General features: G+C 33.9%; 3 protein-coding genes and 1 long non-coding RNA gene across 11 annotated transcripts; 3 read left to right on the plus strand and 1 right to left on the minus strand.

Annotated features, from left to right (window-relative positions):
- The first annotated feature begins 13,896 nt into the window (after positions 1 to 13,896).
- LOC107888500 (putative disease resistance protein RGA3) lies at positions 13,897 to 21,188 on the plus strand. 8 transcript variants are annotated; one of them, XM_016812633.2, is made up of 4 exons: positions 13,899 to 14,123; positions 14,252 to 18,930; positions 19,112 to 19,188; positions 19,459 to 20,601. In XM_016812633.2, the coding sequence occupies exon 2, from the start codon at positions 14,252 to 14,254 to the stop codon at positions 15,701 to 15,703; it is 1,452 nt and encodes a 483-aa protein (XP_016668122.2). In that variant the 5' UTR covers positions 13,899 to 14,123; the 3' UTR covers positions 15,704 to 18,930; positions 19,112 to 19,188; positions 19,459 to 20,601. The 8 variants fall into 8 exon arrangements, with proteins under 8 accessions (XP_040933516.1, XP_016668122.2, XP_016668121.2 ...); XM_016812632.2 differs by having other exon boundaries at positions 20,151 to 20,601; XM_041077580.1 differs by lacking the exon at positions 13,899 to 14,123 and having other exon boundaries at positions 14,251 to 18,930; positions 19,459 to 19,500; positions 20,151 to 20,601.
- Positions 21,189 to 23,417: 2,229 nt separating this feature from the next.
- On the plus strand, positions 23,418 to 38,006 carry LOC107888496 (protein SMG9). Its single transcript, XM_016812629.2, has 8 exons — positions 23,418 to 23,797; positions 24,267 to 24,375; positions 26,050 to 26,165; positions 30,705 to 30,824; positions 30,963 to 31,052; positions 31,409 to 31,557; positions 35,673 to 35,925; positions 36,039 to 38,006. The coding sequence occupies exons 1-8, from the start codon at positions 23,576 to 23,578 to the stop codon at positions 36,189 to 36,191; spliced, it is 1,212 nt and encodes a 403-aa protein (XP_016668118.2). The 5' UTR covers positions 23,418 to 23,575; the 3' UTR covers positions 36,192 to 38,006.
- Positions 26,527 to 27,253, plus strand: LOC121206581 (uncharacterized). The gene is made up of 2 exons (XR_005901645.1): positions 26,527 to 27,014; positions 27,084 to 27,253. It is a non-coding gene; the product is annotated as an uncharacterized lncRNA (long non-coding RNA).
- Positions 38,007 to 53,894: 15,888 nt separating the features above from the next.
- LOC107888499 (uncharacterized) lies at positions 53,895 to 54,766 on the minus strand. The gene has a single exon (XM_016812631.2). The coding sequence runs from the start codon at positions 54,465 to 54,467 to the stop codon at positions 54,003 to 54,005; it is 465 nt and encodes a 154-aa protein (XP_016668120.1). The 5' UTR covers positions 54,468 to 54,766; the 3' UTR covers positions 53,895 to 54,002.
- Between the last annotated feature and the right edge of the window lie 16,459 nt (positions 54,767 to 71,225).

The following is a 71,225-nucleotide window of genomic DNA, read 5'->3' on the forward strand; positions in this document are numbered from 1 at the left end:
TCCTAACTAATCACTTGCATTTATACAAGCTCAAGCACACAAATGTCAAGAAAAATAAAAAAAACACATAAAAATCTAAAACAAATTTTGTATGTTACTCCTCACACTTTAGATAACACATTATCCTCAATGTGTAGCCTCTAAAAAGATAAGGAAATAAGTTACTTGATTTGATCGTGATAGTTCCATAGGCTATTGGTGGGTGCTTCCTCCATTGCTCGTTAAAAGCTCTAATTGTTGTGTTTCCTCCATGTGGGGTTCCTATATAGAAAATTAAAGCAAGACACAAAACAACCAATAATCTACTATTAATTCTACTCTTAAAAAAATTAAAAGCATCCCAAAAAGAATTAATACAATCCTTATAAAAACATTAAAACTTTCAAATTAACCATCCTCTGAATCATCTAAAGGAGGTGCATGCCTCTGTTCCATGGGTGCTTTTCCCTTGCCCAAGCCATATTTTTTGCAGGTGCTCTCATCTGTTGAACGTGCGTATTGGGTTGAGCTTCGAATGATGGGCCCTTTTGGTGTGGAATGTTGTGGAGAAAATGTTGCCACATACTCATCCTCAGCTCATGGAGAATCTTTCTCATCCCCTTCATTTTCATTTTCAGAGTCTACTTCCGCATCATCTCCCACTCCATTATAGTATGTTGGTGCCGAGCCAAACATATCAGGTAGATAATTCAGAGCTCGCAAACCATTCGTCCTTGCAAATTCTTAAAATACTGGCCCCGTTTCCTACATCGACCGGATCATCCCATCAAGCTTTTCCTTGGTGCTCTCACTTTCCCTTTTTGAGCTTTGGCATTTTCTTTCTGTTGAAGTGAAACTGGAACATCTAACTTTTCTTTCCTCTTTTGATTCCAGTTCATGATCTGTTTTCTTTGAAGCTCAACGTATTGTGTATACAACGAGTCACCGATGATGCTTCGTTTTAGTTTCATGCAATGTTCATTCTCTCCCATTGGAACTTCTGCCCTTTGACATATTTTTGTCACTAAGTGGGGAAAGAAGATACCAACTTTTTGGTTGTACGCATAACGCCTCATCTCATGGTAAATCCAACTACCCACCTATATCTACTTGCACTGCAAAATTCCATACAACAGAATAGCTCGAAAAGTATTAACATTAGAAACATTTAATGCCGGTGCAATTCTAGTGCCTATGAACTGCATCCACATTTTTACTATCGGGAATATTATAGCTTAATTGAAGTTAGTTGGCAAACCTGTATCTGGTTTATAGTTTCATGCACCTCTTTTTTTAGTTAAGTACTTATTGACATCCTCCATATTTGTATCCTCAAATTTGTCTAAATCAGTGTTATTAAGGAAGTCTTTGCTATAGTAAGGTATGTAATAGAACTCACATATCTCCTTAGGGGTAATCGGGCACCTCTTCACCTCTTACTGTAATAGTATCCCAATTTTGTCTTTTTCATACTTCTTGGTCTCTAAAGGAAGCATAAAATTCCTGCACTACTGAGATCACTGCAGTTTCCCTAGGAGTGATACAGATCGTTCCAAGCGATGGTATCTAACTAAAGTCCAAATTTAATTACACAGAACCATTGGAGGTTAGAATCCTCGCTCTTGAATGAATGGTCTACCCTGTAATTCGAGAAAATATTTTTCAGTGTTTGGATTCTTAAATTTAGCATGGTCTGAAACTATCAGAGTTTCTTGGACTGTAGTTTTTTTACTCTTCCTATGAGGCATTTTCTACTAAAATAAACAAGGAACAATAATAAATGGAACAGTAAAACGAGAAAAGAGATACTTAAACCTCAAACTCCTTACTTCCTCTCTGAATGCTCGATAGTTTTGCACCCAACTTTAGCCTTAGAAACACCAAAGAGGTTGGTGTAGTTATGGTTTGGATTTGAAAATAAGGGTTTGTGGATACAGGAGAGTAGAGAGTTTTTAGTAGTTAAAATAAGTTTAGAGGGTGATTGGAAGTGTTTTTAGGTTAAAATTAAATTTTTATAATGTTAAAAACCGGGTGAAATAAGGTTGATGTCGTCAGGTTACGCGAATAGGTTGGGTTAACCCTGCAGAAATTTACAGCGATGTCGTAACACAGGGGTTCCGTGTCGTGACATCCCTGTCAGTTTGCCAATGTCGTGACACCAAAGTTTGATTTCACGACACACTTTGCAATTTAAAATTTTTAGGAAACTGTCTGCTATGTCATGACATAGAAGAGTGGTATCGCTACATTGAAGTATTTTTCTTACTTTCTTGCTACTGGTCATGGTGTTGCGACACAGGGTTACGTGTCGCGACACCGATTTTTTTCCCAAATTTTAGATCTTCAGAGTGCCTTAAGTGTGTGTTAGCCCTAATTTTTATCTTCTTACAAAATTTTAGTTACTTGGTTAGTGAAATATACAATTTTGTAAGTTAGTTAAAGTCACATAAAAAATAATGGTAGGTCTTGCTGTCCGACTCGTCCGTCAGCTCGGCTAGTATGCACGTGGGTGCTTTTGGAAATTTGTTTCTAGCCATATTGGTCCAACACCTATCGTGCCGTTCTATTCTTCTTCGTTTATCCCTCTCTCAGAATATTCCTTTTTGGCCTGCACTAATCACTGACAATTCTTTCCATAGATCGTAACTATTAATCGCTTGTAGGATTAAGGAACAACGCAACCATCCTAACTTTCGTTTATATTCCTTTTTTTTAAATAGGCTCAAGGGTCGTTGTCCATATTTGTTATGCATAAAGTGCTTAATTACTTTTTCTAACAAAAATGGTATTATAGGAATTTTCTTGAACATCTTGATTAGTGTGCCATTTCGTACCACATAACTTGGGTCCCAGTTTCAAAGGCCTTTGAGTTTTTATATGGGTCGTAATACCATTATATCAAGTGTTTCTTGTAGTAATCGAGTTTCTTTAGCCCTATCTCCATGCTTACCAGTGGTACTGTTCGGATAATGGCTGCCAAGTGGTCATAAGTCCTATCGATTTAAATTTTTTTTATCTTTGTCAACATCCGGAAGATCCCTAAATCATAAACTTTTTGGGCGTCTAATTAAGGATTAATGTTTTGAAAAAAAAATTCAAGTTGAGTATATCCCCCGAAAGTGCATGTTTATCCTTGTTATTCCTAATAGATTTCTTGGACTTTGGGCATTCTTCCACTAGATTGGCAGTGAATATCATTAGCGATGCTTGTATAGGTGTAAGTTTCTTTTTAAAAGTTGTATTGTTGCACTTGATATTGCTGGAACTACACGGGTTTTTCTCTTTTGCTTTGGAGTGCATTATTGGTACTTGGGGTATTGTATTAGTTATACAATTGTAGCATTTGTCTTATTAGGTGCGATAGTTTCTCGCTAATTTTTTTCTGCTACATACCTGTTAGCTACTCAAAGAGATACCTTGCATAACATCGTGATCCGTCTGAAAGAAGGTTTTCATAGAAAGGGGCAAATAGTTCTTCTAGTTCATCTGATGGGTGTGGCTCAAGTGTGAAATACAATAATAGTGTTATAGCAGGTCATTCTACAAATATCATCGAAGATAATAGTTAGAGTATGGTTCAGTGCTCTGATGCTAATAATTGGAATAATATCATTATGTATCCAACTTCTAGTTTCCAAGTAGGGATAAATAGTGATAAGAGTGTAGACAAAAGAAGATCAAGTTAAGAATCACATAGTAGTTCTCATTACTCCAATGATCTCGAAATATGACAAGTCAAAGCTGGGTATCAGTTTTTGTATGAATTATTATGGTTTTTCTTATGATTTTTGAATGGGATTAGGAGCGAGTTACAATAGATTATTTTTGGACGATGAGAAAAAAGACTTGATTTGAATAGTTATTACCAGATTGATAAAGTCGATTCAATTTGTTCTAGTCAAAATGGATTGACCACTTGAAAAGCTAGTTGAGATGTATGTATATAAACTTAGCTTTAGATTCTAAAGTAAATTTCATAGAACTATGGCACAAGCAGACGAATAGTGAGAATGAGAAATTCAGATTCTGGAAAATATAGTTTAGGGATATATCAACCAGATCAGAGATAGTTAGGAAAATGTCATTATGGGTTAAATTTGTTTTGATAATAGCAACTATCAAACTTGTATTAAAATGATACTATTTGAAGCTTTTCATGAATGGAATGTAGAACCTTGGTCTGCTAGGCAAATGGAACGACAACAAGTTACTTGAGTCAAAGTAACCGGAACTATTATCAGTTGAGAATTACAGATGTAGATGTGTTGGAAACATCATTTAGAATCTGTTATGAATATTACAAATTTTAGCTAAACTTTATGAATTAACTAATATACCTAGAATCGAATGATTTGGGTTTTTCAATTATGTTTCGACAAAAGATTTATTAGGAATTTTTTATAGTTGTATTGTTAATGATGAAGCTAGCCAGAGAAGAATTTATTTTTTATAGTAATGTTTCTTTAGATGATCTTGAATTATGATGGTTTAAGTATTATGAAGTCGAGGGTTGAACCGTTAATGCTTTAGGGAATTTTTGAGATGCAGAGAAAAATATTTGAATATGTGCATTGAACAATTTTGGGTTTTTATAAGACATCCTATACAAGGTTCATGGCATTGTCTATTTGATCTAAACCGGACAGTGACGAAATGAATTATTCCTTGAGACAGACAAAGTTACTAGTGCTCAGGAAATAAACGTGAAATTTCAGAGTTCATACTAAGACATCTGATACGTCAATAGGTCAATGTAATACTATATGTAATATTACGGTCTAGTATGAGTTCTTATTGAGAACGAGTTACGATGGATTTTGTATATGGACTACCTTTGAAAATGAGAAAGAAAAGCTTGATCTACATAGCTATTATTAGGTGAAAAATTTCGAGGACGAAATTTTCGTAAAGAGGGGAGAGTTGTAATAACCCGTTTCTCAGTGGTGTCGGAAGCAGTGGTTTCGGGACCATAAATCCGATTAGTGAGTCTGTAAATATTATTTTTTTAATATTTACGAGTAAAATATTGTATTATATTTGATTTTGATATGGTCAATTATGTTATTTGAATGAATAACTAAGTTTAAGTGGTATGTCCCTAAAGTCAATTGGGTTTAAAAAATGAGGTATCGAAATCTCGTTTCTATAAATTGAGCTCGTAAATATATTATTAAATATTTATGGAGTGTTATTAGGGTCATATTAAAATTTGGTTAAGAAATTTTAATGTTTAGATTGTTAATTAATTGAAAATGACTAAAGTAAAAGATATAAAAGTTGAATTCTATATGTTAAAGGGGTCAAATGGCTATGAAATCTTAAATTAAAGGACTTAGTGGGTAATTATACCATATACATTAGTAGTGGACAATTATGGGCATGTTTTTGTCATTTTATAAGTTAATGACATGAGGGTAAAATGGTAATTAGGTGATAAATTATGTTAAACAAAAGATGAAATAGTGTCATCTTCTCCAATTTATCTTTTCTACCTGCCGAACGTATTTGGGAGAGAACTTGAAGCTTCAGTTTGAATTCCTCCTTGCATGTGAATGATTTTAGTTTCTATTTTTAGTAATTTTTATGTTTTTGAGCTCGTATAAGTTTAATCTAGCTAACCGAAGGGTCAAATTGTAAAACTGTTAAATGTTATAAACTATGCCATGGGTGAACTTGATATGTTTTTGAAGTTTTTGATAGATTGTTAAGCTTAGTTGTTAAATAGACATTTTGTTAAGTAATTTTGAGATTTTAAGGTTTAGGGACTTATTTATGAAAATGGTAAAATTTAAGGAAAATATTATAAATTGATGATAAATGTGGGATGTTGTATGATTAGATAAAAAAATTGGTTAGCATGATTTATGGTTAAAAAATGGTGAAATTGCAAGTTTCGAGTTTAGGGACTAAATTGCATAAAAGGTAAAATTTGAGGGCAATTTTGTAAATTTCCATTATTAAGGATTATATGTTAAATTGATTATTTTAAATGTTTAAATGGGGTTAATTGAATAAAAATATTTATCTAGATCAAGAAACAACTCGAACGAACTCAAATCGCCAAAAAGTCAAAGTAGCGGAATAGTGGTCTGATCGTGTTAGAAGGTGTTATGAGTTCAAGTAAGTTCTTATAGAGATTCAATTTGTCATTTGATGTTTTGGATGAATTAATATGTATAATTATGTGAATTATAATCTTAATTTGATAATTGATATTACGGATATTGTTAGAAGGTTAGTTGACTTAATGTTGTAATTTATAAATGCGAAAATCATGATGGTATACAAAAATGTTATAATGCGATTGAAATAAAGGATTTGAGATGTAAAAGTCTGGTTTGAACCTTGTGAATACTTAGGATACGAATGACATGTCATTAGGGTTATATGATTTCAGGTGTTGGTCTTGAATATCCTACTGATGGATAAGGTCATGCATTTGTTGTGGATACTCCACAGCTCGTGTGAGCAGCATCGTGTAGCTAACATTTCGCCCCACAGCTCTTGTGAGTATGCCCATTTCATAGCTTGTGTGAGCACTAATAGAAAGGAAAGGTTATGTGTGAGCATTCCTGAGTATCCAATGTTATTCTATATGGTTCAACGGGTAAGTAAAGTTTAATGGAAAGATAGGTATAAAAACTTAATGTACTAATGTTCATATGAAATGGAAAGATGGATATGTACATATACAATAAAAAATATGAGAATTTATCATGTGACAGATGAAATAAGCACGGAATTTATTTCTTAATATATGTTATGTTTCATAGATGTTATGTTTTCTTATTATCTACTAACTATGTAGACTCAAATATATGGAATGTGAAATGGATATATATATGTGTGTGATGGATGATATATAAAACCTAAATGCTTATTAGGTATATGCCATGATTTACTATGTTATAGTATGTATGATATATGAAGTTTGAGGTGTGAAAGGTAATGAAAATGAAAGTACATAGTATATGATGAAAGTGAGTGATGATTTGAAAAGCTTGAGATGTTATTGCCTTATTTAGATAAATTTATATGTGCATTTCTTCACCTACTAATATTGTGGGTGTTGTGTATAGGAAAAGGGAATCTGGACTATGGCTAAATGGAATAAGTTATAATTGTTTACTTAATGCACTTGGTAAGTTAAGTTTCGTTATACAAACTTACTAAGCATTAGTTGCTTACTTGGTTGACTTTCTCTATTTTTGTAGGTCATAGGAAAGCTCGAACGGTTGAAATCTTCATCGGAGCACAATCACACTATCCATTGTCTAATTGGTAGCTTTTGAATAAGTTGGGCTAATGATTATAAATGGCATGTATAGGGTTGTAAGATAGTTTGTTATGTTTCGAGCCTATGCCTGACATACTTGCGTATATATATATGTTTTGAAATAAGTTGGTATATGTTTGTGTTAATAAGTGAGTTTGGTCTCTTATAAGGGTGTCTTGTGAAGGAATGTAATTAAGTGGTAAAATTTGAGAATGAAATAACTAACTGGAAATAACTAGCTGGTGAGTGTGTAATGTGTATTTGGCATGTATAAGGCTTGAATGCATATGCTAGTTTATTACTCGGTAAGTTGAGATATTTTGGTTCATGCCAAATTTGTGTACATGTTTATTTTGACCTTGTAAAATGCTTAAGTTAATATGTGTATTTTGTCATTTGAAGGTCAGATAAATAGAGGACATATTTATAGCACTGAAGCATTGTCAATTGTGTGTTTGTATGGTATATGTTCAAGGTATGAAAATGGCTTGAAATGTGTTGAATCAATGTTTGAGTTGTGGTGCCTTTGAATGGCATATTGGTTAGAACAATTAGAATGATTGAATGACATATTTTGTAGGTGTTTAAGGTGTGCTTTTGGTCACATGGATGTGTAGGAAGAAGGGTGTCTTGGAATACAAACATAGGTCGTAAGTTGTCTTGTTTTAAGGGTAAATTTTAGAGCACACGGCCTGGGACACGGCTGTGTGCCACACACGGTCACCTTACATGGCCGTGTGTTATTTTTATTTTTAGGTGTAGGATTCACACAACCTGCGACACGGTCGTGTGACCAAAGTCAGTGAGTTACACAGTTTGACACACGAGTTGGGACACAGCCGTGTGTCCCATAGTTTGAATGTCCAAACGACCTGAGCTAAGTCACACAGCCGTGTGACCCCTGTTTCCCAATTTTTCATGCTTTTCCAAAAAATTTTGATTTGTTTCGAATTAGTTCCTGATTGTTTCCAAACTATTTTTAGGGTATCTTAGGCTTGATCTAAGGTTGTAAAAGTATTTTTGATATAAATAAATTATGTTATCAAATGTTAATATATAATTGTATGTTAATTTTTGTTTCGATGCTAAATATTCTGAATTGTATAGTAATGCTCTATAACCCTAATTTGGCGACGGAGATGGGTTAGGGGTGTTACATGTGTCCTGAGCATGTTAGGTGCAGGGTTCACACGGACTGACACACGGCCCGCGTCATGGCCGTGTAACCCAAGTTAAAGAGTTACATGACCCATGCACACAGGCGTGTGAGGTAGCACACATGCGTGTAGGATGGCCACGCAGCCATGTATAGAGCCACACAGTCTGGGCTTTGTCACACAACTTGGACACACGGCTGTATAACCCCTATTTTGGAAAATTTTTATTTTTGTCCCAAATCTCTTGTTCTATTCCGAATTGGTCTTAGTTTGTTCCTAAACTAATTTTTTAGGCCTCGTAGGTCGGTTTAAAACCCGTGAACGTATGTCTTTCTTCATTCTAATTTTAGTTATGAATATTAATAATTAATTTGATGAATTGGATGCTATTGTTATGGAATATTTTGAATTTTATAGTAATACTATGTAACCCTATTCCGATGACAGAAACGAGTTATGGATGTTACACATAGTCTGCCATCCACTTAAGATTTAGGTATGCCATACTATGAACGTCACAAGTGAATAAGTCCATCTATGTTTTTATATTCTCGGAGTCATCCGCTCTGATGCCCAAGACAATGCATCTCCTCAATTGAACTTGATAGATGACATATTATTCTTTCAATTGGTTTGCTCATTTTCGATTAGACTAAGGACATGTTTAGGTTCGTCTACTAATACATGTTGTCTTTCCGTATTACAATTCGACCACGTAACACCACTTAGTATTAATTAAACATTAGACAACCAATGAGCAACATTTGCTTCCATTTTGCTTTGCATGCAAAAACCATTTGAGGACAATAATAGAAAGTATATTAATTGTAATCAATGAATTTATTTTATTAACCAATCTTTACGAAAAATTACAACTATATATTGACAAAAATACTACATTTAAGGCACCAGATTCAACAATGGAAGCCAATAATATAGACCTACATAGATGATTTAGGTTTTCTTTTCTATCTAATGTTGAATTAAAGAATGAATTTAGGTGGTTTTGTGGTTTTATTGAACGAAATTTGGAAAGATTTCCAAGACTAAGCTTTTCTAGATCATTTCTTTTAAACTCACACACCCCTTCTTGGTCATTTATAATTGCTCATAGCTTTTGCATTTGCTCTCTTAGTGGATGATCCACAGATATGTTTGGCTAATGCATTTGCTCTTTTAGTAGCTTGTGTATTTTGAAGTGTATGTTGAAAGTGTTCTATGTTCTTCTATTACCAGCATTTTTCGCGATACGATGCTAAATTATGTTATAATTTTAAATTATCATAGTTGGCAAGTAGCAAACTTTAATGTGTTAAAAGCCTAGATTCAATTGGTAATAGAGCTAAAATCTTATATGTTTGGTATACAACTTATGTATTGCATAGTTTTACCTACAATAGCGGAATTCATAGTTTAATAAAAGGGTAAAAAGATATTCTCTTATTAGAATTTCATGGTTGATGGGAAAAATATAGGGTCAAGAGTCATTTGTCTTTGACAAATGATTTGATTACTATGTGTTAGTAATAGACTTTTTCATAGAGGTAGATGTAATGGTTACCTTAAGATAAAATAAGATCATATTAGGTGAACAAATTTAACCCCTAAAAAGATGAAAGATATTCTATGAGGGTAACACACTAATGACAAGATCATTCAACAAGTAAAATTATAAGTTACTTTCATAATGATATCAAATAAGAGAGAGTTCAGTCATAGTACTTTTAGTAGATTGACTCAATGAGTAAATAATGTTGTAATTAATAGATGAATGATCGAAACTTAATTATAAAATATTTGAGCCCTAATTATATATGTTCAATCGGTCTCTCTGTCTACTCAACACAACCTTATATGGATTACATTTAGAATCGACATATTGAATAAATGAAAACAACGAAATAGAGAAATAAATTGTATTTATCACTATTTGCAATGAATGTAATTTCTCACTAGCGACAATATAAATGACTTTGAAATTAATTTAATTTCTTTGAATTATTATTTAATTGAATGTAATTAAATAATTAAAGTTCGAAATGAAAATTAAATTAATTAATCATTGCAGACGCAACAATTAACTTTATCTACCCATAGTATCTAGTACGACAAAGTCATCATAATTTTAACGGAATTAAAATTTGGTTAAAAAAATAATTTAATTGAGAAAATTAATTAAATTTATTTTAATTAATTAATTAATTGAGAATAGAAAATTGGTTATTGGCTTGAATAAATTATATAAGTTAATTTAAATATCAGATAACATATATAATTATACCAAATACTTGTGAGAGACAAATAAACCCAATTTAACGTAGGATAGATAACACACATGATTCCTATGTTTTCTATTAAAATATTTGTATTTTGTCTAGCACTCTTGTGTATTTTCCCTATAAATAGGGCTATGGGCTAAGCCAAAATCAAGGCATTCACTTTATTAGAAAATAGTGAAATTTATAATTCCCAAATAAGTTATATTTTCTTGAGTACTCAATTTTAGTTTTTTTGTCTAGAGAAATTAATTTTTATCGTTGGAAAATTAAAGTTTTCATTTTGTGCATAGTTAATGAAGTTAAAATTAAACTCTAAAAATTTGGGAGTTCGAAAATAGTGAAAAAGATTTCGTATATAGTAACACAATAGTGTTGAAAAAGACAAATAAAGCTAACCATGATTTAGACAAATATTTTTAATAAAATATTAAGAATAATATTTAGATTTATTATTAATTTTAAATTTTATTTTTGAAATAAAATTTTAATATTAAATAATAAATTATATTAGTAATTTATTATATTATTAAAATAAATATGTATTTTTAATAATATTAAAAATTATAATATTTTAGATCAATTTTTAATATTTTATTTTAAAATTAAAATTAAAAATTTATTATTAATCTAATACTCAAGTTAATTTTTATATAAAAATAAAAATTACTCCTAAGAGGCTATTTCTAGAAAATAATTTTTTCTTTCCCGGAGGAGATTTCAATAATTTCCAATTCATTCACATGTCTAATTAGGGGTGTTCAAATTTCTGTTGAAGCAGAATTAACCAATCAAACCAATCTGATTCGGTCAGAGGTCAGTTAATAAATTTTTGGAAGTTTAGTTATCGGTTAATTCGGTTCAAAATCCGGTAATTAACCAAACTTAATAATTTTGAAAGGTAAATTCATTAATTCATTCAATGAATGGAATCATACAATTTATGGAAAAAAATAGCAAACACTCGTCATAGATGGTGAATGACAAGCTCCATCAATACAACAAAGACTTTAACCTCAGCATCAATAGAATATTATGACACATTGACAATTGACTTTGCCACAACTCAAGCACAACACATCTGGAGTGACTGCAAACACTTAATACAATAAGAAAATCAATCCTAGATGGTCCAAAACAGCGAGCAAAAATTGACAAAAGAATCAAGCATTCACCAAACAAGAGAGGACGACAACAAAATCATCCTTAAAATCACTTGTAAAACTAAGATTACATGCATAAGCAAGACTAAAAAATGTGCCACAAGAGTAGACAAAAACTTCTAAAACTGAAGAATTATTAAATAATGGAAAAACAAACAAAAAATATATAAAACTTAAGACAACACGGGTCCAAATCAACTCTTAAAATCATTTCTTATTCTGAAATACTCTTAAAATAGAAATAGATTAATAAGGTGACGAAGAGCCACCCACTTTCCAAGAAAAACTATTGGTGACCGACGAAGTTTTAGCGAACAACAGCCGTCATCTGTCTATCACAACTTGTGAAGACAACAAAAATGCCTACAAAATAGATCTGCAAGATGAAAATAGAGAAGACGAGTAGTAAATGAGAAGAAGAAAGCAAGAAATGGTTAATAGGAGGGGAAAAACTATTGGTGACCGGTGAAGTTTTAGCGAATGACATGCACCGTCATCTGTCCATTACAACTTGTGAAGATAACAAAGATACCCACAATATAGATCTGTAAATTGAAAAGAGAGAAGACGTGCAGTGAATGAGAAGAAGAAATAAAGAAATGGTTGATGGGAGGGAAAAAATGCAGGCGATAGCCAGCCCGGAGGTTGGCACCACCGTTGGGCAAAACAAAAGATAAGAAGCAAATGGCTTAGGAAAAAAATAGAAAAATTTTTAGGATTTTTTTTCTTTAACCAAATTTAATAATTAATAATACAAATTATATGTAGTTTTAATTCGGTCAAATGAATATTATCAATTTTTTATATGTTTTTACTTGTTTTAACCAAAAAAATAAAAACATATAAATTTCGATAACCGACCGAATTAATTGAAATATTTTAATTCGATTAACAACTAAAAATTAAAAAAAATTCTATTAATTCGATTAATACTAATTTGATTCGATTAACCGTTTGAGTACTCCTTGACCACCCCTAAAACGTGTTGTTCTAGTATCATTGCAAAAGGAATAAATAAAAAGGAAAAAAGACATCTCTAGACCAGACATTTTTCCTACCACTTGCTAAAGATCAGAACTAAGAGTGAGTTTGGATGGGCAGTAAGGTGCGATGTGTTTAATTTACTTTTTTTCTCACATTATCGTTACAATATCTAATCTATCGCCACCGTTTTTTATTCGATTAACCATTTGAGCACTCCTTGACCACCCCTAAAACATGTTGTTCTAGTATCATTGCTAGAGTTGATAATGGGCCGGGTTAGGCCCATTTTCTAGGCCCGGCCCAAAATATGGGCCTAATAATTGTCCAAGCCTAGCCCAAAATAAAATTGCTAAGCCCGGGCCCAACTCGGCCCGGCCCATATTAAATTTTTTTAACTTATTTTATTAAATAATTTTTTAAATATAATAAATCAAATACATTTAAAAACATAAAAACAAATATTAAAACAAGAAACAAATAAAAAAATGATACTAAAATAGTTCTTAAAACAATACACAAATTGAAAGTGAAAATGAAATTAGAAAAGTAAAGTTAAAAATTTAAAATGATTAAAAATAAAATAAAATATTTTATTATATAATTTGGGCCGTGCCCGAGCCAAAAAAATCTTGCCCGAGGCCCGGCCCGTTTTCTAAATGGGTCTCGTTTTTTGTCCAAGTCCATTTTTCGAGGCTATATTTTTATCCAAACCCTCCCATTTTTCAGGTTGCCCTTTGGGTCAGGCCGAGCTCAGGCCAAAAAATTTTGCCCAAGGCCCAGCCCATTTTCTAAACTGACATCATTTTTTATCCAAGCCCATTTTTCAAACCTATATTTTTACCTAAACTCTCTTATTTTTTAGCGAGCCTTCGGGCCGGGCCACTCATAATCAGGTCTTATCATTACAAAAGAAATAAATAAAAAAGAAAAAAAGACATCTCTAGACCTGACATTTTTCTTACCACTTGCTAAAGACACAACTAAGAGTGAATTGGATGGGCACTAAGGTACCCTGTGTTTAATTTACATTTTTTTTTTCTCACGTTATGGTTACGGTATCTAATCTATCCGCTCCAAACCTATACTAAGTCATTCACCCCATCCATCCATATTCTTTTTTATAAAAGGAATGTTTTTGGATTAATGTAAAACCAATGAAACGTCAAATCCGCCATTGTTGACTAGACCATGCTCTGTTTAAGATAGCACGAAGTAGACGCAATTCAATAGACCTTTACCGAAAGCAATTCATCTTCATTTCATTTGAACATTTGATTTCCTAGACTTGGTATCATCCTTTACACATGCAGTAATCGTTGCTTTAATTTTTTGAGTTACAACTTTCTTCGTTTCTTCTTTATTTTGAATGATTTTTTTAAAAAAAAAATTTATTTCCTAACATTTCAAACCTTTCAGATGGCAGAAGCTCTTTTGGGTGCTGTCCTAGAAGTAGTGGTGTCTAAACTGATTTCAATTGCTGCTGAACAAACCAACGTTGCTTGGGGTTTCCAGAAGGAGCTGAAAAGATTGCGTGACTCACTAGAAATGATCGAAGATTTCTTGCAAGATGCAGAAGAAATGCAAACAAAGGAGAAAGCAGTGAAGACTTGGTTGCAGAGTCTCAAAGATGTTGCTTATGAGGCTAATGATGTCCTTGATGAGTTTGACTATGAAATTCTCCGAAGGAAAGTGGAGATTCGGAACAAAATTAGGAGGAAGGTACGAAACTTCCTTTCTTCCAACAATTCCATTTTATTTCGTCTGAAGATGGCTAATGAAATTAAGGACATCCTTAAATCACTGGATAACCTTAACAAATTGGCCACTGATTTTGGTCTCCAAAAGAGAGCTACAGATCCAGATCCTGAGTATGGACGACGAGAGGTGGAGACGAGCTCCGTCCTCACGGGCTTAAACATTATTGGAAGGAAAAATGATGTCTCAAAAGTAGTTGACCTGTTAGTCAATCCCAAAGATAAGCAGATTGTTTCTGTTGTGCCAATAGTAGGCATGGCTGGTCTTGGCAAAACTACTTTAGCACAGCTGGTGTACAATGATTTGAATGTGGAAACGCATTTCGATGTCAAATTCTGGGTGTGTGTTTCTAATCATTTTGATGTCAAAACCATTTTAAAGGAGATGTTAGAACATTTTACCAGAGATATTCCTCAAAATATGAATGCATTGATAAAGATACTCAGGAAGAAGATTGGACAGGCCAAACGAGGTAAGGAGCAGATCAAGTATCTTCTTGTGCTTGATGATGTGTGGAGTGTTGAAAAATGGGACGAACTGAAGAATCATCTGATGGGAATCAGTAAAAATGGTGGGAATGGAGTTATTGTGACAACACGCATTCAAGATGTAGCATCAAAAGTGCAAACACTTCCAAATCAAAGGCATCAACCAGGAAGACTAGAAGATGAAGAATGCTGGTCCATAATTAAAGAACGAGCATGGTCCATAATTAAAGAACGAGCATTGATGGCCTCTTCAATGTCTCACGAATTAGAGTTAATTGGAAAGGAAATTGCTAAGCAGTGTCGAGGTGTGCCATTGGTAGCTAACGTTATTGGAGGGACAATGAGCAACATTGAAATGAATCCCCGCGCATGGTTGGAAATTCAAAAAAGTGGTGTATGGGGATCACCGGAAAGTGTGCTAAAAGTGGAAAGTGTGTTAAAACTAAGCTTCGATCGCTTGTCTTCTCCATCTTTGAAGAAATGCTTTGCGTACTGTGCCATGTTTCCTAAAGATTATTGCTTTGGAAAAGAGGAATTGATCCAACTGTGGATGGCTGAAGGATTTCTTGGCAGCTCTATGGCAATGGTGGATATTGGTGACAAATACTTGAATGAATTGTTATAAAACTCATTGTTTCAAGATGTCCAGAAGGAACACCTGCGGGAATATTCTTACATTCAAAATGCACGACTCGGTGCATGATTTATCTTTGTCCGTGTCAAAGTTTGATACTTTGTTGTTTCGAGAAAATTCCAGTCTCACCCTTAATGAGTGTTCTCATATCCGTCATCTCAATGTTGGATGTGATGGGGAACCATTACCAGAAATTTTAACTGCGGTTGCTCCAAAAGTATACTCGTTGTTTTCAGAGATTGATGTGTCCAAGAAACTATCCAAAAGCTTCACAAGATTAAGAGTCCTAAAGTTTGTTTGTGCTACTAATATTTGTGAGTTGCCAGATTCCCTTGGAGAATTGAAGCACTTGAGGTATTTGGGCATCTCATGGACTTCTATCAAAACACTGCCTAAGTCCACAACCAAACTTTACAATCTGCAAACATTGAGGCTTTTAGGTTTACTGAGACTCACCTTTCCGTATGGATTGGAAAATCTGATAAGCTTGAAGCACTTGTATTTTGATAGAAAAGAACTTCAGCCAGTTAATATTGGAAACCTAACTTGTCTTCAAACATTACCCATATTTTTTGTGGGTTCAGAAAGGGGACGTTCGATTAAGGAGTTAGGATCCCTAAAGGAACTGCGTGGAGAACTGAAGATATGCCATCTTGGGGGTGTTAGAGACAAACAAGAGGCTAATGGAGCAATTCTACACCTTAAAAAAAAATTATGCAAGTTGATATTTGATTTTGAAGGGAGTGATAGTGGGAGTAGTGGTTATAACAGTGAGGAAGTGATGGAAGGTCTCCAACCCCACACAGATTTGCAAAGCTTAACTGTTAGCAATTATCAAGGTGAAAGCTTTCCCTCATGGATGTTAAGACCTGTTGGTGATTCTAATACTGGTTTGTTTTTGCTTAACAATTTGATGGAGCTAAATTTTTTCGATTGCATCAACTGTGAAAGTCTTCCACCTCTGGGCCAATTGCATAATCTTCAGTTTCTTGAGTTGAGAAATCTGAAGAAAGTGAAACGCATGGGTAATGAATTTTATTGCAACGAAGGTATTGATGGTATGAATAAGGTGATCAAGGTGTTTCCTGCATTAAAAAAATTAACCTTAGAGAAGATGGGAAGTCTAGAAGAATGGACAGCAATGGCGGCCACAAAGATGTTCATGTTTCCTTGCTTGGAGGAGCTGGATATTTGTGATTGTCCCTTCTTGAGAAGTGTTCCACTAACGGGGCAATGTTCCTCTCTTAAAAAGCTTCGCGTTTCCAGGTGTAAAACATTAAGCAAGATCAGAGACGGGCTGTCAACCTCCATTTATCTCAAGGAATTAGATTTAAAAGATTGTCCTAATTTAAGTTGGATTCCGGATTTGGAAGGATTTTCCTCTCTTCAAAATCTGTCAATTGATAGCTGCAAGGAATTGGAAGTTCTTCCTATAACCGGAGGTTGTTCATCTCTTGAAAAGCTTAGGATTTTGGGTTGTGAAAAATTAAGCAAGATCGGAGACGGATTATTTAGCTCCACTTGTCTCAAAGAATTATATCTATGTCATTGTTCTAATTTAAGTTCGATTCCAGATTTGGAAGGATGTTTCTCTCTTAAAATTCTGTCAATTAATAGCTGCAACAAATTTGAAGTTCTTCCGGTAACAGGAAGATGTTCATCTCTTGAAAAGCTTAGCATTTCCAGTTGCGAAAAATTAAGCAAGATCGGAGACGGATTATTTACCTCCTCTCTTCAAAATCTGTCAATTGATAGTTGCAACGAATTAGAAGTTCTTTCATTACCTGGAAGGTGTTCATCTCTTGAAAAGCTTAGCATTTTTGGTTGCGAAAAATTAAGCAAGATTGGAGACGGATTATCTGCCTGCGCTTGTCTCAAAGAATTAGGTCTATATAATTGTCCTAATTTAAGTTCGATTCCAAATTTGGAAGGATTTTCCTCTCTTCAGAGCCTGTCAATTAATAGGTGCAATGAATTGGAAGTTCTTCCAATAACTGGAAGATGTTCATCTATTGAAAAGCTTAGAATTTCCAGTTGCAAAAATATAAGCAAGATCGGAGACGGGTTATCTACCTCCACTTGTCTCAAAGAATTATATCTATATCTTTGTTCTAATTTAAGTTTGATTCCAGATTTGGAAGGATTTTCCTCTCTTCAAAATCTATCAATTGATAGCTGCAACGAATTGGAAGTTCTTCCCATAACAGGAAGATGTTCATCTCTTGAAAAGCTTAGAATTTCCAGTTGCAAAAATATGAGCAAGATCGGAGACGGATTATCTACCTCCACTTATCTTAAAGAATTAGATCAATATCTTTGTTCTAATTTAAGTTGGATTCCAGATTTGGAAGGATTTTCCTCTCTTCAAAATCTGTCAATTGATAGCTGCAAGGAATTGGCGAGTTTTCCACTAAAAGCACCACTGTCATCCCTTAAAAAATTAAGGATACATGATTGTCCTAATTTGAAGCCCATTCCAAGTTTAGATGGACTCTCTTCTCTCACAGAATTAGAATTTAACAAAGTAGGCGAAGGATGGAGTTGTCTGCTACCAAATATGTTGCGATCCAATACTTCCCTTTGCAGTCTAACAATATTAAATTTGCCTGATCTGATACGGACTCCAGATAACAGCCTTGGTAGGCTTAATTGCTTGGGAAAATTAGCCATTGGTGGTTTCTCAGAAAAGCTGCAAGAATTCCCATGTCTCAGTTCCTTTCAATATCTCAGTGCCTCTCTTCGAGTTCTAGAGTTGACTGGTTGGGAAAAGCTTAAGAGTCTTCCCCCCAACTTCAATCCCTCTCTGCCCTTGAAGAATTGACGATATTAGAGTTTCAAGGAATAGAAGCCTTTCCAGAGTGGTTGGGAAATCTCTCTTCTTTAAGGCATCTATATTTAAGTGGTTTTGGAAAGCTAAAGAGTCTTCCTCACCAACTCCAACTCCCCACTGCCCTTGAAGATTTGACTATGTGGGGGTTTCATGAAATAGAAGCCTTGCCAGACTCGTTCAGAAATCTCTCTTCTCTAAGGTGTCTGCGTATCTGGTCATGCAATAAGCTCATGTACCTGCCTTCTGTAGATGTTATGGGGAGCCTCTCCAAATTAGAAACAATTGACATTTTTATGTGTCCTCAATTAGAGACAAGATGTGAGAGGGAGAGCGGCCCTGAATGGTCCAAGATTTCCCACATTCCACATATATGTATTAATTATAGGATGTAAGTTCAGTTACTTGAGCCACAACTCTGCATCTTTTGGCTATTGATATAAAATATACTAATCGTCTCTTGATACTTTTTATAGTTAGACCCTTTGTTCTTCTCATCCTAAGCTACTTGATTTAGTCTCATATAAAGCCTTCTTTTAAAACTTTTTGGTTTTTGTGGCATAATGTTGCAGGATTTAGTTTGGGCATGGATTCTTTTGAGACTATCAGTATGAGAACAAAATTATGAATTGAATCTGTGGACGCAAAAGTAAGTTGTGCTTCTAATTTCCTTTCCATGAAAATTATGATATTATGCCTTTAGATTTTGCCTTGATAAAAAATTCCATGGATATCATAAGTCCCTTTGCTCATATCTCATATTTTTAACTTAAATTTTTATAAGGGCTTCATGGATATCATATTTTTCTTCTTGTCTTTCCTACAAAAATATCTCATTGCTGCCCTCTCTTACAAAGTTCTCGAATTATATTGTATTGTAAGTTATCTATATTCATTTGAAATGAAATTAATTTCACAGATCCGGGTTTTATGTGTAGCCACCCTTGGTGACATATTTAAGGTAAGTGGTGTATGACCATTGAGAATAACTTCAACTAGTTTTATTAGGAAATTTCTTTTCTTTTCAGACTTTTATTCTTTTGTATTTGAGAATCATAGATCATGCAACCAATAAAGACCAGCTTTGAATTGCAATTGTGATTGGTACTTTTGTGATTGACAACAACTTCACCATACTTTGGATTCTAATCAGAATCTTGTATCTTGTTTGCATTGCATTTCTGTCTCCTTGCAAGAACTGGTGTTAAGTTGTGATCAATGAGGAAGTTTCTTGCAAGACTTCGATTTCCTTCTCATGCAATTTATGAAACTTCATTCTATGATATGATTATCTTTGCAATTTACAATCTGGCTTTTATGTTTTTATTTGATAAAGATTTGGTGGATATGGTAAGTCTCTTTCTAAATATAGTCATTTGCAATGTACAACTAAATTGAATCACATAACTCCATAAAACATTCATTTAGTTTGGAACTACAAGTCTCATATATTGCTTTGTTCATCCTTTTTTTTCTGCTATTTTATTGCTTCTAATTTAAGGATGATGAGATTTTCAAGTTTTAACCTTTTGTTAAAACCAGTACTGCTTATGTTCCATGAATTATCCAATATCCACTCATGAAATTTCTGAATTCTCTTTGGATGTGAAGGGAGATGCTGATAGGGCTTGAGTCAAAGTGAGTTGTTCTCCTTTCCAACATTGAAGAGGTATAATATAAAAGACAGAGTGTTGATCGACTTTTCGATCGGGGGTTTATCTGATGTCTGTCTGAGCTGATTTTTGGACAATGACTAGTAGGCTCAAGGATTTCGATTGTGCAAGGTTGGATTTTTCGTACGGATTTTGTAGCTTCAAGTTTTTCAATTTCAATATTAGTCATATTTGGGTGATATTCTCGACTTTTTTCTTTAGTTTGCTTGAGATTATTTGTTGTTATTCTTGTTGGAGTTGTATGCTTTTTATTGTGGCTTCATATTGTGATTTTGTAGCAAACCTTTTGAGTGGACTTTTAAGCCTCCTGGTTTTTCTACCATTTGCTTAAGGGTTTTTTATGTAAAAAATCACTTGTCTCTTTTAATTAGTTCCTTATGATTATCGTATTTTATTTTGTGTTGATTAGTGATATATTATGCAATTAAATTTGCCATAATTATTAATTGATTTTCTTTAAGAGTGAAATATCGATTATCAATTGATTAGTGTTATGTTGTGCTATTAGATTATTTCAGATAAGTTCCAAATTGCAATTATCTGGAACCTTTAATATATTAAGCTTTGAAGATTATGAATTTTGAGCAATGGCACATTGTGAGGGTGAGGGGCCATTTCGGACCCCATAATTACAAAAAATCATTCAAAGCAATGACAAGGGGGAAAGAAAAGAGATCCCATTGTGTTATTAATTTGCTAGTTTTGATTGCAGTTCATCACATTTGCTCCCATGGATGTTTATGGTCAGCTGAATCAAGATTTGAAGCTCATTAACACGAATGGGGGAAAACCAATCATGAAATTAAAATTATTATAGCATTTTATTTATTCATGTTAGTGGGATTAGAATTGTACCTCTTTAACTTTGTTTCACTCCATGAAAGATGGGTGCATGGTGACAACACAACTTGAGGAGTTTTATGCCAAACTAATTTTTTTAAATATTTTATTATATTAAATTTAGTAATTTTTTTTATAAGTTTTGGGTAATGGTTTAATTGTTCTTGGGTTAGTGATTTAATATAAATATATATAATTATTATTTAACATATATAATTAATATAATATTTTTTTATAACATGATATATTCGGGTCGAGCCAGGGTCGAGCAAAAAAATTCTTGCCAAAAACCTAACCCATATAGAAAACAAGCCTTAAATTTTACACGAATTCATTTTTAGACCTTGTATTTTATCTAAACTCTCTCATTTTTTAGACGAATCTTCTAACCTAAATTGATAACCCGATCTATGAGTAGGTCTATTAAAAACGAAATATACTTACATACAACATATTCTATAAATTAAGCATACATAAAAAAAATTTAGTTGTCATGTGCCAACTTGAGTTGAGCCTCCTTTAAGCTTGCACACTTGACATGGATTAAACTCCTCATCAGTTGTTAGGGATTAATAAAAAGAAAGCAGCACCACCACCCGCATTCTGCAACAATATTGTAGTCCAATTCTAAAAATCAAACCTTCCCCGGGTTTGAATAAAATGGTTTTTAACTTTTAACTTTTCTATTTTTAATTTTTTTTTTAAAATTCAGTTGGTAATACAATTTTACAAGGGTTAAATGTTATTAATTTTTAGATTTGAGATTATATTGATAAAATGTGTAAATATTGGAGGGTTAAATATTTTAAAAGGACAATAAAAAAGGACCAGGTCAGCTTTCCATTAAATATTTAACATTGGATGACTGAAATTTTAAAGTTTGAAAACATTGGTCATGAAACTAAAAGTTTTTAAAGTTAAGTGACCAAAATAGAACTTAAACAAAAGTTGAATGACCTCCTAATTAGTTTACCCTTAATTTTATAAAATTTTATGATTATTTATTAATTTCTAATACTTTTTATAAATTTTATTTTTTATAATTTTTATAAATTTATAAATTTTATAAAATTTTATGATTTTTAATTAATTTCTAATAATTTTTATATTTTTTATACTTTTTAGAATGAACCTAGACAAATGATTGTCCAGATTCATTGTGTACTTACTTTTAAAAATAACTATTTTTTTGTCGACATGGTGGTTAATGCTCACGTCAACGTTGCCGTTAAATACTAACAGTCAGTTGTTGGAAAATTGAGTTGTGAGAAATAAGTTTTAGGGAAAACCAAAGTTTTAAAAAAGTTTTTCAAAACAAGAATTTAATTGTATTATCTAAAAAATAGTACCTTTTGTTTTGTCTACTATGAACGCTTCAACTAAGCTCATGTCTGTTGAGCGTGAGCTTGCTTCAATCAGAAAAATTCTTCACAAAATTATCAGTGAGGGAAATTTATAATTTCTCTAAACTTTTGGAGCAAATTATAAATAAAAAATATCTATAGAATTTTTTTGAAATAATTTTATGTCTAAAATTTTCTCTTCAGGTGTGTGTAAATAAATGACTTAAGCTCTCATTACATAAAGAGAGTTAGAGAGAGTTCAACTAATATTAGAATTGCTCACATTAATATTAAATTAATAAATTACTATCAAGATAAGTATTAGATTAAATTAATTTAATATCTCACATTAATATTGAAGTAATAAAATATTATCTTTATAAGAGTTAATTTGAAATCAAATTACTCGATAGAGTCCCACTAGGAGTATGATTTTTCCACTGCACTATCATCGAAAAACTATTGCCGCCGACCATCCCTCGACTGCCAAATCATCGCTGTCGCAACCGTCATGCCCGGTGGTGTCATTGCTGGTGCAATTTCCCCCTAGCACCTCGAACTTTCGTCGTTTTGCCCAAATAGACCTGGGCGGCTCAGTGCCTCCTCACGAGACTGCTGGTGTCGTGGTTGAGGTGGGACTAGCCGTTCGAACGATTGGCCCTATGCCCATCTTCTCCTTTTTCTCAATCGATAGGTGTTTGTCCAAGCCGATCGTTTGTACAACCAACCACACGGGGTGTAGTATCCCCCAACTAGGCATTCACATGATTGGCTCGATGTTGTTAATGAAGTTGGCCAAAACCCCTAGTAGGTTGTTTGAACAACTTGCCGTCATGACCGGGGCACTATCAACTAGACGTTCGTACGTCTGACTAGTGTCTTAATCAGTTCAACTACTATTAATTCGGTCTGAACCAATGATAACTCAACCGATTCGGTCCAGCCATCAGTTAAGACTGCCGGTCCTATTTCACAGACCGGGCCAAATTTAACCTGTTTAGATTTCGGTCTCAATTTGTTGTTTTTATTATGGGTGCAATTTTCAAATTCAATTATAAACATTGTCGTTGGAAGCATATTTAAAAGGGGTCTCCGGCTATGCCTTTTCTAGCCCTTTGCTCTTGCTTTTTCTCTACCATCAATTACAACTAGAAGGAGACAGTTTCCATTAAGAACAGCTATGGCGGGTTCCACTAGCGGAACCACTTCTTCCAATCCATCATTGAACCCTTCTGCTCCCAAAATCCTATTAGCCAAGCCATCAGCTGGGCCGGTCCCTGGTAAATTTGGACGCGGAGGTGGTGAAGATGAAACGGCGCCGCATAGGGCCCGTCTCCCTCCCGTTGGCTCCCTCAACCTTCTTTCTGATTCCTGGGAGTTCCACATCGATCGATTTTTGCCTGTAAGTTAAAAGAAAAAGAAAAGAAAATTTCACTTCCTTTTTAACTCTTTATCTTTTGTTGGATGCAAAAACTTCAGATGGAATGGAACTGAAAATATTTCTTTTAAAATTAAATAATTTGCAGTTTTTAGGTCTTCGTTTGATTTCTTTTTTTCTTTTTTTTTGGCTATTTGATTTATTATTATTTTTTTCTTGAGCTAATGAACGTAAAATTATAATTGATTCAAAATGTATTTCAATAAAAAAAAATTAAAATCGTGCATTTTGTTATTTAAAAAATATTAATTTGTGGAAAATATTATTTGCTTTCGTATCAAAGTGCGTCTTTTTGTTTTTTTAGTGAAAAGCATGTAGCAATAGTTCTGACCATAGACCATAGATAGACTAAACTACGGGTTCTTCAAATGAGGTAAAGAATCAGATAGTTTCCTTGGCTAAAATGTTTTGTTTGCTTTTTTGTGTATTGCAGTTTTTGACTGAGAATACTGATTTTAAGGTGGTTGGAATCATCGGTCCACCTGGTGCAGGCAAGTCGACGATAATGAATGAGCTTTATGGTTTTGATGGGGTATCACCTGGTGAGTAACATTTTATAATTTAGTCTCTTGTTTAACTTCTTTACGCAAAATGAAAGTGCTTGATTTTCTTCCTTTGAAAATTACTTAGATTGAGGATACACATGAAATGGTAGTTTTATGATTGGTATATGTTAATCATTATGCTTTGTCTATACTAGTTCTTGAAATTAGTCTTTTCGGTGTCCAATGGCTTATCTACTTTATTGCTTGTTAGTTTCCTGCTAGGAATTCTAGTCATAGTCTAGAATTCTCATTTGATCTTCAAATTTTAGCAGCTTATATCTACATTGGCTTGAGATTCCAAAAGAAAACTGGAAATGAGGTGTAGATTATCAATATATTGAGGTATTTTCTATGTTGTCATTGTATATTATCTTTCAGATTAATTAGCCTTGTTATCAGCTTTATTTTGCTCTTTTAGTAATATCATTCAAAATTAATCATATAAAAAATCCTTAAAACTCGAAATGCCAATTAGTAAGTGAAAATTAGACGAAGACAAACTCAGTTTTGCTAGTTTTCAAATTTGGTGAAATTAAATAATTATAATAGGTTAAAAAAAGTCGAGCATGTGATAATGGAATTTTTACCAAGTCAACATGATATAGTCATATAGTGAAATTTTCAAAGATTTCTAATTTTCACTCTGTTGATGAACTGTTCTGGTTTATAGCCTCTGATACCTTTAAGTTCTAGCCTTCTTTTGACATCATCTTTTTTTTCAATCATACCTTAGTTGAAAACTGAAATCCTACTCTACTTCTATACAATCGTATTTATTTTTTATGCCTAACCTGCAATAAATCTTTAGGTAGACATTTCATTTATTATGATGCACTGGTATGCCACTTATCAAGTTTTACCCTGAACCCATTGCCCATAGGGTAATATGGGGTTGAGAAACGATGGTCAATTTTCTATTAGTTGGTTATACTTATAATGGACTAAGGTCCATTTGGATGGGTGGTGAGGTTGACTCCAATGAGATTGAAAACAACGCTTGCAATAAGATTAGTTATTGGAGTGAGATTAAAAGTAGTAGTGGGATATGTTTGAATAAAAAACAGCTGCAATATTGAGGTGAAAATGAAAAAAGATTACCATTTAACACATTATCCTAAAAGTGTGCTGATAAAATATTGTAATTTTTGTTGAAAGTATTACATATTATTTAGTAATTAGTTTAGCATATAATGATAAAATTTATTTATTAGTTTATTATAAATTTTGTTTATTTATGTTAAATTTAACAGTTATTTTAAATTTTTTAGATAAAAATGAAAATGAGGAAAAAAAATGAAAGGTTAAGTGATAGGGATTTTTTGTCGTGTCACCATAACCTCGAAGGTAAAAAGAAAAAAGGGGTGCAGTGAGAAGGATTTTGACTGGACCTGAAATTTCTAGTGAGAAAATGGAGGTGTTGCATGGTGGGGATGATAGGATACAAAAAAAAAATGTCCAAATTGCCCTGAAACAGAGGTGTGGGTACATCCAAATGCATCCCAAGCGTTCTCATCCTCTTCTTAAAAGACTTCGTATATCCAAACTTTGTTTGATAATAGAGGATCAATTTTTGCATTAATTGATACTTGAATGCCTTGTTATTGCTATTGAAGTTCAAATCTATCTGCACATTGGAATACTCAATAGATAACCTTACATGCTAATTTGCAGGGATGTTGCCACCTTTTGCTATACAGTCAGAAGAAACCAGAGCAATGGCAAGGCATTGTACTGTAGGTATTGAACCAAGGATTTCTGCTGAACGGCTTATACTACTTGATACCCAGGTTCCAAGTTTACTACTCTCTTTTGTTTACCATCTTCTTTTTCTTTTTCTATATGAACAAGTTTTAGGAAGAAGAATGATTCTCTCTTATTACTTCTAATCTGAATACAGCCTTTTAAAGAATAGCAGGAAAAATAAAAAAGGAAATAATCTCTAGAAATTAGCCTATCCCTAAAAATTAGTAATTTGATTATGGCTAATAGTACAAGGAAATTCCTAGCACTAATGTAGAAAATCTGCTTAATTTAAGGAATTCCAACACTCCCCCTCAAGCTGGAGTGTAGATGTGAATCAAACCCAGCTTGCCCATAATTTCTTTGAACATTTTTCTTGAAATGCAACCCCTTACCAGGAGTCCCTTTTAAGTATCTCAATATCCTGTAGGCAGCTTCCAAATGTTTCTCCCGTTGATATCTCCCCCTGTCTACTTCTTCTCCATCCTTATCAGTTCCTAATTTAAGGTTGGGTTCCATAGGAGTCTTGTCTATGTTCTTTGGAGTTTCTACAGAGTCAACATTAGAAACAAAGGCATTGTAGGATTTAGACAAGTTTCCATAGGATACAAACCGAGAAATGGGATGTTGAGTGCAGCTCCTAGTGCCCTTCCTTACTGCAATTGGAAGATGGATGGAAGATGAAGGAGGTGAAACTTCTTCCTCAGGACAGTCCTCGGGTAAAGATGGCATAGGCACTGCTGTTTCGGTCTCAGGCAGCTGATGTCTCCGAGAGTATACACGAAGTCCCTGAGTTTTTCCTTCTTGTTTTTCAGAATGAGTGGGCTGTTTTTCTTCATTAGTATGATTAATCACCCTTGTTTCTTGTTGCTGAACAGTGGAGATAGGAAAAACAGGTTCCAAAACAGGAATAACAGTGGCTGTAGGATTTTCAGCAGGTTTTGTAGTTGTGGTAGGGCTGACAGGTTCCAAAACAGGAATAACAGTGGCTGTAGGATTTTCAGCAGGTTTTGTAGTGGTGGTAGGGCTGATAGAGTCTTGAGGTATAATGAGAAGATTGCTCAAGGTCTCATCTTCACTAAGTATCTCCCCCTGAAGATGAGAGGCTGAAAAATATGGCTCGTTTTCGAAGAAAGTAACATCAAGGGACACAAACATCCGGTGTAAGGTTGGAGAGTAGCACTTGTACCCTTTTTGTGCAGGTGAGTAACCAATAAAGACACAAGTGTGAGCTCTAGGATCAAGTTTAGATCGGTTAGGTTGATGGTTGTGGACAAATGCTTTGCAACCAAATGTTTTGGTTGGGAGATTAGGAACACGAAACAAGGGAAAATTTTTTTGAAAAGTATGTAAAGGTGTTTGAAAGTTTAATACCTTTAATGGGAGTCGGTTTATAAGATAACAAGCAGTGAGGACAGCTTCTCCCCATAAATACTTTGGTACACCCATAGTAAACATAAGGGCACGAGCCACGGCTACAAGGTGTCTGTTTTTCCTCTCGGAAACCCCGTTTTGTTGAGGGGTGTCGGGACAAGAACTTTGATGTATGATTCCTTGCTCAGAAAGATAAGGACTTAGGATAGAATTAAAGTACTCTCTCCCATTATCAGTTCTAAGGGTGTGAATATTTGAATTGAACTGAGTTCGAATCATTGAATAAAAATTTTTGAAGACTCTAGAGACTTCGGATTTTTCTTTAAGGAGATAGACCCAACAAACTCTAGTGTGGTCATCAATGAAAGTTATGAACCACCTAGCCCCTGTGATGTTTTTTACTCGACTGGCTCCCCATAGATTGCTGCGAATTAAAGAGAAAGGTTGAGATTGAACATAAGGTTTCAAAGGATAAGGGGCACAAGTGTGTTTAGACAGTTGGCAAACTTCACAGTTCAATGAACTAATTTTCTTATTTAGAAATAGTAGAGGAAACAGTTTCTTCAAGTACATGAAATTCGGGTGTCCTAGTCTACGATGCCATAGCATGATAGAATCGTCTTTTGATGTAGATAAGGCCATCCCTTCTTTTGAACTGTTTTTGTTCCAAACATATAAGCCATCATTAACTTTAGCAGTGCCAATCATCTTCCCCGATTCCTGTTCCTGAACCACACAACCGAAAGCAGAAAATTCAGCAAGTACTTTTTCATCCTTGGTAAGCTTGCTAATTGAGAGTAAATTACAGGAAAGATTTGGAACATGTAAAACTTTATCAAGGGAAAAATTTTCAGTAAGTCTCACTGTCCCCATTCCAGCCACCGGCGAGTAAGATCCATCAGCTATGCGAATCCGAGAGTGATCATGACAAGGTAAATAGGTGTGAAACAAACTTAGATTACCTGTCATGTGGTCGGATGCACCCGAGTCTAGTATCCAGGAAGTTGTGATAGGTTCGTGTGTAGTATTTAAAGCAGTACCTTGAATAGCTAGTGACCCACTGGCTGTAGGAGTCCCGAGTAGTTTATGAAGAGCCTCAAGTTGAGTTTTGGTTAGCCTAACATTCTGAGCATCTTCTTCAGTAGTAGATATCATTGCTGCCTTGTTTTCTTTCTGTTTTTTTTCTTCAGGATAGCCATGGAGTTTGAAGCATTTCTCCTTGGTATGCCCAACCCGATTACAATGGCTACACCATGGCCTTTTTGAACCAGAATCAATTCCATCTTTGAACCTTTGAGATTGAGGGCCTCTTGAAATAGGAGCAGAGTTCTCGGAAGGATGATGACCAGCTACGGTCAATGGTTTTAATTCTCTTGCGTCTCCCAACATAATAAGACGCCGTTTCTCTTCCTTCCTTACTTCAGCAAATGCTTCTCCTATGGTTGGCAGTGTGATTCTGGCTAGTATTCGTCCTCGGACCTTATCAAGATCACCATTTAGTCCTGCTAGGAACTCATAGAGACGTTCTTTGTTAAGATGATCCATAAACTTGGTGTGTTCCAAGCCCTCGCCCCAATCAACTTCATAATACATGTCTAACTCCTGCCATAAGATCTTTAGGTTGTTGTAATATTGAGTGACTTCAAGTGTTCCTTGTCGAATATCTTTCAACTTTAATTTGATCTCGAATACTTGGGAAGTATTTCCAAGATCCGAGTAATTCTCCTTGATTGCATCCCACATTTCTTTGGCAGTTTTGAAAAAAGGATACGTTCAGCTTATATGACCTTCCATCGAATTTATAAGCCAAGCCATAACCATTGAGTTGTTAAGCTCCCAAGTTGCATAACCAGAGTCTGTTGATGCTGGTCGAGGAATTTGTCCATTAATGTACACAATTTTTCCTCGGCCATGAAGAACCATAAGGACAGATTGTGACCATTGCAGGAAATTTTTTCCATCTAATCAATGATTTGTGATTATAAGAGAAGAGTTAAGGTCACCTTGTGGGATTCCTTGACTGTGATTTTGAGTTATTTGTGAGATCTCAGTCTCAGAGAAATTTTCGGTGTCACCCATGGGAGTAGGGTTTCTATCAGAGAAAAACAGAAGAGAAGAGAAGAAAGAGCAGGATCAAATGGATTCCTGATGCTCTTGATACCATGAACAAGTTTTAGGAAGAAGAATGATTCTCTCTTATTACTTCTAATCTGAATACAGCCTTTTAAAGAATAGCAGGAAAAATAAAAAAGGAAATAATCTCTAGAAATTAGCCTATCCCTAAAAATTAGTAATTTGATTATGGCTAATAGTACAAGGAAATTCCTAGCACTAGTGTAGAAAATCTGCTTAATTTAAGGAATTCCAACACTATAGACTATAATCATCAAATGATATATGTATTTTCTTTTGAAGCATGTTTAGAACTAAACAAGTCCAATTAAGGCTATGCAAAGAGAAATTATGAGCTGCTTTGATGTTATTATAAAGTTCTCTTAATTAGAGAAGATTATAAGAAAGCCTTCCCATCATTATACTCTTAAGGGAATAAAAATGAACCAGAAGAAAATTGAATACCTTTGATGCTTTTTTATTGACTATTGATAGTTTTTTCCAATTATGTTTGGGAAGGAACAAGCATTGAAAGATTAATTTTAGGGGCCATTCCCATAATTGGATAGGAAGTTTCCAAGATATACTGTGCTTACTGGGAAGCTTTAAGGATATTAAAATACCTCTGTCCTAAATAGGCATGAATGAGACTCGTTACAAGTTAGGAATAAGCTACACACAGTCTTCTGTGTTCTGAGAATTTTCTTCCCTATCACCATTTCTCAATTTTGTCACCTTGTCAAATGAGGCCTAGAGTTTAATTTGAAACCTTCAAGTTGCCCTTGTTTATACTTTATCTGTGTGCTTTCCTGAAAAAGAAATGCCATGCATGAGTGCATGTATATACCCATGTGCATATTGTGATTGGATTGTTATGCCCTTTAGGTTTGATACCATTACTTTAACATTTGTCTTTCTGCTTACATATCATTCTACTTGTTGCATAGTCGATTGCCTTGAATATGTGCACTCTCTAAATTCTTCTACCTCGTCTTGCATCCATGTTTTTGGTTTTTCATACTGAGATTATTAGCAGGGGTAGGGCTTTTTAGTTCTGGTTTGTGACATCATGGCCATCACTGTACATTCTTGACTTGCAGTCTGTTTTCAGTCCTTCGGTTTTGTCTGAGATTATGAGACCTGATGGCTCATCCACGGTTTCAGTACTAAGTGGTGAGTCACTGTCTGCTGAGTTGGCTCATGAAATTATGAATATCCAGGTAATTGAGTTGCTAGCATTTTGCTTTTGTTTTTATATATTAGTGCTCTATATTTAATTTACACAATATTTTCCTTCTTGAAGTAAGATGTTTGATAATATGTCTCTCTTTTTGGGATGCCGCAAGAAATCTTTTTAGCTTGGTGTTCTTCTAGCATCTATTTGTCACATTTTGCTGGTGGTGTCTGAGGGAGTCCATGATAACAGCATGTGGCACATGATGTTGACGGTAATATTCTTTACCACTTTCCATGTACATAATATGCTGCTAGTCTGTTACATTGGTTATTCATATCAAATAATTTATTTATGTACTTCAGATTTGTAGTTGTAAGCTGATAGTGATCATTATCTGAAGCAAGAAATCCTCTAATGCTGCTGCTCTTATATTTATTTTGGGTAGATAGATGATGATTTAGATCCTTCAGTGAGTAAAATGAGTTTTGTTGGTATTTGGCCATATGAAAGAAATGTCTTGGTTATGACCAAAAATTTTTAAAAAGATGTTGATTATGTTTCTTCAATTCTTTTAAACTCTTGCAACAAATTCTTGTTTACACTATTAATTAAAATCTCTCTCTATAGGTTGACTTATTGAAACACGGTATTCCTGATCCATCTTGCATAACCCCGCTCCATTCACAGAGCTCTACACTGGGTCTTCACAAAGAGGGCAAAGATAAAGTTCATGAGGTTGAGGAGTATATTGGTACCCCTGTTTTTGTGCACACAAAGTGAGTTATATTTTCCCCCATGATACTATTAGAATCATGTTGCAAATTTAATAAATAAAAAATAATACACCTTATTTATATTTCATCTCTAGCAACCACAGCACAACTATGTTGCGATACCATGTCTCATAAGTTTTAAGCTCACTTGATTGCTATCCTGTATGACACTTGGATGTATGCTTCCAGACAACTTAGAAAAACAATCTATTACTGCTAATTCTTTAAATAACAAAATGCCTTCAAAAAGAGCTTTATATGGAACAGAACCTTGACTCACATCCAACATGTATAAGCCATCATGCACTCTATTACTGCTAATTCATTTCCCTATTTGTAGGTTTTGAAAAACAAAATAATCAAGAAAACTCCATTTTACAATTTAAGTCTTCGGTGATAGTACTCACAGATGAGAGGTTGATAGGAAACTTAGGGACATGAAGTACAAAAGATAGTGTGATATTGGGAGCATAGTAACATAACCTGTTCCGAATACAGAGGTAAAAGAGCCATCAGTTATTTGGACACTATCTTTTGTTTGACATGGAAAATAATTTAAGTTAATCTTTAAAAGATCCTGAATAATTCATGATTCAATATTAATGTGGGCGTTAAAGGCACTACCTAAATTCATCAATCTGGGATAAAAAAATGCCTGAGATGTAGAATTTCATTAGAAGAAAAAACCTCAGAGGAAGTTGTCTCCTTAGAGTTTGTGGTTTTCGATAAATTTGCCTGGGGTCTTGTTGACTTAATGCATTTCTCTTGGCAACCTCTAGTGGGTCAACCATACAACTTCCAATAGGTTTCCTTGGTATGTTGTGGTTTTCCATGATAGTCACAATGCATGTACTTTTTTAAGGATTATCATCTTTTTGTTACTCTTACGAGCCACTTGCAATCAACTCAACTTTCTCAACTGGAGCTGTACAGAACATAGCACCTCTTTTACTTTCTTCTTGCTGTACATAGGATATGCTTACTTAAAAGAAGGAAACAGAGTTTTCGTAGGATTTAAACCTTGATCTAATCATAGCCCTGCCAGAAAATTATAATCTCATTCTTTTTCTACCGGCTTCCAAAACTTTAATGCATCTCCGGTACAATCTGCTTGGAAGTCTTAATAATAATCTTGCTCCTATCCTAAGTTGCTCAGTTCAGAAAAATACTGAGAAATTGTCTTCTTACCTTGTTTAGTAATGTGAACCTTATTTCGAATTTAAAAAATCTGAGCGATGTTCCTAACATGCCAGTAGGTGAGAGAAGTTGAATTCCATATTTTTGCTGTAGTGTTGAATAACAGGTATGTTCTGTAAATCTAGGGTTGCATAGAATTGATGAGCCATGCCATAACGAGAGGTTTTCGAGTCCCATTGGTTGAATGTGGGATTATTTGGCACTGGTGATACAATCCTCTAGCTTTGATGAACAATAAGCAAAATTGAGCCCATGTAAGATAGTTGTTCCCATCAAGCTTTACGGGAAGGGTTGTTGGAGCTAGTAGCAACAAGTATTTTATCCTCTACCATTTTATGAATGCAAGAGGAAGAGAAAAAGAGAAAAACAGACAAAAGGGAAAATCTTATATAGATAAAAATTGTGGTTGGTGATAGCCAAAAAGGTCCCAGAACAGTATCTTACATTACCCAACCAGCAACTCAATAGTAAGATTTCTAACCAACCCCAAATGATGTCATGGGCAGAGGAGGTGGCCTTAAAATATGCATCGAGATCAATGACGATGAAAAGAAGGAATTACGACAGAATGGAGGTTACAAACTGGTGATGAGGAAAGTACCCAGAAATTGACAGAGTGCGTGAGGCTCAAGTCCAGGTCAATTGGTCACCGGATCAAGGGTTTCATGGGTGATGGGATTTAGACTCCTTTGGTGGGGGTGATGAGAAAAAAATGGTAGGCCTAAGGGGTAAGTACCAAAAACTTTAAGGGTAAACTACATAAATGGTCACCTGACTGTTAGAAACTTTCTTGTTAGGTCACCCGACTTACATTTTTATTCTTTTAAGTCCAAAACCGTTAAATACTTAACAGTTGGCTGATGTGGCTGTTAAATTAATGACTTATTTTTTTAACATTTATTTTTAATGCACATCATTATCTTGTCATATAATAATTTAAAGGAAACTATTAACCCAAATCACCCCACCCCATCCCTCTCCCCTCCCGGCTCCTTCCCCTACCACTGCTCTCCCCTCCCTCTCCCCCACCGTCCCCTTCCCCCATTGTGCCACCATTCATAATCATTGAAAGCCTTGATTTCACACTGTTGGCCAATACCCTATGCTTTACTCTTTTAAACCTTCCATTTGTCCTCGCTTGCAACACCACCAATCCACCAATAAAATGACAAGTTAACAACTACATATTACAAGCACTTAACTGTATTTAAATTGATAAATATAATCTGAGTGGCTGCTAATATAGCTTGAATCACACACTCAACAAGTTCTTCTCCATTAAGCAGTCAACAATATCCTTTAAGCTCACCTCCAATGGAGTAAAGTTAATGCCTAGACTTTTCACTCTCTCCTGGGACACCTTAAATGCTATAAATACTGGCAGGGATTCCTTCTCATCTGAGCATCTGCCATCACCAAAACTTTCAACTAGTTACTCACACACACACTGATTACAAATTATGTTTCAAGTTAATAAAACTTGCAAAACCACCTCTTAAATGGTAGAACATTCAAGAACTGCAACTACTGCATGATTATTACTAGAGGAATAAGCATATTGAAGGGTTGCAAGTTGTGCAGTGTAGTATGCATAGGTGATATATAAATGAAAAATGTTGATTCTGCTAACAATTATTCATATCCCAGAGGCTTTTACCTTTGGGGAAGAATCAGATGAGGGTTAAGCTCCTGTAATATCTTCACTAGCTCAGAAGGGTACACAGATTTCCCGGCTATGCAGTACCTTTGGGGAGGGGACGGTGGGGGAGAGGGAAAGGGAGGGGAGAGCAGTGGTGGGAGGAGGGATCCGAGAGGGGGTAGGGGAGAGGGACAGGTGCGGTTTGGTGCTCTGGGTTAATAATTTTTTTTAATTATTATATGACATGGAAATGATGTGTATTAAAAATAAATGTTAAAAAAACAAGTTATTAACTTAACAGCCTCATCTACCAATTGTTAAGTATTTAACGGTTTTGGACTTAAAAAAAATAAAAAGATAAGTTGAGTGATCATTTTGTAACTTTTTAAAGCCGGGTGACCTAACAAGAAAGTTTATAATAGTTGGGTGACCATTTATGTAGTTTAACCAAAATTTAACTCTTAAGGTTTTGGGATATCTACAATTTTGAGAAATTCATCTCAAGTCTGGAATTGTCTCTGTACTGTGTTAAATCAGAGAAACGGTATATGCAAAGAAAAAAAGAAGGAAGAGAATGAACTTAGTAATGACTAAATCCCTAAACATTTACTCAAAAAAACACCCCCTAAACATAATCTAATTGAATCAGTTAAATCCCTAGTAATCAGCAATCTGTAGAAATCAGCTATACTCCCCATCAATGATACTCTTAGCTGTTAATTAGTGAACGTTTACCTTTCTCCTATTCATTTCTTTGTTTGGAGGTGCTTAGGATTGCAGTTGATTTCTAGTTAGCAGCTTCTTTTATGTCTATAACCAATTTGTTCTTTAGGAAGGAGTCGGTTTTCGTGAAATAATGAAATTTTTTTTATCTGTAGATGTTCTTTTAGAACTATTTGATTGTTGATGTATCGGGGTAACTAATTGTTATTCTTCGTTCTCTTTTTTAAATATTTTGTCAGTTTTCTGGTTTCTTATCTCCTTGGTCTAGGGGGTTGTCTGGTTGAGAGAGCTTACTTGGTCCTGGTTGATCACATTTGTTTCCCTTTTCGCCCGATACTTATGCAAAATTTGACATATTAAATGGATGATTTAAAAGTTAGGGATTGCATTATTTACTTCCGATATTAAATAGATCTCGAGTTTGGTACATGATGTAAGGCTACAAGAACTTTCTAGTCTTCTCATATTTCATCAGTATGTGCTAGATAAGCACATTTTCTTGTTGATTGTTAAAGATCCACAATAGTAACATATGTACTTGTGGTCTTAATGTGTATAGGCTACAAGATCAAGACCTTTCTCCTCCTAATATTGTGCAAACGAAGAAGGCGCTTTTACAATATTTCAGTTCCTCTTCATTTATGAGACGGAAATGTGCAAATAAACCCACTGATCGACCAGCTATGACTCAGATTAATGCTAAAGATACAGAGTTGCTTGATTTACTTATGATCCCTTATAAGAACAAAGACGACTCTCCTGAAGCTCAGTGTGAAAGTTATGTCTCCTCACTATGGAAATTACGCGATCAGGTCTCTTTCTATCCACCTTTTTCCCCCTGCAGCTATTCTCCCTGGCCCTGCTTCTTTTTAAAAAAAAAAAAAATTTATTATTATATCAGAACAATAAGTAGTGTTCTTCGCAGGTTTTGTCAATGAACTGCCCTTCGTTTACACGGAATGTTTCTGAACGTGACTGGTTAAAAAGTTCTGCCAAGATATGGGAATTGGTGAAGAGCTCACCTATTATTGCCGAGTATAGCAGAACATTACTAAGTTCTGGTATGTTTAGGAGATAATCGTTGTCATCATCTGTATTTGGTCTGTTTTAGATGCTATTTTCGACAATATTTCACCATTGTCATGTCAAGCTTTCAAATACCATATTGCAGTTAGGGTTGCTGAAATATTTGATTCAGTGGGATATCAACATTATTGGCATCTGGTATTCCTGGTTGGAAGAATAAAGCATGAGCGTTGTAGTTGAAAACATCAATGGTGGATTAGGATTAATTTCTGGATTCCCTAACCTCACAAATAATGCTTTTGCTATTAATTTTAAAATTCGAAAAGTGCAAAGATTAAATTTGATCAAATTAAATGCTAAATGCTCAACTTTTGCAAAATTTATCCAATTAGTAATAATAAACTATACACCGATTATTATTTGGTCAATAAAACAGCAAAATTTCTCCTGAGAGTTTTGCCTCTTTAATTTTTGGTAACTTAATTGTGTGAAAAGGTCATGACTTACAAAGAGAAATGGTTGTACCTCGGCAAACAGAGGAAATTTAAAGAGACCAGAAACAGGGAGAAACATGGTACTAATAACTACTCAACTCAGGCACCTACCTCCCACTAGCTTTTTCCTCAAGTGGCAATATAGTTTTGAAGTTTGACAACTAAACTAAGGCTTCTCCTAATTCCTGTATATGCTTCTAGATTGGTAGAGGGTGAAAATATTTTATTATAAAGTTTATACTAAAATTGATATATATATAAATAAATTTGTAACAACTTGTTTTTCAATGATTTCAGAACCCCATTTTCGATATTTGAGTAATAATATTTACGAGGTTAGTATTAATTTTAATTTAAGTTTGGTCCTTTAATTTTGTTAAATGGATAAGTAATTATGGTATAGTTTAATATTGTCGAAAATAGCATTTAAAACAGACAAAGAGTATAAGTTTAAGGTTGTGAGATCATGTTCCACAAAAAAAAAGACAAAAAAGCAAAAAAAAACAACAAAAAAGAAGAAGAAATAATTCGAAAAAAAAAGAAAAGAAAGAAAAAAAAAGTTAAAAAAAATAAAAGTTTGATGATTTGTTCATTATAGCTACCTTTGCTTAGTTTGTTTATTCTTGTTGCCTATATTTTCTAAGGTTGTGGACATGATATAGTTACTTGTTGGGAAACTCTTGTCTTGATTTTCTTTAGCCTCATTTTAGCCTTATTCCCCACCTTTACCTAAGCCCCATTACACCATTTATTCAAAGTCCTAATGATTTTTGCATCTCATTTCTTTAAAGTAGTGGAGAATTGATCTTGCCACAAGCCTATGGAAACCCTTATTCAAATTTTGACTTTGAGTGAATTTGATTTCTACACCCGAGACACTTTTAGTGATTTGAGTGCATCTTGGTAAGAATTAAGCTGAGGTTAGAATTTGATTGATAATTGATAGACAATGGTAAGGTTGAATGATTGTTCTTGCTTGCACCTATTCGTTTTGATTCATGTTCTATTCACGTCATTTTTTGTGCATTTGAACTCTCATAACTTTGTTTAAGACTTGCAACGGTTTAGGAGAAAGATGATTAAGCTTTTGATTAATTTATTTCAAACATACTTGAGGGCAAGTATGAGATAAGTGAGGGGGAATTTGATGTACTCTTATATTTGACACTTTTTGCTTGTTAATTCCTTTGTCTTATGAATTTTTCACTACTTAATTGGTTGTATCCAACCACCCCATGAATTGGTTATTCCTAAACGAGTCATGAAGGGTATAACGAACATACCTTGTCTCCACATTGGATCAAGAACGGGATCGGAGGGATCAAAAACGGCTAATTCATATAGAGCCATTGAACCGGCCCAACCAGCAACCAGAGCCGTATGCATTATATGAACAGAAAGCAAGCGACCGGGATCATTCAATACGACAGTATGAACACGATACCAAGGCAAACCCATGGAAATACCCCTTTATCAACGAAAAATAGACACTATGTAACTTTATTGCATTGGAATACCGATTTATTTCTTGTGTAGTGAACCCAATACTAGAAATGGCAACAAAAAGACGTAATCTGCAGTTTTCTTTCTTTTTATTCTGTCACGGCTGGAGTCGTGGGCACGACGTTGGGCACGACGCGGATCTGACGTGGCAAATCAGAAGTCAACACGGGGAATATTCTGGAAACAACTTATCTTGATCTATTGACGTGATTTGGGGGATTTTGGATTTCATTTTCATAATTTTAAAGATATTATCTTATCTTTTTTTGATTAGTTTTCCTTGTTGATTTGGGAATTTGAAGCCTATAAATACCCACCTTTGGGTAAGGCTAAGTATCTCTTGTCTTTTGTTCTTATTGCTACTTTGTTTTCATTTTTAATAAAATTTTCTTCTTTTGTTTTATTTCTACTTTACTTTATTTTATTTTATGTTATTACATTATCAAAACATGTTAAGCATGATAATCAATATCATGCTTGGCTAATTTTTCTCAAGCTAAGAGCTAGTACGAATCAATCCCTTACGTGAGAATTGAATATTGCTTAAATCCCTTCGGGATACATTTTCATCTGCTTAGATAGTTTGGCAATCGGCCTTACTAAAATTTTTAAATGTTTTTCAAATCAAAAAGGATCTGTTGGTCTGGAATCGTTTAATTTTACAGTTGGGAGGAAGGATCGGCTTGTGGCATTTCGACTTCCTATGAACACTCTTAGCGGCGGTCCGCTAAGGAAAGACGAGATCGGAAATGATTCTTGATAAGACAACTTCCGAGTTGGGCTTTTCTTGTTTTAACACTAAGTATTTTAACGGCAATAGACGTGGTTGATTTACTTAAGAATCGACTTTCGAATATAGACTTGGGAAGATCGGTTACATGAGAGAAAAGCAAGTTACGATGGGTTGGGCCTCGTAGACTGTAACTGATATGAATCCCGGAGCAAAAATCTATTTTCGATGATCGTGGGAATTGACGAAACTAGCTCGAGGCGATTCTTATACTCGTGTTTATTCAACTTAATCTTTCATCTTATTTATTTTATTGCTTTTATTTTAATACATCTTTCTTTGCACTTTTACTTGTTTATTTTATTTTCTTGTTACTTCTCAAATCACCTTTTTTTTTATTTTCCATTTCAGCTCCTAGGTTGAGAATAAGAAATTTAATCAAAAATTCCATTAAACTCCTTGTGGATCGACCCTCTTCCACTATTTTACCTTTTTATTTATTTATTTTATTTTTGAAGAGGTTTATTTTATTTTGATAGGCAAAACAACGCTTGTCAAAATTGGCGCCGTTGCCGAGGAGTTTTATTTTCGGCAATTATTGATTATTTTGTTTGATTTTTATGACCAGGAGAAACCCGGGGACTCTAGTTCAATATAACCCAAAAATTGAAGCAAGCGCTCGTAGAAATCACGGTCAAACGCTTCGACGAAAGAAGCAGCAAGAGCAAAGAGAACGACAATCCAATCTGGAATCTACTTCTGCGACACCACCACGTGAACCGGAACAAACTCCCAACGAAGGACCATATCCCAACACCACTACTCCAATAACAAATCCCACGTTTGAACCGGAGCCAATGGCGAACCAAACCATTAGAGAGCTTGCTGCCGCCCCCGCTGTACAACAACCGCTCTGCATTACCTTTCCTCAAGGCACTACCCCTTTTCAACTCAAAACAGGGTTAATTCATCTCATCCCTACATTCAACGGTCTTCCTAGCGAAAGCCCACATAAACATCTCGCTGAATTCCACATGGTGTGTACTAGCATGAAGCCGCAAGGAGTCTCAGAAGACCAAATCAAACTAAGGGCATTTCCTTTTTCTTTAGCCGGAATGGCTAAGGAATGGTTATTTTACCTTCCGCCTAACTCAATAACCACATGGGCTGAACTATCTCGTGTATTCCTTGATAGGTATTTTCTAGCGGCAAAGGTGAGCGAGCTTAGGCGAAGCATTTTGGGAATCCAGCAAAGGAGCGATGAATCTCTCTACGACTACTGGGATAGGTTCAAAAAGTTATGCGTAAGTTGCCCGCAGCATGGCCTATCCGAGCAGACCCTTCTTCAGTATCTCTATGAAGGGATACTTTCGATGGACAAAAAGATGGTGGATGCTGCAAGTGGTGGCGCACTCGTCAATATGACGCCAGAAAATGCTAGAACTCTAATCTCTACTATGGCCGCAAACTCGCAACAGTTCGGCTCTTCAAGTGAACCTAGCCGACGGGTTTACGAAGTAAGTACCGTTTCTTTGGAAAATAAAATAGACAAATTGACTGATATTGTCAATTCTCTTGTCACAGGTAAGATAGGAGCCGCGAAGGTTTGTGGAATCTGCACGATGCCGAACCACCCAACCGATTCATGTCCAATGATACAAAAATGAGACGGGTGCCTAAGTCAATGCCATAAATAATTTCCCAGGACCTCCTCAAAGGCCATACAATCCCTACGGTAACACTTTCAATCCCGGTTGGAGAGACCATCCAAATATGAGTTATGGAAACAAAAACCAAAATTACCAACCGAGACCACCTCCCTTTCCAAAACAATCACCACAAAAAACCTCTCTTGAGACCATTGTTGAAAAGTTGGCCATTTCACAAGAGAAATTCCAAACCCAAACACAATCTCATCTCCAAGAAATTGACAAACAAATAAGCCAACTAGCCCAAACTGTTGGTCGCCTAGAGTCTCAAGGACGATTGCCCTCTCAAACCGAAACAAATCCAAGGGAAAATGTGAGCGCGATTACTTTACGAAGTGGTACCGTAATTTCACCAGAGTCGACAAAGGAGCTCGAGAAAATCGAGAAAGACAAAGAAGACACTTCTTTGAAGAGTCAAGTAGAAAAATCCTCGCCTACCTCAAGTAAAGTCATTCCTAGTCCTTCTTTTTCTACTTACGAGACTCCTCCTCCCTTTCCAAGAAAGCTTGCAAGGCGTGACAAAAAGGAAGAGGAGAAGGAAATTTTGGATATATTCAAAAAAGTGGAAATCAATATTCCACTCCTTGATGTCATTCAGAAGGTGCCAAAATATGCGAAGTTTTTGAAAGACTTATGCACAAATCGGAGGCGATTATTCGGCAATGAAAGATTTAACCTCAACGAGAATATTTCGGCCGTTTTTCAAAGACGCCTACCACCGAAATACAAGAACCAAGGGATGTTTACAATTCCGTGCAAAATAGGAAAAGTCAGAATAAAAAGGGCAATGTGCGATTTAGGCGCATCTATTAATGTCATGCCGCTAAGCGTCTACAACAAAATTTCAACAGAACTATTAAAAGAGACGCGAGTGACGGTTCAATTAGCTGATCAGTCAGTTATCTACCCTGAAGGGGTACTAGAAAACGTGTTGGTAAAGGTAAACAATCTCATTTTCCCTGCTGATTTTTACATTATTGACATGGAAAATGACCGCAGCAACAACGGATCAGAAATCTTGCTTGGACGCCCTTTCTTGTCAACAGCGCATACAAAAATCGATGTCCGTAACGGCATCTTAACCATGGAATTTGACGGGGAAGTGGTTAAATTCGATGTGTACAAAGCTATGAAGTATCGTGATTCCATCGCAAGTTTAAATTTTGTTGATATTATAGATCCGTTAGCCGATGATTTTATCGAAACTGATTTGTTTTATGATTTTTGTAGGAAATTGGAGGATCTCGATAATGAAAGCAAAGTCATTTCAACTCTTTCCTCCATTTCTGATTCTCGATTAATTCCATCTAAACCCCTTCCCTCAATTTTGCAGGCGCCACAACTAGAATTGAAGCAACTTCCATCGCATCTCAAATACGAATTTTTGGGCGATAACCGAACCTTGCCAATTATCATTTCAAGTGAATTATCACGACAGGAAGAGGAAGAATTGATTATTGTTTTGCGCACCTATAAAAAGGCAATTGGATGGACATTAGCTGATATCCAAGGCTTAAGTCCATCCACTTGCATGCATAAAATTAAAATAGAGGAGAATGTGAAACCAACGAGAGAAGGCCAGCGACGTTTAAACCCGCCAATGATGGAGGTTGTGAAGGAGGAGATTCAAAAGTTGCTAGATGCTGACATTATCTACCCCATTTTTAATAGCAAGTGGGTAAGTCCGGTCCATGTTGTGCCAAAGAAGACTGGAATTACGGTGGTCGAAAATGCCAAAGGAGAAATGATTCCGAAGAGAGTACAAAATGGTTGGAGAATGTGTATCGATTATAGGAAACTCAACTCACAAACCCGAAAGGACCATTTTCCTATACCATTTATCGATCAAATGATCGAAAAACTTGCTGGAAAAACATATTACTGTTGTCTTGATGGATTTTTTGGATTTTTTCAGGTTCCGGTGGCACCTGAAGACCAAGAAAAAACAACATTCACTTTCCCTTTCGGAACTTTCGCCTATAGGAGAATGCCTTTTGGTCTTTGCAACGCTCCGACCACATTCCAACGATGCATGTTAAGTATTTTCTCCAATCACATCGAGCGAGGAATAGAGGTATTTATGGATGATTTTACTGTTTACAGTAATTCATTCTCTCAATGCATTTCCAATATTTCTTATGTTCTTAATCAATGCATTGAATTTAAATTGGTTTTAAACTACGACCAATACCATTTCATGGTAAGTAAAGGATTAGTACTCGGTCATGTGGTTTCGGCCCAAGGAATTGCCGTTGATAAGGGAAAGATTGATGTAATTCGTTCACTTTCATACCCCACTTCGGTGAGGGAAATTCGTAGTTTTCTTGGCCATTCAGGTTTCTACCGACGGTTCATAAAGGACTTCTCTAAGTTGGCGCAACCTCTTTGCCGATTACCACAAAAAGACGTGAATTTTATTTTTGATCAATCTTGCAAAGATTCGTTCGATGAGCTTAAGGGAAGGCTTATATCCGTACCAATTGTACAACCACCAAATTGGACTTTACCATTTGAGATTATGTGTGACGCATCTAGCCTTAGTGTGGGAGCCGTTCTCGGCCAAAGGAGCAAAGAAGGACCACACGTGATAGCCTATGCCTCTAGGACTCTCGACTCGGCTCAACGCAACTACTCGATAACGAAAAAAGAGCTTTTTGCTGTCATTTTTGCATTAGAAAAATTTCGTTCTTATTTATTAGGAACTAAATTTTTTGTTTTTCCAATCATGCAGCGCTGAAATACTTGATGAACAAAAAAGAAGCAAAGCCGAGGTTGATACGATGGATTCTCTCACTGCAGGAGTTCGATTTTGAAATCAAGGATAAAAAGGGAAGCGAAAACTTAATAGCTGACCACCTAATCCGTTTGCCTACTTCACCAGTCGAACCTCCCTATGAGAATAATTTCCAGACGAAACATTGATGGAAGCACACGCATCATTCCCATGGTTAGCCGATTTGGCGAATTTTCCAGCTACGGGTAAATTTTCGAACAATCTATCTCAATTTGAGATCAAACGCATAAAAAGAGAGTCTCGATACTACATTTAGGATGATCCATATTTATGGAAAAATTACTCAGATCAAATCGTACGACGATGCGTAAGTAACAGCGAGGTAAAATCCATACTTGAATTTTGTCATTCTTACGCTTGCGGTGGACACTTCGGCCCAAAACGAACCGTACACAAAATCCTTGAGTGCGGATTTTATTGGCCAACCTTGTTTAAAGACACTTACAACTTTTGCAAAGCATGTGACAAGTGCCAAAGAGTCGGAAATCTAAGTCGAAGGAGTGAGATGCCGTTAAATCCTATACACATCTGTGAAATTTTCGATGTGTGGGGGCTCGATTATATGGGGCCATTTACCTCATCATTTGGAAATTTATACATTATTTTGGCCGTTGATTACGTTTCGAAATGGGTAGAGGCGAAAGCCACCCGAGAAAATGATGCGAAAACCACAACTAATTTTTTACGTGATTTTATTTTCTCAAGATTTGGAACTCCGAGAGCGATCATTTGCGATAGAGGAACACATTTCATTAACCAAGTCGTCGAAGCTTTGATGAAGAAATATGGCGTGACTCAGCGGATAGCAACAGCTTATCATCCGCAAACCAACGGACAAGTTGAGGTTTCTAATCGAGAAATCAAGTCAATCCTAGAGAAGACCGTTAAACCAAACTGGAAAGATTGGATCTTGAAGTTAGTTGATGCGTTGTGGGCATATCGCACGGCCTACAAAGGACCTATCGGGATGTCACCTTACCGACTTGTTTTCGGTAAACCTTGCCACTTGCCTATCGAACTTGAGCATAAGGCATTTTGGGCTGTGAAGGAATGTAATATGGAGATGAACGCTGTTGGCGAAGCACGGAAACTTCATATCTAAGAGCTTGAGAGATTCGTCACAATGCTTACGATAGCGCACAAAATTATAAAAAGCGAACAAAAGCATTTCATGACAAGCGCATTTCATTTAAATCATTTTCCGTTGGGCAGAAAGTTCTCCTATTTAACTCAAAATTAAAAATTTTTGCAGGAAAACTTAAGTCCAAGTGGAGCGGACCATTTACCGTGATCAATGTTTTTCCTCATGGAGCCGTAGAAATTGAGGATAGCTCAGGTACACGGTTTAAAGTTAATGGACAATGGCTAAAACCTTCCTTCGAGAGCATACCAATTGGACTAATTGAAGAAATCGGGTTAGAAGAGCCAAAAATCTGACAGGAAAATGTCGAGCTTAACGACGTTAAACAAAGCGCTAAATAGGAGGCAACCCATTTGTTTACTTTTCATCAATTTTAATTTTTTTTTTGTCGTTTGTTCAGACCCCTCCAGGCCCTAGAAGAGAACATCACGGAAATACTCTCCTTCCTTTACCTCTGCCGTGGCCGCCGTCGTCATTGATCACGGGGAGTATCCTTTACCTTTCTTTGTTCTTAAATGTACTTTACATTTTTTTCCGTATTGGGACAATACGATTAAGTGAGGGGAGGGTAAAGGATGACATTAATTTCGCCTTGCTTGTCATATTTGTTTGATGATATGTTTGTTTGAATTGATTAGAAGAACAACTCCTTTGCCATTGCTTGTCGCTAAGCATGTTATGATTATTTTAGTTCATAAAGATACTTGAATTCTAGCATGTTTGGTAATCGAATAATATGAGTAAGTCCAATTTGACAACCCTTACAATTTGTCTTGATGTTGTTAGTTGAATTTCTCACCTAGCTTAATTAATTAGCCCATTTTGTGAAAACTTGAGCCTTTAGCATGTATGATTATATTTTTATGCTCTTTTTCTTGCCTGAGAATGTCAATTTGGACATTGGAATCTAGAACTTGTGGCTTGTATGCATTTTGAGATTACATTGGAATTTGATGCATTAATATGATTTATGCATTAGGATTTACCCTTTCTTTTCCCTTAATGAACCAAGTTGAAACCTAATCTCGTTTTCTTTGTTTTCACAAGATTTTAAACCTTAGCCTTTTCATTTATTCCTCTCTTCCACCATTGACAAGACAAAGAGTATAAGTTTAAGGTTGTGAGATCATGTTCCACAAGAAAAAAGACAAAAAGCAAAAAAAAAAACAACAAAAAAAAGAAGAAGAAATAATTCAAAAAAAAAAGAAAATAAAAAAAAGTTAAAAAAAATAAAAGTTTGATGATTTGTTCATTATAGCTACCTTTGCTTAGTTTGCTTATTCTTGTTGCCTATGTTTTCTAATGTTGTGGACATGATATAGTTACTTGTTGGGAAACTCTTGTCTTGATTTTCTTTAGCCTCATTTTAGCCTTATTCCCAACCTTTACCTAAGCCCCATTACATTATTTATTAAAAGTCCTAATGATTTTTGCATCTCATTTCTTTAAAGTAGTGGAGAATTGATCTTGCCACAAGCCTATGGAAACCCTTATTCAAATTTTGACTTTGAGTGAATTTGATTTCTACACCCGAGACACTTTTAGTGATTTGAGTGCATCTTGGTAAGAATTAAGCTGAGGTTAGAATTTGATTGATAATTGATAGACAATGGTAAGGTTGAATGATTGTTCTTGCTTGCACCTATTCGTTTTGATTCATGTTCTATTCACGTCATTTTTTGTGCACTTGAACTCTCATAACTTTGTTTAAGACTTGCAACGGTTTAGGAGAAAGATGATTAAGCTTTTGATTAATTTATTTCAAACATACTTGAGGGCAAGTATGAGATAAGTGAGGGGGAATTTGATGTACTCTTATATTTGACACTTTTTGCTTGTTAATTCCTTTGTCTTATGGATTTTTCACTACTTAATTGGTTGTATTTGATTTATTTCTTGTGTAGTGAACCCAATACTGGAAATGGCAACAAAAAGACGTAATCTGCAGTTTTCTTTCTTTTTATTCTGTCACGGCTGGAGCCGTGGGCACGACGCTGGGCACGACGCGGATCTGACGTGGCAAATCAGAAGTCAACACGGGGAATATTCTGGAAACAACTTATCTTGATCTATTGACGTGATTTGGGAGATTTTGGATTTCATTCTCATAATTTTAAAGATATTATCTTATCTTTTTTGATTAGTTTTCCTTGTTGATTTGGGAATTTGAAGCCTATAAATACCCACCTTTGGGTAAGGCTAAGTATCTCTTGTCTTTTGTTCTTATTGCTACTTTGTTTTCATTTTTAATAAAATTTTCTTCTTTTGTTTTATTTCTACTTTACTTTATTTTATTTATGTTCTTACATTATCAAAACATGTTAAGCACGATAATCAATATCATGCTTGGCTAATTTTTCTCAAGCCAAGAGCTAGTACGAATCAATTCCTTACGTGAGAATTGAATATTGCTTAAATTCCTTCAGGATACATTTTCATCTTTCTGCTTAGATAGTTTGGCAATCGCCCTTACTAAAATTTTTAAACGTTTTTCAAATAAAAAAGGATCCGTTGGTCTGGAATCGTTTAATTTTACAGTTGGGAGGAAGGATCGGCCTGTGGCATTTCGACTTCCTATGAACACTCTTAGCGGCTGTCCGCTAAGGAAAGACGAGATCGGAAATGATTCTTGATAAGACAACTTCTGAGTTGGGCTTTTCCTGTTTTAACACTAAGTATTTTAACGGCGATAGACGTGGTTGATTTGCTTAAGAATCGAATTTCGAAGATAGACTTGGGAAGATCGGTTACATGAGAGAAAAGCAAGTTACGATGGGTTGGGCCTCGTAGACTGTAATAGATATGAATCCCGGAGCAAAAATCTATTTTCGATGATCATGGGAATTTGACGAAACTAGCTCGAGGCGATTCTTATACTCGTGTTTATTGAACTTAATTTTTCATCTTTTTTATTTTATTGCTTTTATTTTAATACATCTTTCTTTGCACTTTTACTTGTTTATTTTATTTTCTTATTACTTCTCAAATCACCTTTTTTTTTTATTTTCTATTTCAGCTCCTAGGTCGAGAACAAGAAATTTAATCAAAAATTCCATTAAACTCCCTGTGGATCGACCCTCTTCCACTATTCTACCTTTTTATTTATTTATTTTATTTTTGAAGAGGTTTATTTTATTTTGATAGGCAAAACGACGCTTGTCACCGTGGAAAGCCTAATGTATGTTCAGGTTTGTATACATTGGAATCTTGTATACACTATTGGGATGTTAGGCAGATATTTTAAACAACCCTGGTTTGGACCATTAGATAGCATCCAAGAGGGTTATAAGGTATTTTCAAAGAACAAAAAATTACATGCTCACATATTGGAGGTCTAATCAGTTTGAGATCATCAGGTATATAGACTCCGATTTTGATGGAATATGGATACAAGATTTTGTCACTAAGGTGCAAATTGTGAAAACAAATTGCAGTCTTTTATTCCAATAGCAACAAGACACATTAAAGTCAAAACACATAGACTTTAAGTTCCTGGTTGTTAAAGTAAAAGTTCAGAGTGGTTACATGCTTATAAAGCATATTAGGATAAACTCCATGATTGCGAATCCGCTTACTAAGGAACTACACCTAAGATTTTATAAGAGCACATTGCTCATATGGGTGTAATGTCATTTAAAGGATATTTGGTTTTAGTGGGAGTTTGTATTTTTAAATGCTTTTATGTTATAGACACATTTTCAGTTATTTCAGTTTAAAGATAATAAGTTTATTTTCTGCAGAAATAAAGTTTATTTGGTTTATTCACACTCTGATTTTAGTAAGATTTGATCTCACTAAGGAGGACCAGTTGGAAATAGACATGTTTGGATCATATTGCATGTAATTTCCATGCTACACATCCATACTTGATCTCATTTGGTTGTGTTAATATATGTGATCATGGATGGATTTAGTTACGATATTTGTAATGAAAGTCGCCTTGGTTCTATGTTAACATAATTAATGGACGAGATTGTACGAAATGCTTTTTGGATATGATAGTAAAATTTTGAGCTCATAAGGTTATATAATGACATGTAATTATAAAGTAATTAGTATATATATGTGGTCCAAGTGGGAGATTGTTGGAAAATTTGGACACCACATATATAATAAGGATAATTACATGTTATTATTTACTATCATGATAGTTTAGCCCAAATTAAAAGTGATCTAATTTGGCTAGAATTTTATTGGGCTTTTAATTATTAAATAAAGTATGGGTCAAATATGTGTAGATACTCTTCTAATCAAATTCTAATTAATGATGGGCTAATTAGAATTTGATTAGAACTAATATGCTAAGGTTATAAATATTAAGGTTATGGTCCCCAAATTGTACACAAGATATCTTTTCTAATATCCCATCATTAGGAAAGAGAGAGCAGATATTCTCCGAATTTCTTGTGTACTAATTTGGAAGATCAAATCCCCAAGTCCTAGAAAGTTTCAAGGAATCCATGGATTCAGGTACGCTTCCGCATCTAGTTTTGTTCTTGATTTATTCTTAATGATTTGACATGACAGATCCTGGTTCATTAAGTTATATTGTAGATTTATTTTATAAATTCTAACAAGGTCACCTTAGTGGCTAATGTGACGTTTAGAATTCGGGTCAGATCGTGTCGGTTGGGTTTGGGGCGGCATAAAAACCTAAATGCAAAAAACAACAATATGTAAGCATAAAACTTAGTAAGATCTATTTGAAAATCCATAAAACTTACATTGGTTGAAAGAGATAGCCATGATGAGAAAAATAAATTTACAAAGCTATCTATCAAGCAAACACATTTCACTTGGGTAAGTCACTTAAATGAGCATAATAATCACAAGTATAAATCCATGTTGTAGTAATTCATGCAAATAACATACACTAAATTAGCTTTCCCATAATTTCACATTTTCACACCACACACTCACTAAATAAGAACAATATGAAAACAAGGACATTACATCTTGAATCATGTAAAACATGAAAAATTTATCTTACCTAATTAACCAATTCACTATTTTTTTGGATATTTGACCTGATTAAGCAACGAATAAGTAAAAACAGTGGAAGAAATTAAGAAATTGAACACATAAATTTAACGTGGAAAAAAAAACCCTCAAAAGAGGATAAAAAACCACAGGCAAAGATAATTTTACTATAATGGTAAAAGAATTAAGAGTACAAAAGATGGAGAAAAAACTAAACCCTAAAACTCAAAAACAAAGAACCCTCAAAACATAAAGACAATTATGCAAAAGTATTATGAGTTCTAATCTTTTAATGGGTGTGTTTTCTAAGGTTGTAAAAGAGCCTATTTATAGGCTAAATTCGTAGGTCAAATAAATTATACTAATAAATGTTAAATATATTATACTAATGAATATTAAATCTTCTAGAGAGAAAAATATATTTTGTTTCACTTGACTTGCAAGAAATCTTTTATTTAATAGGAATTTGGGTCACACAACTCTAATAATTTCCACCTTAACACAAATTCTCACAACTCCATCTTTGCCAAAGCCCACTACGGGCCTATCTTGAACTATGCAGGGAATTAACTGAGTTGAATCCTTGTTTAGAAGCTGGAAGACTTCTAGCCTTCGACTTGTGCACTGCCAAATGAAAACTAACCCAGGTCTAATTTTCACGAACATAGTGCCCTAACTTTTCAAAACCTATATCCAAAAGAGAACCTCTCTTAAACGAAATGGTTATACCTTTTTCCTTCCCATGACCAAGTTGCCTCCGCTCTAAACGAGTTGACTTTGACTCGTAATAGACGAGGGACGTCTGGTTTCATGATCACTATAGGACCTTCCAAAATATAAAGACTAATGATCCTTTTACCTTTTAACAAACAAGAGCTCCACAAGACACATTAATGTCACTCGACTCGATGTTTATTCTGCAACCTTTAGAGTCTAAAATACTCAAGGAGATGAGATTCTTTCATAAATCAGGTACATACCTGACATCTGAGAGTGTCTTAATTGTCTCATAGTGCTTCCTAATTTTAACAGTACAAATATCGATTACCTTACTGGATGAATTGTTTCCCATACGCACAACTCCACCTTCAACTAAATTGTATGTGGAGAACCATTCTCTGTTGGGACAAATATGACACTAGGTATATGCCAACCTTAAATAAACATACTAAATAACTTTACAAACTTTGTTGAGTCGAGAAACGGATCCTAGATGCTGCTAACCCTCTCAGGTCTTTGCGACCTAATCATAGAACACTAAAGCACAACTATAATATCAAATTTTAATTATCAAATTAATTTTTACTTTATATGTTATAATTCCTAATTCAAATGCGAACGTATCAATGTGCCTTTTGGCATTACATCTCGATTTCATATTTTAAGTAATTTGATATGTTTCATGACATTATTCATATTTCACTTCCATTGTTTCACGATATCAATTAATCTCTAAGTCATCTAGCTTAATTAGCATCATAGTAGTTGCTATCATAACTTTACATCATTTATTTAACCAATATAGCATTAAGTAACCTTATCAATTCTAACACAGCATACAACATATTTACTTTCCTTAATCACTTATCATGCCTTGAATTGTCCAATAGCTTTCATAATAATATAAAATCACCAAAATACATATGAGATAAAACATATTTTCACTAATGATAACTTTGAGTAAAAAACTAAACAAGAAGTTAAGCATGGGATAAGAACATATCGAATTAGAGATTACTCGACTACGATCTTTATCCTTCCTTTAACCCTCGACGTCTTAGCATTGTTTTTAGTCATATACAATAAGTTCGATTATGAAAATAGTGTTAGTTTCACACAAAATCTATGGAAATTCATCAATTAAACATGAATTGCATTTTATTCATTTTAGTCCTTCTAAGAGCTAATATTTAAAAACTTCTTATCTTTCAATTTAACCTGTTAAGTCTAAATTCATTTTCATTCTTATTCACTAGGGACCTCTAGCTTTCAGGCCATGACATAATTTTTTAACAGCTTTAACTTTATTCAACTTGGTCCCTAATTTCATAAAATTAACTATAAAACACTTTCCACCATCTTTAAATATGACCCTAACATAAACAAAGCACATCCTTTACAAATCCATTACTATCAAGCTTCAATTTCATCAAATCTCAACAATGGCAACATGAAATAAATTCAGCAATTAAGAAACCTATCTCATAAGTATGACATGCTAATCTTAGATAATTAAGGCTCCATAAAAATATAATGAAAAGAACATATTTACCTAATCCAATTTGAACTGAAAATGGTAAAGGATTTGGTTAAAATTGCTTCTTTTCTCCCTAACATGAATAACACAATTTTGAGGAAAAAGATGATATGTTTCTCTCTCCCACTCACATAACATATATATAGATAATTAGTAATATAATTAATTCCTTAAACATGATTAATCCAATGGTTGAAATATAATTCTTCTAATGCAAGTGGAGATGAATGGTTATGATCACCTCATGGCACTAACCATGAAATAATTATGGTTAAATATCCATTTAGTCCTTAATTGAATTGCTACAAGAGCCCTCTTGCATTTTCTAAATTAAAACTTAATAGCTATTGCACTTTTACAATTTAGACCTTATACTATAATTAACAGCTTTCGCAATTTAATTACCCAACCATTCAGTAATATTTTCCATACTAAATATGTATTCATAAATTTACTAACTCCATTTACGATATTCGACTTTGAAATGTATTTCCCGACATCGGTTAAAATCGGGTCGTTACAATTAGGCCCATGTCTCACTATATGACATTATTACACTAAAACAATAATGTTTCAATGTCACACTTCATTATAAAATCCCTAATTAATACAAGTTATTATCTCTAGAAAATTCATTATACGCTCTTTCCAAAATAATGCCACTTAAAACATCCGAAATTCTGGGATGTTACCTTTAATCGCCTCATAGGCCATAGCACTTCATCAAATTAAAACTTAATAAAAACATGTACATAAACCAAACCATGTACTTCATTTGCATCAATTGTTCACATATTGCAAAAGGGATACCATATAAATGACCACTTAAAGCATAAAAGAAACCAATCAAACTATCATCAAGAATTACCTTCGAGAATCATTCGTGAAATACAACCTCTAACTTTGTCACTAATGTCATCACCATATTGCATTTGAGGCATCATATGAAATTTCACAAAACCTTCAATTTTCAAACCTACCTTTCATTGAGATCTTCCTTGGGTATGTTTTTTTGCCAAATCTCTAACTGTGTGATCCTCATTCTTTGTTGGAACCACTGCATCCCCTTTCTTTGTCTTTCGTTCTTTAACCTTGCAATCTTCTTCTTCTTCTTCTTCAACCTCCTCCATTACGTTGACTTCCCTTGGTGTTATGTTTGGTGCAAAATTTTTAGTTTAGACTTGGGGGATGTGGTGTACCAATAGCAAGATAAGTTGCCCATTAAGGGAGTGTCTTTTCATGTTTTTCCAACACTTTGGCCCATGAAATAATAATTTTTTTGGCCTTGTGGGGATCTACTTTGATTGAGAGCTCCAAATTTTGAATTTTATCTTCTACTATGATTGCTTGGTTAGGTTTCACTTTTATGTGTTTTTGAGAATTGTCCTTGGTTGTATCCTCTTTATTTTAGGGGACTTTTTCATCTGCTTCTTATGCGTTCTATGGGGATATTTTTCTTTTAACTTTGTAATGTTGTTTTGGAAATTTTTTAGGTAAAAGTATTATGGAAGTACCTATACTAGGAGTTGAATTGCATTTTGCTTCTTCTACTTAAAAAATGAGTAAATTAGTTTATGTATGTTAGATCAAAGAGTAAACTGATCATTCTATTTAAAATTTCATCCATTTTTACTGTCACGTCAACATGAAGTACATGTGTCACTATCTAGTTACGTCATCAACCACGTCTATTTTTAACATAAAAATAGATGAAATTTTTAATAGAAAAGACTAATTTGCTCTTTGATATAATATAAAAATGCTAATTTGATCAATAAAATTTAATCAATAGAGACAAAAAGAAAATATACTGTCAAAATCACAAACAAATAAAATAGTAATTAACAATAAAGAAAATCAATAAAAAAAACCAAAGGAATAACTTCTTATGCAATAGTTTACAATAACATTAATCTTTTTTTCTTTTCCTTTTTGCAATCAATGATACAATTCTCAATAGTTACTAAAAAAGGATGTTACATCTATATGTTAAAAAATAAATGATTCAAGGATAGAAGCTAAAAATAGTAAAATTAGTATAATGAAAGGCTAAGGAAGGATGATATGAAAAGTGAGAATGGTGAGAATTCTTCTTTCTTGGATAAAAAATGTATTATTTTTCATACAGAGAAAAGGTTTTGATTGAATTTAAAAGCTACACTCATGAAAATGTATCTATATTATGAAAATGATTTCAAAAATGGCATAAGATCCAACCCTTCTACAAAAAATGTCAAAATTAATTGATTTTTCAATCACAATGCCTTTGATAATGACAATGGAATTTCACTCTCATGTGAAGTAATGGATACATCATTTGAACTAGTAGAGGAAGGCCTACCATCTCTTTTGGTGTTTCTTTCTTGACCATTTTTGGCTTCATCATTTGAAGGAGCAATTGGTGCATCTTTGGCATTCACATCAATATCATTAGAACCACTGCCAGCGGCACCACCACCACTATCAAGATCACCATATAAGTTACCAGTTACCATCCTAAATCCAAAAGCCCTTGAGGTTATACGATATAGTATAGTCAAGATCCAAAATATCCAAGGCATACAAACAAGGACTAAACCAACAATAGGAAGCGATTGGGAAGACTGAGATTGGGGAGAGGTCATGTAAACCAAAAGGCAACCACCTCCAATAGTTACACAAAGAAATAAAATGCCGCTGATTGTCCATATATATGTACGACCTGGATCTGAGTCAGGCATTTGGAAAATCTACACAAAATATTCAAACAAATATGAGATTGACATGATTCATGATCCATGTTTTTGAATAATGGAATCCATTTGAGACAATGTGATTTTTATTTTTCCCTCGGTGGTCCTTATTTCTGGATGAATATGGTTAATTTGTGTCAAAAAACAAGGTGAGAAAAAGAGAAAATAATTTTGGGAGAAAGAGAGAGAGAGAGAAAGAGAAAGAGAGAGAGAGAGAGAGAGAGAAAAAGAAAGAGAGAGAGATAGACGTGTTTGGTTTATATTTCTATCATGTCTCACCTCCTAAAACAAAGATTAGTTCCATAGATAAGACTCTCTGCCTCAACATTATATATAACTAGTTGTTTATTCAACTTTTAGCATTACTATATATACATATAACAAGACCTAATTTCTATAATTTTAGTTTAATGTAATCATTTTTTAAAATCATTTTCGTATTTTTTAATTTTTTTTGACAAGTTAATCATTAACTTTAAATTGTTAGAATTATTAGATCAAACTGTGTTGTTTGAATCAGACTGGACTAGTTGGATTGGGAATCAGTCTGAAGAGTGGGTTTGAATTTATAAAAAAAATGTAATTAGGCTGGTTGGATTAGTGAACTGGTGGCCTAATTGGTTCGGCCACCAATCCGGTTTAAAAAACATTGAGATTAATATTTTATGCATTAATATTTTATATAGGATGGAAATTTGAAGTGTATAATTCTATGTACCATCAATCAATTTGATTATTCCCAATCACTAAGGCTTTATCCGGTTTAAAAAACATTGAGATTAATATTTTATGCATTAATATTTTATATAAGATGGAAATTTGAAGTGTATAATTCTATTTACCATTAATCAATTTGATTATTCTCAATCATTAAGGCTTTGCTTGGTAGAATGGGAAGAAAGTTGAAAGGATGGAAATTTGAAGGGGTATAAAACTAGAAGGATGGAAAACATAATTTTTTTTTCATGGGTGTGCTCAGTAGGAAAGATGGAAAAATGGAAAGAAAAAGTAAATTTCTTTCCATCCATTGCTTGGTAAAGTTAAAAATAAAATGAAAGAAAATAACACATTTGAAAAACACATAATTTTAAACTCACATACACATCTTCCTCATTTTCTCTCCTCTTATCTTTCCAATTTGGAATGATTAATTTTTATGCATTATGATGGAAAATGATCATATCTTCTATTTTTTTCTTCTCACTTTTCTTCCTTACAAAACACAATGAAAATTTATTCTCTTTTCACTTTTTCATTTCTTCCTCCCATCCTTCCACTTTTCCATTCAACTAAGCAAACCCTAATGGTAAAGTTAAAGTATATTTATTATTTATGATGATTGATTGCTTTAGAAAAAAAGATTAACATTATTTTTTTTTCGTAACTTGGATATTCATGTAAGGTGAAGTAGAGATTTTAAGTTAAAGGGTTAAGAGTTTTATCATAAAAATTAAGGCTAATTGCACTTTACATCTTTAAACTAATGGTCATTTTTTAAATTAATTCCTAAACTTCAAAATATCTTTAGGACTTCACTCCAAGCTTTCTCATAGAGCATTTTTTTTCTATTTAACCTTTTTTTTTATCATGTTTTAAGATCTAGATTCAAATATTTGTAAAGAATTGAAGTACTTATCCTTAGAACATTCATGCCAAATATCCTCATATGGTTTTTCTAGTTCACCCTTATTCGCATAAGGTTGATAATCTTCCTCCAATACTTCCCATCTACCTATTGGAGGGCTTACAATGATCAAGAGAAAAAATCCAATTTTTCACGATGTTTTACTCATTCTTTCAAATGTTCATTTGTATTTGTGAGAGCTTAAACATTGTGTATCAACCTTCTAAGGTATTTATTCATTCTCAATTTTATTTCTCAAATTTTTTAGGGTTTACTTAAAGTTTTAGTAGAAAACCTTAAGGGGAAAGGGAAGTGGTTCTATCTTACCTATTGAAAAGACAACGTTTTGTAAAGGTTATACCTTGCTCTTGAAAGATACCAATTAAAGAGATGGGGAAATCCTTAGTTGTGGAAAGCTAAGGTAGTAGAGGTAGGCAATTGAGGTTGAACCATTTTAAATCTCTTGTGCAAATTTTCTTTGAGCAACTTTTTCCAAACGTTTTGAACACCGAACACCAATTCACCCCCTCTTGGTGTATCTTAAGCCTAACATATTTTGTGTTATAACATTGAAATGTATACAAAAAATTCAAAATATTGGTATGGTTGAGGTGGTAAATAAAATATTTTATATATGTTGGTGGCATGGGTTTAAATTTCAACATATTTTAATTTTTTACATTGGTTTTATGAACATTGTGAAAAGATAAAAGTACTCTTGTAAGAATATAACTTGTTTGAATTCTGTAAGGATAGTTTAATAATTTCTAAATTGAGTTGTTGTCCAGTTGACTCATGAAAACAACTCAATTAAAGATTTAAATAATAGTAAAGATGAATCATATTCTCATTTTTTGAAGGAAAGTAAATTTTAAAGAAAAGTTGTAGTTGTAAGAAAATTACATTATCAAGAAAGTAATACTTTTTAAGGTACAAATCATCTTACCATGATTTTGTGTATGTTTAGGCAACTTCAGCAAAGGTTGAGGCCTGAAAACTTTCACCAACCATGCTCGAGTCTCATCATGTGTAAGTATCACGTATCTTTTCTCTTAAATTTATTATGGATTTAAGTAACACAGTATATGAGTTATGTCCAAATTTATTTTGATTTAAGTCTAAATATGTTTCAATTTTTAGTTTAATTATACTTTATACCGAATTAATTGTAATTATAATAATGTGAACATATGTAATTTATAATCATATTATTATATCTATATTACTATATACAAAAGAAAGGTCCAAACCAACCTTAGGTTGACAAGTGGAACACCTAAAATTATTTTTATATTTTATAAAAAGGTTAAATTTTAGCTTTGGTTCCTCTAATATACCTAAAATTTATATTTAATTTATATTAATTTGTAACATAATTTGGTCTTTATAATTTTATAATGTTATTAATTAGTTTAAATAGTTAGTATTATTAACTTTTCAATTAAAATATTATTATATATAATTTGAATACCTTAAGTCTTAGAAACTAATGTGTGGCTTCCCATTTCTTTTAGGTTTGCATCCCTTTTTTTTTTACATTATAAAGCAATGGTTAAATTTCAATTTTAGCTCCTAAACTATCTTATAACTTGATATTTAATCTATATACTTTAATTTTTGACTTAATTTGGTCCATTTACTTTTATAATGTCATTAGTTAGTCTGAATAGTTAATATTAGTAACTATTTCAATCAAAATTTTGACATCTAATTTTCTTAAGAACACTATTCCAAATAGAAAAAAAATTCACCAGGGAGGTTTCAAATGGGTGTTTTTAACGAAAAATCCTAAACAATATTTTCAACATTATTTGTATTGTTACATGACTATAAAGTGAATATATATTTTTAAATTTCAAAATGTAGCACCAAAGAATCTAATAAAAGAGTTTTAATAGTAATAACATTTGAACCTGAATTTTTAAATCCAAAAAGTAAATGAATATGTTCTTGAAATTAAAAGTATGGGACTAAATTCCAAATGAATGAAGCGTATAGGGACTTAGAGCATATTTTAACATTCAAATTTATAATTATAATTATAAACTCTTTAAAGCATGAAGATAAAATTATCAAAAGGGTAGTTTATGTAATGCCTTCAACTAGACCAGATTTCATCGGATCCAGATCTTGGGTGTTACTTCGCATAACTTAGCAAAATTTCAAAACGGTCAACTTGAGCTCATGACATTAAACATATTTATTAACATTTTATCAAAAATGCCACTATTAAAGAAACATAGAGAAGTATTTAAAATTTAAAAAAATAAAAAATTACATCAAATTGTTTACAACTTAATACAACACAAGGTTTATAAAAACGGACTCTTTAAAGAATAAGTCTATTAGACAACAGTTTTCCAAAGATATCCACTGTATGCATAGCATCCCTGATCGTCATTTCTCTGGCACAATCACAGTGTTGTCCCTCCTGGCAAACTCACTTACATAGCAACACCTGAAACATAAGCATAACATTCGTAAGTTCAAAGGAACTTATTGAGCTTAGACACAACATACCTTTTAACCTTTCTTGTTGAATTTTTCATATTGAATATTTGGATTTTCCCATATCTGTCTTTGTTGAATGCCTTCTAATCCTCAGTTATATAATTACACACTTAGATGCCACTTACTCTTCTTAACAAATCATCCTTAACTTGACTCATTGGCTGACTTTAGATCACACCAGATGCTACTACCTCTTCTTCTCTATTCAAACAACTTACAACAATTATCCTAGAACAGATTTTTGGAGAATATCCATATAGAGTTTATTACCATCAGTATACCAACCAAATCATTATATATTTCAATATTCAACACAGCTTATACAAATAATGAACTAACAACTCATTTAGAGATATTCCTCACAACTCTTGTTACACAGCACAACAATACTCAAATAGATAGATGGCGCAAATATTAGATAATTCCAGAATCGAAACATGATGCTATTCAGATATGACAGAGGCTAACAACTTGGATTTCTCAACCCTACATAACATAAACAAGATAAGACTAATGGCACTTATATAACTCTTATAACTAAGTATACATCCATACTTTAAACTGACAGATAACCACAGTGGATAACCTCTCCAAACACACAGATACATTTGATTACTTCACAGACCTATTCAAACGAAAATAACTTCAGCCATGTCATATACTTATCATAGACTTATTTATCGGAGAACTTTTCAGAATGTAACCAGAACTTACTTCAAGGGCAATACATAATTCCCCACATAGACTTAGCAGAGTACGCCACAAAGGCTAAACAGAATACGCCATAAAGGTGACATAAAATATATGCCACATAGGCTTTAGCAAAAGTACGACATAAAGGCCAAACAAATTACGCCATAAAGGCTCTATTTGGATTCTACCCAGGCACCACAAGTGAACTACTGTGTTTGCGATATGTATTTGCCTAAACTCACAATCGCCTGAGGTTTGGCCATCATCGCCACGGGACACGTAGAAACCCTAGTCAATAAATGCAACTCATCCACCCTTTCCAGAGTGTGCCATGGCCATGAAATTTTTTAGAATTGTCGTACTGAAATTTGTGTTTACTGTAATATCCCTAAACCACGTCTAGTAGTTTTGAGTATATTTTTAGGGTTTTGAGGGAGAAACTAGGAATTTATAGGGTTTCTAGTAATTTTTAATTTAATTTAAGAGGTTAATTTCATCTAAAATCGATTAAACAATAATTCGAAAAAATAAAAATATTTTTAGAAAATTAGTTTTAAAGTAATTAAATAATTATTAGTGAAAATAATTAATTTGGATGGAAAAATAATTTTAAATTAATTTTTATTAGGGGTTAATTTGAGTTAAATTTAAATATTAATTAAATTAAATTTAATTTAATTATAAAATAAGGGAAATCTTGGGGTGTTTATTTGGCAAATAAACCTTAAAATTTAGAATTTTGGAGGGAGATGATTAAATAGTAAAGTAAGGGAAATGTGAGAGTGACCATTAGACAAATTTCCCAATTTTTAAATTTCTGGTGGGTTGTTTCAGTTTTAAACACAATGGATCTAGCCTACTTTTCACACCATTTACATCATATTAGAGAGTTAAAAATTTTGTTTTGTTTGCATGGTTTTAAATATCTATCATCAGAGAATAGATCTAAACAATTTCCTTATTAAAATACTCTCTCAATTCACCCGAAATTATTCTCAAAAGTAACAAAAAGATATTTTGAAATTTCTTAAGTTTCTTGAATCAAGATTTTCAATCAAGGGATTTAGAATGAATCAAAGGTAATTATTATTTCTAAACTTATTTTTATGATGATTAGAAACATTTTTACATGATTTGAGTGATAATTATATGATTTTCCATCCATGTCGTCTTCTTCGAAAGCTAAAGGTTCTTTAATGGTGGATCTTAAATTTTGAGAAGAAATTCACAAATCAATGGATGTTCCAACTCAAAATGGATGTATTAAAAGGTTTTTTATCTTATTTATCAAGATTAAACATGATTTTTTTGGTAATTTGAACTAACCAAAATTTCATCATCTTTATGAATCGATTTTCCGGATTTTTGTGAAATTGATTTAAATGTGAAATTGATGCTTAATTTATGTGTAATTGGTTCAGTATTGATGTTTGGAAGTGATTAGGAGGGCTGGAGAGGTCGATTTTGTGAGGAATCGAGTTTTCAACTTGATGTTACAAATCTGATAAGGTATCTTTGTGATGGAATTTCAGTTAGCATAGTTAATTAAAATTCGTGTTTAACATAACTTTGGAAAAGTGGTATTGCCTATTTTACCTCTGTTGAAGCTATGAATCTTGAAGAGGACTGAGACAACCGAAATTGAAGCTTGAAATTGCTTAGTTGATCACTTATTGTGGTGAGTGTTTCTGAGGACGATTTGGTAAATTTAGCTTCAATTATGTTTAATTAGTACCTTAATTAATTATTGTTGAATGATTGGTTTTGCAAGATTGGTATTAAATGTGCAATAAATTGAATTTGTATGGAAAAAAATGGTGAGTTTTTGGGTGGTGTTGTGCTATTTAATTGGATTAATTTTAAGAATGATTTAAAGCATGTGTACTAAAATTTTTTTATCATGATATCTTAGTGTTACATTTGATAATTGAATATGGGAAATTGGTGAATGAATTGCTTGATTTAATTGGATGCTAAATGGCTATAATACATGTTATATATAAGCATCTTGTCAAATTAAATTGGGCATAATAATGACTGATTTATTTGCTATGTTTGATTGAATATATTGGCAACATGCATGGTGTATCCATTGTTTACAGTTGGCATGCCATAGGATTTGTGAGTACTCACCATATTGATATGTTATTTGTGAGCAATGACGCTCTAGGTGGACTGACTTGGAATAGATAAGGGAGTGTTAAGCAAGAGTCTCCACTCAATTGGTTATTTGAGGCACTATAAGAGAGCATGTGCTTTGGCCCGCTCAACTCAGCGGACTGTTGATATTTGTGGGAGTTTGAAGATCCGTTTATCCGATGTATGATCACCCAATTAAGAGTGTATGCCAATATATTTATGTGTGATTGTTGCTATAGCAATTGATAATTGGAAGCCATGAATAATTTATTTTTGGTATGGAAAATGCTTTTGGAAATTAAATTGATATGTTTAATTATTTTGGCTGACAATTGGTGAATGATTGGTTATGAATTAAGAATGAATTGGATGTTAATTTGCTTGTTGTTTTTATTAGCATTCACTGAGATTTTTAAAGTTCACATCCTCACAATTCGTGCAGATTATCGTCAGGATTGAGGAGCTGAGCAAGGGAGTTCTAAGAGACTTAGGCTTGGTAAAGACTTTTATATACATTTTAGATACTGTAATCGAGTATTGTGGTACTCTTGAGAATTAGTTTAATTTTGGTTGTAAATGGACATTGGACATTTTATTTTGGATGGTTTTATAATAAATTTGAGGTTCTTTAAGTTTAATTACTGAATGATTTACAGTGTATTGTTGCTTGATAACATGATGTGTGAAGCTTGAAATTTTTGCTAAGGATTGTTTAAATGAAGCTTCCATGGAGTGGTTTACTAGCAACTAAGGTAGCCACTTGTTTGATTTATTCGATATTTAACATGGATGAAATTGATTGCCTATTTCTATTAAATTGAGGCTTAATTGATGTCAATAAATTCAATTGAAATTGTATGTATATGTATGTTAATTAATTATAATTAAATCAGGTTTAATTAGTCATTAAAATATACAAAATCGGGTTTTAAAATGATTTTTTCACAAAAATAGATGCAGTGGTTTCCACACGGGCGTGTGCCTATCCACACGGGTTTTAAAATGAAGCTTTCATCTTCTCATTTAATCTTTTTTGTTGTTTAATCGATTGCTTGCCTTCATCTTCCAACTTGATCTTGTGCATGTAAAAAGAAGGACTAATACCTTGAATATCAACAATACTCCAAGCAATAGCTCATTTATGTTGCTTGAGAATATGGACCAATTTCTCTTCTTGAGTTGCATCTAGTGTTGCGGAGACAATAACTGGGAGAGTATTTTGGTCACCTAAAAAGACATATTTAAGATGATGATGTAGTAGTTTTAATTCTAGAGTAGGAGCTTCTTCAATAGACGGTTTGAAATTGGGGTTGTTCTGTTGGCTAGGTCTAAGGATTCAATCTGCCATCCATGCTTGAGTTCAAGATTATTAGCTTCGAAATTGGGGTTGTTCTGTTGGCTAGGTCTAAGGATTCAATCTGCCATCCATGCTTGAGTTCAAGATTATTAGCTTCAACCATGCTGTCATAAACGTCTAAGGATTTGGCATCAAATGTCACTGCAAACTCTTCAGAGAGTACTGTGCTTTGGTCATTGAACTCTTCCTCAATTAGATCATCTAGCACATCAACAGTATGGCATTCTTCTTTGTCATTGCATTGAATAGATTCAAAAACACTAAAGGTAACTTGCTCATCATTAAGTCGCATGGTTAGTTCACATTTGTAAACATCAATAAAAGTTCATCTAGTGGCTAAAATTGGTTGTCTTAAGATTATGAAAACCTCTTTGTTTGCCTCGTAGTCAAGTATGATAAAATCGATCGGAAAAATGAATTTATCCACACGAACTAAGACGTCTTTTATTTACCCTTAAGGTTGAGCCAAGGATTGATCGGCTAGTTGTAATATCGTTGTAGTAGATTTCATGTGACCAATTCCCAACTTTCTGAAAGTAGATAGTGGCATTAGGTTAATGCTAGCTCTCAAGTCACATAAAGCCTTACCCAAATAATGATTGCCAATTGAACATGGGATGGTAAAGCTCTCAGTCTCTTTCAATTTAGGTGGCACTTTTTTGTCAAAACAGCACTATAGCCTTCTGTGAGTGTAATAGTTTCAATATCAGTGAACTACTTCTTCTTGGACAAGAGATCTTTCATAAATTTTCCATAACTCGAAATTTGTATCAGAGCATCTACTAAAGGAATGTTGATCTGCAGTTGCTTCAGTGTGTTCAGGAACTGCTGATACTACTTGTCATTTTCATTCTTCCTGAATATTTGTGGGAATGGAAAAGGTAGAGATATATTATCTCGCACCGATATATTTGATTGCGGCGACAGTTTCGAAGGTCGGACATTAGGCATATGAGTGACAATTTGTGGAACTTCTTTGTCTATTGCATTGAAAAACTCTTCAGATTCAACCTTCTCACCAGTGATCACTCCATCCGTATCTTGAGGTGCTACAGTAGAGTCGATAAATAATTCGTCAGTTTGTTTACCACTCCTAAGAGTGATGGCCTTATAATGTTCTTTTCCCCTCGAACCAGGATTTTTTGTGTCACTAGGTAATGAGCCCGGTGGTCGAGTATTTAGATTTGAAGCAAGTTGTCCTAATTGTGCCTCCAATGCTCGAGTGGAAGATGAATTCCCTTGTACGATAGCTTTCGTGCGAGTAATATGCTCCCGCATTAATGCCTCAAGAGTTACTAAAGGGTCAGAAGTAGAAGCTTGTGTGTGTGGTTGTTGTCGACGTCCTTGAACATGCTAATTTGGTATTGAAGAGTGTTTTAGCTGTATCAGATTTTGGTGTGGATGTGTCTGGCCTTGTTGTGGATGCATTTGAGTATGCTGATTGTAATTTTGTTGTTGTTGATTGTAATTCCCTTATCTGGGATTATAATTGCCCTGAGTAGATGTATTCCCATATCTGAATGTCGTAGCATTTTGTCCATCATTCTAAGTTCCCCAAAGCTGTTGGTTGCGTGCCGAGTTGTAAGAATTACCATAAGAATTATTGTGGATATTACTAATATAACTGGAATTCTCTGCATGTTGTAAGTAATCTTCATAGTTATGGTTGTCACTACAAATCTCACAACAAAAAGCAGGAATGTCAACTTGCTGAGCAACTTGTATAGGTGCAACTCCACTTGTCCCTTGCATATTTTAAATCATGTTTGTGAGAGAAAAAACTTGAGCACTTAGTACGGTTATTGTATCTAATTCGATAACTCTTGGAGTAGGTTTTTCTTGTATAGCTCTAGAGATAGGGTACTGATAATCATTTTGAGCAATTCTCTCAAGAATTCTCACAACATCATTATAAGTACAATCCAGCAGAGGTCCATTGGCTGATGCATCGACAAGATTCCTTGTATGTGAATTCAGCCCATTATAAAAAATCTCAATTTGTGTTTTTGGTTGAATGTCGTGCATAGGACAACATCGAAGTAAAGATTTATAACATTCCGATATGATGTGAAGATTTTCATCATCCAGCTGATGATAAGTAGCAGTGTCATTTCGAAGACGAGCATTCATTGTCGATGGGTTAAATCGTAAAACAAACTATGTTGCTAGTGCATCCCAAGAAGTAATTGATCCGGTAAGTGGCCCAAAAACCAAGTACGTGCTCTTCCTTGTATGGAATAAGGAAATAATTACATCTTCAAGGCATCATCAGGAATGCCTTGTTGACTAAAGGAAGCACAGATCAATAAAAAGGATTTAAGATGTTCTCTTGCATCTTTATGTGGCAGTCCAACATATTGTCCATTAGAATTCAACATTTGAAACATTACTGGCTTGAGTTCAAAATTCCCAGCTTGGATTGCCGGCCTAACAACTCCTGGTTTTAAATAATCCAAAATAGGTACTACAAAATCTTGTATAGTCCTATTTTGTATGCGAGCATCTTGCGACAACAATGGGTTATTAACATTTTGCTATTGAACATGGGATGGTAAAGCTCTCAGGATCTTTCAATTTAGGTGGCAACTTGTTTGTCAAAACAGCACCATAGCCTTCTGTGAGTGTAATAGTTTCAATATCAGTGAGCTACTTCTTCTTAAACAAGAGGTCTTTCATAAATTTTCCATAACTCGAAATTTTATCAGAGTATCTACTAAAGGAATGTTGATCTGTAGTTGCTTTAGTGTGTCCAGGAACTGCTAATACTGCTTGTCATGCTCATTCTTCCTGAATCTTTGTAGGAAGGGTAAAAGAAGAGATATATTTGCTCGCACCGACATATTTGATTGCGGTGACAGTTTCAAAGGTCGAACATTAGGCATATGAGTGACAATTTATGGAACTTCTTTGTCTGTTGCATTGACAAACTCTTCAGATTCAACATTCTCACTAGTGATCACTCTATTCGTATCTTGAGGTAATACAGTAGAGTCAATAAATAATTCGCCAATTTGTTTACCACTCTTAAGAGTGATGTCCTTATAATGTTCTTTCCCCCTCGAACTAAGATTTTTTGTGTCACTAAGCAATAAGCCTGGTGGTCGAGTATTCAGATTTGAAGAAGTTGTCCTAATTGTGCCTCCAATGCTTGAATGTAAGATGAATTCCCTTGTACGATAGCTTTCGTGCGAGTAATATGCTCCCGCATTAATGCCTCAAGAGTTACTAAAGGGTCAAAAGTAGAAGCTTGTGTGTACGGTTGCTATCGATGTCCTTGAACATGCTAATTTGGTATTGAAGAGTGTTGTGGCTGCATCGGATTTTGGTGTGGATGTGTCCGGCCTTGTTGTGGATGCATCTGAGTGTGTTAATTGTAATTTCGTTGTTGTTGATTGTAATTCCCTTGTCTGGGATTATAATTGCCCTGAGTAGATGTATTCCCATATCTGAATGTCGTAACATTTTTTCCACCATTCTAAATTCCCCAAAGTTGTTGGTTGCGTACAAAGTTGTAAGAATTACCATAAGAATTATTGTGGATATTACTAATATAACAGGCATTCTCTGCATGTTGTGAGTAATCTTCCTAGCTATGGTTGTCACTACAAATTCACAACAAAAAGCAGGAACGTTAACTTGCTGAGCAACTTGTATAGGTGCAACTCCTCTAGTCTCTTGCATATTTTAAATCATGTTTGTAAGAGAAAAACTTGAGCACTTAGTACGGTTATTGCATCCAATTCGATAACTCTTGGAGTAGGTTTTGCTTGTGCAGCTCTATAGATAGGGTATTAACAATCATTCTGAGCAATTCTCTCAAGAATTCTCACAACATCATTATAAGTACAATCCAGTAGAGGTCCATTGGCTGATGCATCGACAAAATTCCTTGTATGTGAATTTAGCCCATTATAAAAAATCTCAATTTGTGTTTCTGGTTGAATGTCGTGCATGGGACAACGTCGAAGTAAAGATTTATAACGTTCCCATATGGTGTGAAGATTTTCATCATCCAGCTGATGATAAGTAGTAATGCCATTTCGAAGACGTGCATTCATTGCCAGTGGATTAAATTGTAAAACAAACTATGCTGCTAATGCATCCCAAGAAGTAATTGATCCTACAGGTAGCCCAAAAACCAAGTACGTGCTCTTCTTTATATGGAATAAGGAAATAATTACATCTTCAAGGCATCACAGGAATGCCTTATTAACTAAACGAAGCACAAATCAATAAAATGATTTAAGATGTTCTCTCGCATCTTCATGTGGCAGTCCAACATATTGTCCATTAGAATTTAACATTTGAAACATTACTGGCTTGAGTTCAAAATTCCCAGCTTGGATTGCTGGTCTAACAACTCCTAGTTTTAAATCATCCAAAACAAGTACTACAAAATCTAGTATAGTCCTATTTTGTATGCGAGTATCTTGCAGCAACAATGGGTTATTAACATTTTGTTATTGCATCGGGGGGTATGGTTTCATTGTTCCTTGGTAGAGCCGTATTTCTTTGTTATCAAAGTCTACTCCGAACAGTCCTTTCAATTTCTAGATCAAAATTGGTAAGAAAATCCGATTTGCTTCGGGTCATAACACACCTAAATTGAAGTTAAAGAATTAGCAACAAAGAAAAATCAATTAGTGAATACTAAATATTATATAAGGAAAATAAAGTGCAAAAACACACAAAAACAAAAATAAACATCAAATAAATGCCATTCCCAACAGCGGCGCCAAAAACTTGATCGGCTGTTTAACGTAACAGCAATAATGTGCAAGTGTACACTGTCGACGCAAGTATAGTAGACATATATGAGTTAGTCAGATATCGATCCCACAGGGATGGTAGTCTTTTGTCTATTAATGTCAGTGCAACAATTAGATGAAAACGAGATAAATTGTGAGAATAGTTGTCCATGCAATATCTTAAAAACAATAAAATAAAATATGATAATGATAAACTAGGATCCCCAACATGAATTTTAGCAGAATGCTAAGTGCTCACAAGGTATAAAAAGATATGTGATTATCGAGCAATAAAGTTCAATGTAAATCTTACTCAGTGTCACTCCTCTATTTAATCCGAGACTTAAACATGCATACTAACCTCACCTTCCGGTGATGGAAATACGACACTATTAAGAACAAGTGGACTAAGTTCCTCTAATCCTTACTCAACTTCCGTTGGAATGCTTGTTGGCTCAAACTATCACTGCACTTTCCAGTGTCAGTGACTGCAATAACACTTTCGTGTTAAAAAACATTCAAACCCCAAGGTTAAATAATAAAAGAAAGATTTAATAAGTTAACATTTAATCAAGAATTCATGTGTACTTCCATACAAACAGAAAATAGAGAATAATCACCAGCATTCATAAATAAATAAGAAAGAATTGAGTGGAGAATACTATTCCTCGACAACTCGACCGAATCTCTCTATTCCCTCTCATCTCGTAAGAAGCTAGTCTGCATCTATTTTTCACGTTGGCTTACTCATGAGAGGCTTAAGCTGCCATGGCTGCAAGCTTCAAGATCAGATGATGAAGATGATGATCCCGAAAAAAAAAAAGCTCTCATTTTCTTCTTACGTCCACCTTTTATGTCCTTCTCCAATAGTACAGGTGTCCTTTCCTCAAATTTATTCTGTCCTTGTATGTATAGGTTGGTTATACCAGACTGGACAACTTATGCAATTTTAATTCTTATTTGGATAGCTGTCAGGTACGAGAATTAATTCTGGACGCAATCTAGAATTCACTTATGCAGCGACATTAACGCAAAAAGATAACAAAATTAAGGATAAAATAGGCTAGGATTCATTGAGCTATAAAATGCAATCTACTAAACTAAAAATGCTAAAATGTATGCTAAGGATAACTAAATGGGAACAAATTTAACCAATAAGTAAAGGGGAAAACCTATGTTCTTTCTAATGCTATCAGTGTGCCATACTGTATCACAGACCGTGTACACCCAAATACCTTCAAACACAAGCCTTTTCACCTACACTTCCTTAGGTACCAAGCCATGAAATTATCATCACTTAAACCTATTCAAAATGTACCAAAACATGTCAAATAACATTCAACCTAAGTGCCTAACCAATATGCTATCATTGGCACCACAATTCAAACATAAACTTTAACTATCTAAACTAAAACATAACTAACTTGTCATGTTTATATATTCATCTTCTAAACCACAAGTAACAAGTGCTAAAATCATCTATTGACACCAAACCTTCAAATGCAAGCACAACTCAACCAAAGTTCATAAGTTACCAACACAAAATGACCATTTCACCACAAATGATCAAGATAAGCATAAAAATCTAACATTCTATACTTATTCAACCATCAAAATTATCATCATCTTATCATGTTCACATTCATGAAACTAAGTTCACTAAATGACTAAAATTTATGCACATTTCTTTTCCAAGATAGCATGAACAACACCAAATAAATTTACACCATCACAGCCATCAACACAACCATTAAATCTTACCACTTATACATTAGTTCATATACGAAAAGGCTCAAAACATAACCAAATACTTATAGCATATATTTATACCAAAACCTTATCTACATGCCACTTATAACCAGGTCGAAATAAGTATATAGCTACCAAAATAGTTGATGGATAGTGTGATTTCCAAAAGCAATTCAATCGACAGCTCGAATCCGACGATTTACAAGGAAGAAAAAACCAAAACGAGGTAAAGTTGCATAAAGCTTAGTAAATTTGAATAATTAAACATAACATACTCGTCATTTAAAAGCATACCAATTGAAATTAACATAAAAATTAATATTTCTTTCCATGTTTCAAATTCCCTACTATGTCAAATGGTTAGTCATAATCATTTAATATCAATAAAGCTATTGTACAACATAACAGATATGCCAACTTGCATTCAATTAATAAATAACATTTCATGCCGTGATAATTCAATTCCTTTCAAATGTCCCCTTTCATATTTCCATTTCCATAAACCATTTCATATAACTATTCTAATTTATTCATATTTCACCCGATGAACCAAAATGAAATAACATTGAATACGTGGAACAATGCTCACACAAGCTATAACTGTAAATGCTCCCACGAACTGTGAAATGGGCCTATTCACACAAGCTGTGCGTCGGGATATTAAGCTACACGATGCTACTCACATAAGATGTGAAGGATCCACAACAAATGTAGGATCTTAACCATCGGTAGGACATCCAAGACCAGCACCTAAAATGATAATAACCCTAATGACATGCCATTTGTATCCTAAGCATTCACAAGGTTCATACGAGCCATGTTTTATATCTATATCATTTAATTATATACCCATTATTTCATCAAAAGAATTTATCCATGTAGTTTCCCATTTTCAAACATGACTTTTAACTTAATTAACATTGCAACTTAATCCATTTCATCACTTACCATTTATCAAACAAATAAAATTAATCACTACATACATAAATAGGTATTAAATCAAAAAAACATCAAATAATTAGTTTAACCAATTTACGAACTTACTATAACACAGTAGTTACCAACACCTCGACGACGACTACTCGACAACTTTTCCTTTCCCGTGATTATCAACTGACTAATTTTTTTCTTGATCTAAATATAATAATTTAATTCAATTATCCAATTAAATTGCTTTAAAATACTTAAATTCACATATTTGACCCTTAATCAATATTTTACACTTTTACCCTAAATTTTTACCTTTTATTCAATTTAGTCTCTAAACCCAAAATTTTCAAATATATCCCAATTTAACCAAATAAATGCTAGCTGAATTTTATATAGTCCCTATACAACCCATATTTATCAAATTTTCACAATAATTTCATGTAACTTTACTATTTTAACAACTAAATCCTTAAACTTTAAAATCAACCAAAATCACTTTACAAAATAGTCTTATTTAACTATCAAACTTATAAATCTATCACCAAACTTCAAAAACATCACAAATTCATCAATAGCATAACTCAAAATATTTAACAATTTTATGAATTAGTCCTTGGGTTAGCTAGATTAAGCTACAATGATATCAAAAACATAAAAATTACTAAAAAAAGGGTTAAAAACACATACTATGCAATTAAAACAAGCTTTGGCTGAAGCTTCCTATGTTGGCTATGGTGTTTTTCCGTTGAAGAAAGAAATGGGAAAGAAGAAGATGAAATAATAAAATGGCTTTTACTTTTTTTATTATTATAAAACATGTTTTACTTTTAATTAAATAATTTTTTAACATATAAAATACTTAAAAACAACCCACTAACCATGCAAGCTACCTTAATATGGCCTAATTGCAACTATGGCCTTCCAATCATGATTTTATGGCTATTAAGCATAAATAAACTAATAGCGATTAATTTTTATAACTTTTATGATTTAGT

Source organism: Gossypium hirsutum, chromosome A09 (genome assembly GCF_007990345.1).
Source record: "Gossypium hirsutum isolate 1008001.06 chromosome A09, Gossypium_hirsutum_v2.1, whole genome shotgun sequence".
Classification (NCBI taxonomy): Eukaryota; Viridiplantae; Streptophyta; class Magnoliopsida; order Malvales; family Malvaceae; genus Gossypium; species Gossypium hirsutum.

What these genes read in the sequence shown, in the direction of transcription:
- LOC107888500 (XM_041077578.1), top strand. Translation starts at nt 15,690, where the DNA reads ATGAATTGTTATAAAACTCATTGTTTCAAGATGTCCAGAAGGAACACC.
- LOC107888499 (XM_016812631.2), bottom strand. Translation starts at nt 54,467, where the DNA reads ATGCCTGACTCAGATCCAGGTCGTACATATATATGGACAATCAGCGGC.
- LOC107888496 (XM_016812629.2), top strand. Translation starts at nt 23,576, where the DNA reads ATGGCGGGTTCCACTAGCGGAACCACTTCTTCCAATCCATCATTGAAC. An exon ending in ACATCGATCGATTTTTGCCT is followed by an intron (nt 23,798 to 24,266) that starts GTAAGTTAAAAG and finishes TGTGTATTGCAG; the next exon opens with TTTTTGACTGAGAATACTGA. An exon ending in TATGGAAATTACGCGATCAG is followed by an intron (nt 35,926 to 36,038) that starts GTCTCTTTCTAT and finishes TGTTCTTCGCAG; the next exon opens with GTTTTGTCAATGAACTGCCC.